This window comes from Coptis chinensis, chromosome 2 (assembly GCF_015680905.1).
Source record: "Coptis chinensis isolate HL-2020 chromosome 2, ASM1568090v1, whole genome shotgun sequence".
In the NCBI taxonomy this organism is placed as follows: Eukaryota; Viridiplantae; Streptophyta; class Magnoliopsida; order Ranunculales; family Ranunculaceae; genus Coptis; species Coptis chinensis.
The window spans coordinates 55,310,656-55,382,744 of record NC_141457.1 but is presented as its reverse complement, the minus strand read 5'-3'; the positions used below and the strand labels follow the sequence as shown (position 1 = coordinate 55,382,744).

General features: G+C 36.9%; 2 protein-coding genes across 2 annotated transcripts; one reads left to right on the top strand and one right to left on the bottom strand.

Annotated features, from left to right (window-relative positions):
- Positions 1–15,399: 15,399 nt before the first annotated feature.
- On the bottom strand, positions 15,400–34,434 carry LOC147516680 (uncharacterized). The gene is made up of 3 exons (XM_086593347.1): positions 34,377–34,434; positions 16,105–17,054; positions 15,400–15,984 (listed from the first exon to the last, which is right to left on the bottom strand). The coding sequence occupies exons 1-3, from the start codon at positions 34,432–34,434 to the stop codon at positions 15,400–15,402; spliced, it is 1,593 nt and encodes a 530-aa protein (XP_086449473.1).
- A 32,601-nt stretch (positions 34,435–67,035) lies between these two features.
- LOC147516679 (uncharacterized) lies at positions 67,036–68,005 on the top strand. Its single transcript, XM_086593346.1, has 2 exons — positions 67,036–67,761; positions 67,988–68,005. Exons 1-2 carry the CDS (start codon positions 67,036–67,038, stop codon positions 68,003–68,005), a joined length of 744 nt encoding a protein of 247 aa, XP_086449472.1.
- The last annotated feature ends 4,084 nt before the right edge of the window (positions 68,006–72,089 follow it).

The following is a 72,089-nucleotide window of genomic DNA, read 5'->3' as shown; positions in this document are numbered from 1 at the left end:
ATTAAGCAAGATACAAAATAATATATATGTGCTCAAAGTAATATTTAGGCGGACAATAGCAAAACCTACCACTTGTAACTAAACATTGCAAGAATCTAGAATGTCTTTGTAGACAACATTTCTAGTGTAAGTTCCAGAAAGACCCTTTATTGTTCGTAAATACATAGACTACATAGCCTAATCTAAAAAAAGTATGGCCTCTCTCTTATTCAAGGTTATAATTAACTAGGTAGTCTAAAATAGACATAAAAACTAGATTACATAATGTTGTTAATTAATGCACTAACTTATATAATATGTTCGCTCTTTCTTTAAAATTCTTTGTTTATTCAAAAAATTCGTTAACTTAAACAAAACATGTTCAATTAACTTAACAACACTTATTCCTCAAAGTACCTTTGATATTTAAAATATTACTTTCACCTTCTTCCTCACATTTAAAATTCATTACGGGTGAATTCCACTCAACCATTCTAAGAGGCATTTAGAATATCGTAGATGAGTATTTTTTGTTTAAAAATAAAAATTTAGTAGGTTGCATAGTGATGATGGTCGTCTAACTCTGAAACGAACATAATTACAACCTAAATAGTATGTATTCTGTCTTATTCAAGGTAATAATTACCTACGTTTTCTAAAATAGGCATATAGACTAGATAACCTAATCTCAAGATAGTACCGACTCTGTCTTATTGAATGTTATAATTAACTAGGTAGTCTAAAATAGACATATAAACTAGATTACCTAACGTTGTTAATGCACTAACTTATATAACCTGTTTACTCTTTCTTTTTAAATTCTTTATTAATTAAAAAAATTCGTAAACTTAAAAAAAAACATGTTCAATTCACTACACAAAACTTATTCCTGAGACTACCTTTGATATTTAAAATATTCATTTTACCTTCTTTTTCACATTCAAATTTCATTTTCGGCACAACCCCACTCAATCATGCTAAAAGGCAGTAATAACATTGTAGGGGAGCAAAAAAAAGTTAAAAATATAAAATTAATAAGTTACATAGTTAGGGTGGGATCGAACAGCTCTGAGCCGCACATTGTTATCACGGGCGGAACTTAAATTTACATATTTGCAGTACATATCTAAATTTTGACGCCGGCAACAATAAAGTTGTTAGATAATGTGCACAATGTAAAGAGACATCAGTGTCCGTGACACATTAAATTATTGTTTTCTGTGTCAACCAAAATTATTGTTAATCAGATTTATCATCCACAGTTGATAGATCACAACCCCACTCAATCATGCTAAGAGGCAATAATAACATTGTAGGGGAGCAAAAAAAAGTTAAAAATATAAAATTAGTAGGTTGCATAGTGAGGGTGGGGTCGAACAGCTCTGAGTCACACATTGTTATCATGGGTGGGACTTAAATTTACATATCTGCAGTACATATCTAAATCTTGAGGTCGGCAACAATAAGGTTGTTAAATAGTGGACACAATGTAAAGAGACATCAGTGTCCGCGACACATTAAATTATTGTTTTCTGTGTCAAAGGAAATTATTGTTAATCAGATTTATCATCCACAATTGATAGATCACAACCCCACTCAATCATGCTAAGAGAAAATAATAACATTATAGGGGAGCAAAAAAAAAGTTAAAAAAATAAAATTAGTAGGTTGCATAGTGAGGGTGGGATCGAACAGCTTTGAGCCGCACATTGTTATCACGAGCGGGCTTAAATTTACATATCTGCATAACATATCTAAATCTTGACGTATATTGACAACAAATGTACTTTGTCTTATTAAAATTTATTATTAGCTAGGTTGTCTTGCGTTGACATATAGACTAGATTACTTTACTTTGTTGATGCAAAAACTTATATAATCTCTCCACTCTCTCTTTAAAGTTCTGAGTTTATTAAAGTGGTTCATTTTTTCTTAAAAAAAAAAGAACATCCATTCCACTTCAGAAAACTTATTCCACAAACTACCATTATCAAATGGCAGCACAAGCATGTCAATTCCTTGCTAATCTCCGTACATGTACAGATAAGTGGAAAGTTAAGGTTCGTGTGACAAGAATGTGGGAGTCAATTCACTAGAATAACAACGACGTCTTAAGCAGAGACTTTTTACTATTAGATGCCCAGGTAATAGGTCACATTAGTTTTAAGATCATTTCAAAAAAAAATAACTCTTTTTTTTATTCTTTATGAATAAGGAACTCACGTACATGCAAAATTGGTTTCGAAATTTTTTAAAGAATTTGACAAATTTGCAAAAGGAAATGTGATAGAAGAAGGCAAAATCTACCTCATTCAAAGATTTGATGTGATGTTAGCAACAACCTATCGTCCGGTGGTGCATCCATTTGTGATTCATTTGAAGCCAGGGACATTGATAGAATCAGTAGATGAAGAAGGGACTGAAATAGCAAGGCACAAGTTCAATTTTGTTGACTTCAAAAACCTTCAAGAAAGGGCTAAACGGAAAACTCTTTTATCAGGTTATATATTACAACTTTATGCTTAAATATTTCATCTAATTTATAATTTCACATTAGATTAATCATTCTTTTCACTTGAGAAGCTAAATGATAGAAGTTCTAATGTTCTATTTACGTCAACACGTAGATGTTATTGGTGTCTTGAAGAGAGTTGGCAACCCAAAAAAAAATCAGGATCAAATTTACAAGAGATCGTAATCATGGATAAGAAGTGAGTGAAACATTTATATCTTTAGTTAACAAAACAAGTATATCGTTGTAACTTAATGAAGTCTACCCAACTTTTAACAACACCAAAATAACAATTGCTTTGTGGGGTGATCTGGGCAAATCAATTCCAGAGGACATTATGACAAAGCATAATGTGATCATTATAGCAAGTTAGCTGAATGCAAGAGATTATCAAGGTATATATACATTTATATTGTTTACAATTTATGCTGGTAACGAATATTAATTAATATCAAATTTATATCACATTTGAAATTTCATCTAATAAAAAAGGTTTTTAATACAGTTTCTGTTGTAGACAAAATTACACTTTCATCTCTTAGCGGGACAAAAATCTATATAAACCTGGAAATTGACGTTGTTGCTGAATACAAGAGCAGGTGAATTATATATATATATATATATATATATATATATATATATATATATATATATATATATATAAAATAATTTTTTTACCAAAAAGTAATTAACATAAACTATATTCGTTAGCACTATAAATGAATGTGTTACATTGGGTTCAATTTCCTTTTCCTAAATTGCTTTGCGTATTTAGGAAACTGCAATTCATTTGCATTTTTTTTCCTATTCCCATTGTGGTCCATACTTTTTTTTTTGGGTGCATACTAGCATCCGAGGTACAGACATTTCCGTCGAGGTGGAGGGTCCCACTGAAAATCAATCTAAAGAAGAACTACTTAGAGATAGAAGAGTGACCATAACTAAATTAAAGGAACTTGGAAGAGATGAATCACAAAACGGATAAAGCTATACTTGCTTTGCCATAGTAGACACGATATATAGTGTTAATTGGTTCTACAATTGCTGCAGACATTGTAAGATAACTGTCCCACAAATTGAATCCGATAAACCCTGTTCCAAGTGTAAGGTGGACACAGAGAAAATGTTGGTAAAATAAAACTAACGTATTTTACCTGTCTTTCCTTTATGTATTCCACTACATCCTTCAACACATTCTAATTTCAAAGTAGGTATAAGCTTCGAATGTGTGTGAATGATTTCTCCGATATCACCACTTTTGTCACTTTCAACAAGCATGCTGAAGACTTGCTTATGAAGTCGGTCGAAGAGTTGGACCTAATCCAAAAGGCAAGCTAATTCAAAATTCATTAATACATCCTTTGAATATAAGTTGAAACATTTCTTATCCAAAAAACAGGAGAATGGTCTCTATGCAGTTTCAAGAGAGCTCCAAAAAATTGAAGGAAGATCTTACATCTTTCAAGTGCAAATCAACGGCTTCAGTGCCAATGAAACTTTTGAATCATTTGCCATTAACAAAGTTTACCCTGAAGAAACTGAATTTAGATAGTCAAGTGGTTAAGAAGGTAAAGTTATGCTTTTATTTATTTATTTATTTTGTTTTTTTCCCCCCGAAAAAAATTTATTTAACTGCATTAATAATTATACATTTTTAACAAACATAGGGAAATCAGCTCGTAACTGGTGAAATGGTTCAGCCAACGAAAACAACATTGAGATACAACCATAAAAAGCAGACAAACATAATTCTAGGTAAATGAGCAACACACACTTTTGTGTGTTATTATTTAAATATTCATTTCTTTTATTTGCTATCGAGGAAATATAACAACGTTTATTGTTTTTGACCTACATTGCAGGAGTCATCCATGTATGAAGAGTCAATTGTGTTATATCTCTATCTTTAATTCCTTATATGTCTAGTGCAAAATGGAAAATGAGATACTACTACGGCTACCTCCATCAGATGCTGGGTTCATCTAATAAATGTTGAGGATTTTACTCTGGTCAAGTCATGTGGATCAAAGTGTTGTTATAATATTTATGTACATATGTTTATTTTTTTAAAAAACTTTCTGTTGTAACCAAGTATAACAACCTTTGTACATGAGCTTCCCATCAATAAAATATACTTATCTAAATATTATAAAAAATATCAATTATATATATTATGCCTCCATCTTATCCAATTTTTGTTCCTAACTCTTACTTACAACCATAGTCCAAGATTTCAAAATCTTCATAATTCTGCGAAATCTAAAAATCAGAATTACGAAACTTATTCCATTATATTACAAGAACATTCCAAAATCTAGACTTTTCCAACACAACATTTGGAATTACGAATTTCTCAAAAACCGAAATATTCAATGACAGTTCAAACATTTCATCAAAATAACCAACTATGCTTATGGCTAACTAAATGCATAGTAACTGATAGTCAGTATTTTAGGTTTTTGTCATTTAAGTATGCAGTCCAAAGTCCAAAGTCCGTAAAAGTCCGATTAGTCAAGTTACCTTACTCATGTGGGTTGATAGCATAGGTCGAGTAAGGGATCGTCCATACCTTAGGATTAGGCAAGGTTCACAACTGGGTTTACAACCTTAAGGGATTATTGAGTAGGATTTTAGTTTGTTGCTTAATTAAAACTTGGAATGCGAGTAACGTAAAATTATGACGATTGATTTCTACATAAACTAAATAGAGAGATACAAGTAAAGGTTAATAATAATCATGCAAGGTCAGTTACAAAAGTTTATAATACCTTATCACTACAGCTCTAATCCGTCTCGAGTTCATAGGCAAACCCGAAATAACGTCAAATATCGATCCCTAGTGAGATGCACTCATCTCTGAGTTCACCTCACTAGCATGAGGAGTTGAATTAACATTCCATCTCTGAAATATCACTTTAGCTCTTGGTTTGATTATACACCAGCTGGAAAAACATGAGGGCTAACGGCCACCATAGGGTCTCGCGCGAGACTTGACTAGGTCTCTCACGAGACTTTCCTGGAGTATTACACTTCAAACTTGGTCAGACTTAGTCATTTTGAGACCGGATGTATAATCAAAACCTATTTCCTAAGTAATGATTTTGGAATACTAAAATGCACCTTGATCCTCACATGAGCATCATTAACCCTCCCCTTGGGATGATTTTAGCTCATGGTCCTTGGATGGATTGATTGTTCTTGATGTATGTAATGAATAAGTAAAAAGAAATGAATTGAATGAAGAAAAGGAATTTAACTTGAAGAAAAATAGATTTTACTAAAGTGACTACTTACTGTACCAAATACACAAGCTTGAAAATAAAAGAAGCTACTACTACTATATGAAATGTAAGTATTGGAATGGAAAATGCAAGAATGAAAGACTAGCCCTTTCTCTAGCCTCCCAACAAATATATATCCCCCCTTCTCTCACGTAAAGCCATCCTACATTAGTTTCCCTTTTGGCTTTCTGTTTCCAAGACATCCAAACTTTTTTGCAAGTTTGTCTTTTTGTCTCCAAAAAAATCCAAACCATTTCATTAACAAAGTTTGTCTTTTTCTAGTCATGTATTTATTTCTTTGTCTTTTCTTTATTTGCAAGGTGTCACACAAGTGACCATCACTTGCCACATGTCTATGCTGACTTGTCATTTCTTGTGGGCCCGCAGAGTGGGTCCATGTGTTGTGTCCAGTGGCGGTTCAGATTTTAGCATTTTTATAACTTTTTGTCTTTGCGTATAACTCGTCGCCCTGGTTGTTCTGGCAGTTCACTTGCCGAAATCGACGTCCAGGTTTGAAAGATGTGAGGTTCGGAAGTTTGCTGCTTCTTTACACGTGGACCCGTTCTGCACTGGTTTTGTTCATTTGGAAACTTCGGCTCTAGTCAGGCTTTGTTGGGCTTCGCTGGGGCTGAGTGGGAAGACTTCAAGTATGCACAGTATTCCCGTACTTTGATCCAAATTTTATCATCATATTCACGTTAACTGCGAAAACCAGCAAAAACACGAAAATATAATTATTTCATGATTATTAAATACATAATTAACCAAAATACTATGTCTCTATGGGATTTAGTATTACAATTTTGGGTGCTTATCACACCACCCCTAAATAACACTTTGCTTGTCCTCAAGCAAAGAAGAGACATTAAAATGATAAGTGGCCAAAAATGTGTTGTCCTATACTAAGTCTCATTTCGCAGAGTGTGGTTGCATTGACTGTATGTAACAAGGCTTTAAACCACTAGGAATTTCCTAGTGGACGAGTTATATTCTCGTGAGAGGTTTCTAGAGAAAATACTCACAAATTTCATTTATACTATAACGACTCATTAACAAAGGCTTGTTCCCTTAATTAATCTCAGATATCTATACATCTCACTAGCGGTGAAAATAAAGATTAATTCTTTTGAAATTCTAGTTAATATGCATATAATAATCAAAACATCTACATGTGAGCATGCATGCAGTGATCTTTACAATGAAATGTACGAGTAGGGCCATTTATGGATCCTTTGGATATCGTTCTTAAGTAGGTTCTCACAGGTATGTGTCGAAACACAATTTCTCCCTTATTTTTTCACCCAAGTTTTGCTAACTCCAGTGTGCAGTGGGCACATGTTTTCTCACATACTCAATGACAGTCAGAGGAGTTGAGGTCGAGAATTCACATCTACTACTTATTATCACACCATCTTACTCCTAATTGAGCTAGAAGTCTTTATTAGGTGCTATGAGGCTTAGGTGGTAGTGTAGAAGAAAATGGAATGGAAAATTCAAAAATGATATGTATGAGAAAATAAGGTCTTTGAGATATTTACTACAGAAATCCTTATTTTCTTTCCTGCTTCTAACATGAGTTTCTATACTTGGTTTTTTTTAAGCTTTTGTATTCCCTTTTGATTTGATTTTGGGGAAATTCTAACTTTGATTTTTCTTTTGATTTTTGGAAACATATTTCTATTTTTTTTTTCTTTTCTTTTGAAACAGGTAACTGATTTTGATTTGTGACAAGTTTTTCTCTTTATTTTTCCACACTTCATCTTATTTCTCATACTCATCACCTAGGTGGGCTTATTTATTTGTGGTTAATAGATGGATAAGGATTTTGTTGGTGAAAATGAAAGGGTTAATGAAAGGTTCTGTGGGGTGACTAGCGGTAATTTTTTTTACAGGTATGAATTTTTGGCTATATCGATCCAAAGAAGGCCTAATTTCTTGCCTAGGATTCGGATAGTGATCAAGTAAGTAGACGCGTGAACTTCTCTATTCGGAAAAACTACTCCTCTGTGTCATTACTCATGTATCACACATTTTGAGGTTTTTTTGTTATATTCTCATAGGATATGGAAATTAAGTTGTCTAACCGTGGGTCCTAGAAACTTACTGCTATGTACATTTAATGACAGTCAGTGCATGAATGCTCATGAAAAGATGTAAAAACTATTGCATACGTATTAACTTAAGTTTCTAAGAACAAATCCTAATTCTAATGCTAGGGTGAGATTTCTAGATATTTTTCATCACAGAAAAGGAAACGAGACTTTGTCACTAAATACACTTATTTAGACAGAAAATAAAGCTATATACAACCTATAAATGCTTAATTTTTGCAAAAGATTCTAACCACCCCCAAACAGTAATACGTTGTGTCCTCAAAGTGTCAAGAAGAAGAAAGAATATACCTGAGAGGCTTGAGCAAAAATAAAGATGATATCTTCAACAGAAAATTATGCTAACACCACATATAGTATACAAAACAAAAGGGAAAGGACACTGTTAGGTTATTTATTTTTTACATCAAAAAGTAAAACAACAAATATGTACATCAACTTATACTGCCCTAATTATGAATTAGGGGATGTCCATTCTAGCTTCATCTTTATCGAAGTGCCATTCCTTGGCGTCACGCCAGTTTATCATGGTCTGCCAAACTTCGCTCCAATTTCTCTTTTTAGAAGTGTCCAAATGAGCTATCATGTCTTTATCTTTAGGGAAGCAACGAACGTACCTCAGGTACCTTGAAGAGCTCCGATGCCAGACCCAAAATCTCAAAGAACGAATTATCCTGTTCATCGGACACATAGAATCTACTCGTACCCAGTCATGAAAACTCGCCGAAAACTGTGGGAAGAATGCCCTCATTATCCGGCATGCGGTAACTGGCAAGGTGATATAATGGTGTTGAAAAAGACGAGCCCTTTTCTGGTTCTCAATTACGAGGTTCGTGATGTGAAATGTGGTATGTTGTTGAGCGAGAGCATGGAAAGTCTTGCAAGCTGATTCGAAGGTAGTGGAAAAATGTCAATCCCCCATGACGTTCAGAAGGATAAACAACATGGAAGTCTTGACATTCATTGTCATACTAGCCAGGGGAATTGTTTTGTCTGGCCATCGTCCAGGTTCCTCATGTTCAATGACTTGGGTGAGGCCATCGCCATAGAGTCCGGCGAAACCTTTCCAAAAGTAGTGATTAAAGGAGTTTTGTATGATGTATTGAATAGTGGGGGGTTGGCTGATTATAGGGAAGGTCCAAAGTCATAGCAACTGTTGGCTCGTAAAAGAGATGTCTAGTGTTACCAATATAGATTGCAAATCTGTTAAAAAAGAAACCACTTGCACCATTAAATATAGTTGTATCCTCCATATGATCATACAAATAAGCTGCTAAACCTGGAGAGTTTGTCTGCTCAAGGTGCAGAATGAAGGAGGTTCAACCGACTTGGGTGATGAGGTCTCTTAAATGAAGTCCATACGCAGGAGAATCCAACAAAGCCTGGAAGGATTGTTCAGGGATGATCTTTGGCGGTGCCATTATTGGAGATGTAGAAGATGTGTGATGAAAGATACCACCTGTAGACAAAGATAAACCAAATATTAGAATACGATGGAAATGACTAAGTAAAAACAAATGACATTGATTACAACAGGTTAATTGCACTACACTTTATTAGGATTACTAAAAACTAAAAAAAAAAAAACTAAAAATGACAAATAACAGAAATTTTAACAGAAATTTGCAAAATTTAATTTGGGTCATGGCCCGGGTAATGGCGAGGATCCATAGGTGGGAGAAATCCATTTATAAGATTCTTGATGAAGTCAATCTATGTAATAGCCCATTGCAACAGGGCGTTATGTGTCTGGTAAATCTTGGATTGGTTCTCCATTATGAGATTGTGATTTGCCAAGAACTGGTTGTGGCTGTGCAAGAATTATGCTTGTTCCTTGTCTTGTATTGTCCGTAGGTCGTGAAATTTAAGAAGACTAGTGATGATGATGTTCTAACGTGTGTACAATGTCATTAGTCCTTGGTGAATTAGACAAAGGCCTTCCATATGATTAAATACGTCGTGTATTGCATTTTCAGCGAAGATGTTGACCGAGGAACAAGCTTCGCCGGTTTCTGTACCAGCATAGTTCTTTGCAATGTCGGGAGTCCAAAACCTATTCATGCCGACAGAGTGAATGGTGAGAATGTTAGCTGTTCTGAGTTAGGTAGTAGGAGCAGTAATAGGAAAACCCCAACGCACCATGATAAGTGTCACAATGGTTGGCAAAAGAGCTAACTTTTTTCAGGCACGTGCGATCGCGTTCTAGAGAAATTGAATTATGCAAAAATCATTGCATTTAGTATGCAGTACCCAGAGTAGATGGAAGAGGGGTTTTGTTATTTCAGAAGTCTTAAATGTGCCGAGCACATTATGAGCTAGCCATTGGATCACAGATAATTGGTTCCTTTGCAAGGATCGCTGATAAACAATGAGGTTTTTCCGGTTATATTCGCTGTAAATGATAGTTGCAAACATTAGATGCCTTATATTGTCGAATGGTGAATCCTGAAGGTGTACTCATTATGGGAATTTGAAGGACCTCGGAGATGATTTCCGGAGTCAATTCGCGCTCGCATCCATTTGCACGAACAAAGAATTGCCCGTTTTGGAAATAATCGTGTTTATAGAAATAAATAACTAATTCTCTAGAATAAAGTGCCTCCTTATGATGCAATAGAGGGAACCATCCGGCCTTGTCATAAAATTTCAGTGTCAAAATATGGTTGAAATAGACCGCTTTGAAAAATTTCCATAAAGTTTTGCTCAGGCACGAAAATTCGAGTGAGGGCGATTAAAGATGGAAGGAAAAGAGTGGTGAAGATAATTTAGTGAAAAAGGGAAGACTAGATTTGAGAGACGTCTAGCCTTGCTATAAATAGGTACCAATTCGAATGTTAAGAAAATATGGATCGAGGTGTCACAAGGTAGTTAGACCACGTGTATCTTCTAAAATAATTCCATTGAGGTGCTTGCCTAAAAGATCGTTTAAAATCAAATCCTTGAGACTGTGAATCAAACGTGGGAAGAGACTGTGAATCAAACAGGGTGGTTTGACCAACTTGTATATTCATAATCAATTCAACAAGGCGCAAAAGTGGACGTAGTGTGGAAGGAAAAGAATAGGGCATGCGACTACCAGGAGTGGCGTACTCTTCCTTATTATTATTCTTATTATTTTTTTTTCCGAGCGTAAGTAGAAGAACAAGGAATACTTAAATATAATCTCACAATAAGTTGTAACAACGTACAGGGATGTGAAAATACACCATAATGACAACGGAAAAACAAAATACATATCTAGATATTAGATAGGACTATATGCCACATTAACAATATTATGATAATAAAACTAACAAGCACAAAGACTTGAGTAGCATATTCAATTTGCTGCTGCTCGAACTTTTCTAGCGCATCTATGAAGCTTGAAATTTGGTAAGAAAAAAATGTAATTAGAATTAAAGAAAAAATGTAGAGGGAAGAAGATGAACGGAGTGAATGTGAAGGATGTGGTGAACTTTCTATTTATATAAAGGAAATGGAGACTTTTTATGACCGTTTTGGTGACGGTTTTATGACAGTTTTGCAAATCGTTAGTGGACGGTAAAGCTCGCCGTTAAGTGTGACGTAAAAAAAATAAAAAAAAAAAAAATATATATATATATATATATATATATATATATATATATATATATATATATATATATATATATATATATATGACAAGGCCCTTATCAAAAAAATATAATGTTTAGATCTAATATAATATTTGACAAGGCAGAATTTTTGGGAAACGTAGGAAATATAAGACATACTAGCGTATAAAATTAAAATTCAAACTGATAAGAGCCCAAAACTGTAGTTTTAACCCCTTAACAATATTACTTTTAAACCGATTATGTGATTAATAAATAAGAGTTAGAGCTGTTTATGTGCTTTTATGTATTTCAGGCATTGGAGTTAATTATGTGCAGAAATGTGTCCCTTTTGCGAGATAAAGGAGCAAAGGTTGGTTGCTAAGAAGTTTTATGATTAAATGCCAAGATTCAAGGAGGAAAAGCCTTTGTAAAACCCGGTCAAAGCTGAAAAATCAAAGTTAACGTGGGCAGAAATAACACATAAAAGTCAGCAAAACTTCTGAAGGCCGTATCTTTGGACTCAGACCTTGGAATTGGGCCTACCATATGTCAAAACGACCGGCTCAGAAAGAGCTTTCTAATGGTCTAAGTCTTGACCCAATCAGAGAAGCAAAAGTGGATGCAAAGGCTATTGCAACAATTTCCAGTAGAGAAACCTTTTTTGGACTGAAGTAATCAAGTTTTGGGCTCGATTTTATGGCCCATAACATGGCTCCAAATCCCATGCACGAATTTGTAGACCTAGCCTCTTCTATATGAAGAGGACTAAGGCCAAACTCTTATCCTTTCCTAGATTAGATTCATAATATAGATTAGATTTAATTAATTAGTCAATACTTAGTTTTAATACAGTTTTGAATCATTAGACTCTTTTTCATTAGATTAATAAAGTAATTTTATATTTCTTCAAGGATGTCTTCTTCTTATTCATTTATTAATGATAGTTTGATGAATCAAAGCTAAAACCTCCATTAGAGGGGCTTGAGGAAGCTTTGATGAAAACTTGATTTTGTTAGTGTAGAAGTAGTTGTAATAATCTATTCCACTATAGAATGTAGTTAATTCGCCATGAGAATGAGTTTAAATTGCCTCACATACTAATTATTAGTTGGTAAAGATTGCCATGAATAATTAGGGATTAGAAAGACCCAATCTTTATATGAAAAATATAAAGATTAGGATTACAACAAATCTATGCTAGTTTATTAAGTTGAATTCAAGGTGAAATCAAATCCCCCTAATTCATTCCCATATTCACATCGTAGTATTGAATTGTCATAGTTTAAATTACATCATTTCTATTAGTATTCAATCACCACATTAGTATATTTTCATTTCATTACTCTCATCGATTTTGTTAGAATTACATAAACTAGGAAACGTTACATCTAAACGAGCTAGGAGTAGAACAAATTCTCTACTCCACATATTGAACGATAACGAGAGTAGAACTTTGATCAATAGTGTAAATTCTTATGCATTTGCTTCTGTTTAAGTTTAATTAGTTTAGTAGGAGAAATCGATACTTTTTACAGTTATCACAAACACGTAAATAAAATATCCGACATAAATAAAATACAAGTCCGGGAAAATAAAATGTCTATTGAGAATCCTCAGGGGCTGTTGAAGAAGAACCAGGAGTCCTATGACGGCGTGCAGGACGAGCTCCCATGGAGGCTAACTGCTCCTGGATATCGCCTAGAGTCTGCATCACCTGGTCCTAAAACTGGTGCTGGTTTGCCATGAGTATTAGATGGAATTGATTATGGCGAGTAGTCATATGATCCTGAAATGCATTCATGGAAGTGCACATTTCTTGCTGAAATTTGCCCATGGAGTCGGTCAGTGAATCGTGGCGAGTGCTCGTATCCTCCCTAAATTCGCCAATGTTATGTTCCATCGATACTTGGCGAGTATACATGCCTCGCATGCCACTGTTCATAGTATAGAGGGCATCTATAGGATGACTCATCTGGTTCATAGCAGCCTTATCAAATAAAGGTGGAGGTGGTGGGGGAGGTGGAGCCACGCTATCGTGTTCAGCTGCCATGCGTGCTGTGGGTTCCTATGGGGACAATATGCACTTCTTGAAAACATTCATATTCTTATATGGCAGCATCAGAACTAATGGTGTGGCAGATAGAAATCCCAAATTTAACATAACTTGTGTGACAAGAATGGCAAGAGTGGCAGACTTGAGTGTGGCATGCGTAATAATGTCGAATAGAAAGGTCACTATGCAGAAGTTTCCCTTTTGCTCCTGGAGGACCCAGAGTAGGTGGAGAAATGTCTTGTTAATGTCCGATGGCTTAGAGGTGCCAATGACATTCTGACCTAGCCATTGAGTCACGACAATTTGGTTCCGCCGCACAGAACGTTGATACGCGCATTTCCCATCCAGATTATACTCGCTCTCAATTAGCGTGTTGAGCATGAGGTCGTAAGTCAGTGGATACATGAAATGCTGCTGAGTCAGCACATGGTCGACTAGAGGTATGCCCGTGATCCCGGAGATCAAGGCGTGACTTGGCGGGGAACGTCGTCGATGGTGACCCAAAAATGGTCGCCATTAAAGCCGCCATTGTTGTAGAACTTCAACACCAAATCCGTCGAATACAGACAGCCATTAGCATACAATAGATACTCCCATCCTCTAGATTGTATTTCTATATAAAAAAATGGGGCAAACATCCTACTTTCAAATAGTGATCCAAAATTTCGTTCCACTGAAATTCGCCTATTTCCGACCATTTTGTGATCGCAGGAAGAGGACGGGTATTGTTTTGAGATGAGGGGAAGAATTTGAAGTTGGTAGCGGAATAAAATTTGAATTGGTGCTGTGGTGGTCGCACGCGAGACTCGATTTGAACTAGGGGTTGTCTCGTGCGAGATTGGATTTGGAGGGGACGAGATCCGGTTTTTGTGGGGGAAGAAAGAGGGAATGGTGACGCATGGGAGAGGTGTCTCAATTTATAAATGGGCCGAGAATCACGAGATTTGGTCGGGCCCAAATTTTTTTTCAAGCTCAAATCAAGCCTAAAAAATGTAAACACGCACACATGACTCGTTCGGACTCCAAATTGGATAAATGAGCTACTGAAATGATCGGCACAAAAAATGCCATCCAATTATATGTGTCATGTTCAAAGGCCAAAAGAGCTTTTGAAAAGAAGGAGGGATGTTTTATTTATAAACAATGTTTTTTATTTTTTATTTTTTTTATTTTTTTTTATTATGGCTTTATTTCTATACAAGGAAGATTAATGTGAACAACACTGGATGTCCAGAAGATTCACCATCTAAACTCTTAGGCAACTGTCATGTCGGCTCTGGAGCGAACCCAATCCAGCCAGACTGTGGCTTCACCTTTATGTATTATGGGTCTAGGGGCAGGACGGTACCATCCTGGACCGTGCACGCTACGGTCTAATAATATTACCCTTATTACATGTGGCTATCCTCAAACCACCCCAAAGGGAACTCAAAGTAACCAATTCTAGGGGTTGGCCTAGTGGAATCCATTACCCGTACGTGTCCCAAGTAGGCAACGTCCGAGGTTGAACACAAATATGTTTATGCAGAGCTTAATGTAAGGGGAATTTTAAAAGACAAAAATATATACATATCTACAAGGTGATTCTTTTAACGACAGATCCTCAAGACAGATTAGAATGTCGTAAGCGCGTTTCCAAATCCTTACTGTAAATTAGAATGTCGTTGAAGTAAACAACAACACAGTTGCTAATGAAAGCCTTTAACACCTGATTCATTACTCGCATGAAGGTACTAGGCACATTGGAAAGTCCAAAGGGCATAACCATCCACTCAAACAACCCCTCCCGAGTCTTGAATGCGGTTTTCCACTCATCCCCAATCTGTATCCTTTTCTGATGGTAACCACTCTTCAAATCCAATTTAGTGTACACCATTGCCCCATGTAACTAATCTAACAAGTCATCCAGTCGAGGTATTGGGAAATGGTATTTGATAGTAATTTTGTTAATAGCGCGGCTGTCCACACACATACGCCAAGTGCCATCCTTCTTTGGTGTTAAAAGGGCTGGGACCGCACAAGGGCTAAGGCTCTCCCTGATATGCCCCTTCTCCAGTAATTCCGCCACCTGTCGCTTGAGTTCCTCATGTTCTTTATGACTCATGCGATAATGAGGGCGATTTGGCAGACTAGAACCAGGGATGAAGTCGATGTGATGTTGGATGTCCCGTAGAGGTGGTAATCCCTTGGGCAAATCAGCAGGGAACACATCTTGGAAATCAGCCAACACACCCTTAACACATTCAGGGACGTCACCCACAAATCTACTGGCTTGGCCCAAGAGCAAGAACACGACACCCAAATCAGCCATCTCTACTTCAAAGCCATGCCGAGACAACAAGGTAGTCGAGTTACTGTTCACAACATTCAGTTTAGTCATAATCTCCTTGCTCGGCATCAATACAATCTGAACTGTCTCAACCAAGAAGCTATATGTATTAAGGCTGCCATCATGTACCACACTCCTGTCAAACTGCCAAGGTCAACCTAACAGTAGGTGACATGCATCCATCGGAACCGCATCACACCAAACCTTGTCCTTATACTTAACACCAATCGAAAAACTAACTAGGTAACGTTTATATACAGTTACCTCTGTAGTCTTACTCAACCAGGACAGAGTATATGGCTTGGGATGTTTTTCAATAGGTAACTTCAACTTCTTGATATAATCTTCAGAAATCACATTCTCACAGCTTCCAGAATCAATGACAAGTCGACAGACCTTCCCCCCCATTGTACAGCTAGAATGGAAGATGTTGGTGTGCAACCACCCATCACCACTCTCCTCTTTTGGGGCAAAACAGACCCGAAGCACTACTAACAACTCACCCTGATCACCATGAACAACCTCCTCTGTCGGTTCCTCGTCACCCACATCAAAAAGAGGATTGTCAAAATCGTGCAGCTGTTCCTCAGTTGTCTGTTCATTAGCACTGGCAAACAAATTTTGCTTTTTACAAGCCGAAACAATGTGACCCTTTTCCCCGCAGCTGAAACATGTTGTTTCCTTGAACCGCGGATTCCCACCTGGCACAGTTGGAACTCTATTAGGCGTCTCAACAATAGGCCGATAATTTGTAACTGGAGTAGTAAATCTACCCCTTCGTGAAAACTGTTTCTCAAGGCACAAAGCACACTTATGGGATTCAGAGACCAACCATGGGTCGAACATGTTGAGTATATCTTGAAAATTCTGCCGTAACCCTCCAATATAACGGTGAACCAGTTGTTCATCATTCTTCATTAACTCTGCCCACACCAATAACTGATTAAACTCCTGTGTATATTCATTAATGGATCGAGACCCTTGTCGAAGGCTTTGCAGGTGATTGTACAAATCACGCTTATAGTTATATAGTAAGAAATCCGCACGCATATGTTTCTTTAGCTTATCCCAAGATGTGATTTTGGTGTTACCTTGACAGTTTCTCATGGCTTTCACCTGTTGATACCATGCAGAAGCCCTTCCTCGGAATCTCGTGACCACAAGGGGAACCCGTTTGTTCTCAGATACCTCTTTGAACTCAAGAATCTCCTCCACTGTACAGATCCAATCAATAAGTTCATCTGGATGCAGATTACCCTAAAACTCAGGAATTTCTACTTTGATGCCAGACTCCCAATGCCTATTTTCATGGTTCGCTTGTTGAACTATCGGAACAAAAGGATTAACATCCTCCTCACCGCTATCCTCTTCCCACGCGCCCGGGGAGAAGAACGAACGGCGGCCCAGTCAGCTGTTGGAGAGCTACCATCAGGCGGAGGCGTATCAACCTACCGTTGGAGATCGGCCACACGATCTCGCTCATACACATCTTCTAAGGGATCCATCCTCTGACCTCTCCCACGACCAGCTGCTACGCGTCTCGCTCGAGGCATGATGTCAAGAAGTCTTGTGGCTCCGATACCAGATTATGCAACACGATAGATTAATAGCTCTCAATACTCACAACTAAAAATAGACAATCTCTATTCTGTTTAATTAATCAAATCAAAAACTAACTTTCCAAAACCCTAACTAAGCCATGATATATGCATTCCAAAATACTTACGAAAATAAAAGGACTGGACTTTTGCATTGTTACATGCACAAGGCCCACAACTACTGAAATAAAACTAATACCCGAAACTTAAAACCAACTCTGATAGGCTTATTCCACTGCTGCATTGTATTACTCTGACAGGGCTGATACTACATCAATTATCGATCTTGATGACCAAGACAAGGCTACCTTCACATGGCCTTTTGGAACGTATGCTTATAAACGGATGCCTTTTGGTCTCTGTATGCTCCTGGTACCTTCCAGCGGTGTATGCTTCATATCTTTAGTGACATGGTGGAGCGCTTTATGGAAGCTTTCATGGATGATTTTTCTATCTATGGAGACTCTTTTAGTTAGTGCCTGTCTAACCTTTCCCAGGTGTTGACACGATGTGAGAAGAAAAATCTGGTTTTAAATTGGGAGAAGTGTCATTTTATGGTAAATAGAGGAATAGTGCTAGGTCATATTGTATCTAGAAACGGCATAGAAATAGATAAAGCTAAATTGGATAAGATAGCGTCTTTACATATACTACGGACTGTCTGTGACATTAGAGCCTTTTTAGGCCATACAGGGTTCTATAGGCGTTTTATCAAGGATTTTTCGAAAATAGCTAGGCCTTTAACTAATTTGCTTTTACAGAATGCCATCTTTGATTTCAATTTTGACTGCAAGCATACTTTTGCAACTTTAAAAGCCGCTTTAACATCTGCACCAATTATACAGCCTCTCGATTGGTCTAAACTTTTCGAGCTAATATGCGATGCTAGCGATTATGCTGTTGGTGTTGTGTTAGGACAAAAACTAGATGATAAGTCGACTGTAATTTATTATGCTAGTAAAACTTTAAATGATGCTCAACGCAATTACACTACTACTGAAAAGGAATTTTTAGCCGTGGTTTATGCTTTAGATAAATTTTGCCCTTATTTGGTTGGTTCTAAGACCTTAGTTTACACCGACCATGCAGCTCTTAGGTACCTTCTCGCCAAGAAGGATGCTAAACAGAGATTGATCCGATGGATTCTTCTCCTGCAAGAGTTTACCCTAGAAATTAAGGATAAATGAGGGGTAGAAAATGTAGTTGCCGATCACTTATCTAGACTTACCAACGACAGTGATATTTATTTTGAGTCCATACCTGATTCTTTTCCTGATGAACATCTTTATGCTATTTTTTCTGCACCATGGTATGCCGACATTGTGAATTATTTAGCTTCTGATATTATTCTTGATGTTTGGCCAAGAAATGAACGTAAGAAGTTTTTGGCCAGGGTTAAGCTATACTACTGGGATGAGCCCTACCTTTTTAAGTATTGTGCAGATCAGATTATTCGTCGTTATATTCCCTAATGGAAATATAATGAGGTTTTATCCTTCTGCCATGACAAAGAGTGGGTGGCTATTTTAGTGGTATGAAAATGGCTGCTAAGGTTCTTAAAATTGGTTTTTATTGGCTTATCCTTTTTAAAGATGCACAAGTTCATTGTAAGACGTGTGTTCATTGCCAACAACTTGGGCGTATTATTAAACTTAATATGATGCCATTAAATCCCATTTTGGTGGTAGAAATTTTTGATGTCTCGGGCATTGATTTCATGGGACCTTTTCCTGTTTCCCCCGGTTTTGTTTATGTTCTTGTTGCCGTGGACTACATTTTCAAATGGATAGAGGCCATGACTTGCCATAGCAATGACCATAAGATAGTTGTGTATTTTGTTAAGGAATACATTTTCTATCATTTTGGTATTCCTAAAGCTATCATCAGTGAGGGGGGAACACATTTTTGCAACAGAGTTGTTGTTTCTTTAGTTAAAAAGTACTGAGTTACCCATAAGGTGGCAACTCCTTATCATCCACAAACTAGTGGCCAGGTAGAAGTCTCTAATAAGGAAATAAAGAAAATATTAGAAACAACAGTAAATAATGATAGAAAAGATTGGTCTAAGCGTCTTACTAATGACTTATGGGCATATCAAACTGCTTTTAAAACTCCTATAGGTATGTCTCCCTTTAGACTTGTGTTTGGAAAACCTTGTCACTTGCCCATTAAATTAGAGCACCATGCTATGTCGGCTATAAAAAGCCTTAACTTCAATTATGATGCGGCAGGTGTTAGGCGCAAATTGCAATTAAATAAGCTTGAAGAAATCCGTAATGATTCTTATGATCTCATGAAAGATTATAAAGCTAACATAAAACATGTTCATGATAAACAAATTTTGCATAAGGAGTTTGTGGTTGGTCAAAAAGTCTTGCTTTACAACTCCCGTTTGCACATTTTCCCTGGAATATTAAAAACCCGTTGGTCTGGTCCTTTTCTGGTTACTGAAGTCACCTCTTATGGGGTAATCACCATGGTTAATCCCAAGGACAACAATTTCTTTCAAGTTAATGGCCAACGATTAAAACATTTTCACGAGTTAATATCCCCAGATGTGGAGGATGTTCTTTTATAGGACCCTGTCTATGAGGAGTGACCTTTGATGTTTGGTGTACTTCCTTTTCATTTCCATATCTTGGTGAGTGTACCATTTAGGTAACCGGGCCCTCCTTTTGGAGTGTATGGCTGTAAGTACCAAATCCTAAGTCCATGTTTAACATAATTCACGTTTTCTACTCTTGCATGTTTTCTCGGTTTTTGAGTAATGTTTCTCTATGATGTGAATTATGTCTTTGTTGCTTTATTGTTTTCCTTTATATTAAAACTTATTCATAAAAAAATAGAAAATGTTAAAACCATAAAAATTTTAATCTAGTAAGTCTAGGGAATCTTACTTTAAAAGACTTATGTGTTTAAACAAATTTTCTAAACCCTGTTTTTTAAATTTGTTTGGGGGTGGGGTGTTGGTCTTTCCATTCTTGTTTGCTCAACTTCCTATTCTTGTTGTTTATGGCTTTTAGTCATATTTTGATTTGGGTTGACACTATCTATGAATTTAGATTCCTTTTGCTCACATAACTTATGTCATGCACGCACTTCGAGGCATTTTCCATTTTCTTACATGTCAGACAGGTTTAGATTCGAGCTTTTTTTTTATAGACAATTGGATTGTACTATCTTTGATGATCGTTTTCATAGCTCATTCACAAAAATTGGACCGTTAACGAATCGGGTATTTTAGTTTTACTTTTACGTGGCATATGACAGAATGGGTATTTCGAAATTTGTTTTGGGCTTGGGCCCAATAAGTTAAACCCCACACATTTAAACCCCTTCACATTCTTCATCTTCTCCATGCCTCCAAGAATATTTCAAACCATAACATTAAAAAAAAAAAAAAAAAAAAAAAAAAAAAAAGATATCCAAAAACCACCGCGACCCACTCCAATTTGTTTCAATAGAGTTTAAATTAGAACTCTTCCCCACCTTGCATTCCACTCAAATTCGAATTCCAAACCCCAATGGCTTCTCAAAACTAAAAAATTCTTCCAAAACAAGCTTTTGTTTCTAACTAATTTTCACCCTTTTATGATACCGAGATAATTAGTAGGAGGTGGAAAGGGTTGTGGTATTCGGTGAATAATTTTTATCACACCGATTTGGTGTTGAGTTTTTATAAAAAGAGGGAGATTGAGGGTCGGAAGATTTTTGTGAGAGTGAATGGTAAGAGGAGGGAATTGTGTACAGATGTGTTGTCTAATATTCTTGGTATTGAGGCAAAATGCCTCACACTGACATTGCAAGAATCTCAGTTCGGAGGAATCAAGGCTTTGATGTGAGAGACTGTATTAGAAGGGCAGTACAATATGAAATCACATTATGTTTGGCAATCGTCTCTGAGAACCAACCAGCTAGTTGTAGCTCAGTAGATTGGATAGAATGTCATTTGCACTACAAAAGTCAGTGACATTAATGCGAACAGTCTGCACATTCTCTGGGTCTTGCAGGAGAAGATGTATGATTTTTGCATCCTCGACTTTTTGTTAGCTGAGATTCGATGCGTTGGTAGTAATAATGCACCCTTCCCTACTTTGATTATAAAAATTATGATGCAATGGGGCTGTGTTCCGAAGATTGATAGGATTATGTTGAAGTTGCATGCAAATCCACGGATTTATAAAGAATGTATTCAGAGGAAGTGGAAGTTGCCTGAGGATAGGGATGTTGAGACATAGTCGAGTGAGGAGGATGAGGATGAGACGTCGTGTTTTGATGCCGGAGTTTGGGAAAGGGCTACTATGGATGAAGCCCGTGCCTCCCAACTGCATCGTGGCACACATTCTCTTAATACCATCTGTGAGGATCTTCGGACTAGGCAGGTTACAATTCATGAGAATTTTGAGAAGATCAACGATAGTCAACAGGATATTCGGGCTAACATGGAGACTCTCGTCCAGCGTGATGATGAGCATTGGGGAACCATGAATGCATTCATGGAATAACAGCGCTGATTCCAAGTAGAAGTTCTAAGATGCTTGCCACCTGATGGGGGTTCTTCTTCCGATGACTCTGTGAGGCATGAGCATCGTCGGCGCAGGACGGATGACTCTGGCCCATCATCGTCACGTGGCTAGCTTATTTTGTATTCTTGTTGTGTTTAAGACTTGTTTTCTTGTTTTTCGTAGATTTTGTTTCCGAATTGTTAGTTAAGTAGTTAATATTTGGATTTTGTATTTGTTAATTTTTAATTTGAAGTTGTTTTAGTTTTCGGCATATGCTATGTTTTGTATTGTGAATCCCACCCTTTTAACTTGTTTGGGGGCGGAATTATTGATTTAGCAATGCCTCTAATCATATCCACGCATTTTTATCGAATTATTATTGTCTGCTTGATAATAATTGAATTATGTGAGAATGTTGCTAAATTGGTGTCGCTAGAATTAGCAAGTGATGTTTGGTGCAACCTCAAGGAGTCATAATTAGATGATTGCTATTTTGATTCCAACCAAAAAGCTATTGGTTTGGTTTTGGAGTATGCCTCTTGTCTGTTTCTATTTTGGATTTGGCACTGTCTTATTCCATCATGTTGCCTTAACTAGTTGGGAAACTTGTGGAACTTAGAAACTAGTTCTCTATAAATCCTTGGTGCACTCTAAACTTCAAATCACACCTCTCATTTTGCATCTCTCACTTTACCTTTGAATTTTCACTTCATAGCACTCATCATACACGGAGCGCGCACGCCCATTGTTTTGCCTATACTCAGAGCGCTCGCGCCCTCAAATCATTGGACTTCGAGCAAGGAAAGAGCGCGTCCGCGCCCTTCACCTCCGCAACCACTTTTAGTTCTGATTTTTTGTAGGTTCTTCCAAGGTTGTTTCCAGAAGTTCTTGAGTGTGTATGTGTGTTATGAAGTCTCCTCAGATCATACCGGAGCAGTATTTCGAGGATTTGCTTAGAAGTGAGACTTATAGAGGATGTTTCTGCGAAAGGATCGTGCAGTCAAGATGGCAGAATCTACTGGTAAGTCATGTTGACTCGTATTCACCTAAACTTACTGAATATTTCTATAATAATTCTTACTTCGTTTATCGTCCATATGGAGACAAGTGTTCTCTGTCATAGTTAATGATACGACAATAGATTTCAGCATGTTTTTGGCTGCCTTTGCTGTGAAAATGCCTATGCCTGTTCCTAAAAATCATGGGGCTATCTATCTAATAATGTATACTATACCTTTATAACTATGAGTATTTCGACGAGACTTATGGGGCAGGGATTTTTCGTGTAGAGGACCAAGGGCAATATAACATAGCCCTTGGTAGCCTGTCCTTGAACGTAGGCACTACCATGTTCTTTATCATGATGAATATTTTAGGGGAGTGGCGATTTTCTTTTGCGAGTAATGCCGCTGGTGATGTTTTCCTTGCTTTAGTTGAGGGACGTTTCTTATATGACATTCCCCAGGTTTTAGTGGCTAGTCTAGCAAGAGCTCATAGTATGAGGCATAAGTACCTTCTTATGCCTGTTTTGGTTTGACGCATCATGCGGTTCTTTTTTCCTGATTTTTGTGCCCGTTTCACGAATTGGGTCGGGTTGAAATTATGAGACCCACCAATTGTGTTATGCATTCTTTCCATGTAATGACTTGGTCGGGGTGGAGGATACAACCTAATTGGGTTGCCCCTTACACCCCATCCGACCAAGTGGTGCTTAACAGGTTAGCGATCGTTGATGATACATGGAGAAATGCTTGGCAAGTTATCATGGCATGGTAGGACGCAAAAGAACCTCGCTTCTATATAGACGAGGAGGAAGACGGGTAAATGCTGGATATGAGGTGTTCTTCAATTTTCACGTGGTTCCATGGTATTTCCTACCCTTCTTATTTTAATACTTTGAGGACAAAACATGTTCTTGTTTGGGGGTGGCATAGAAACACGCGTAATTTAAGGCACCTATTAGGATAATATATGTATAATATATATGCACTTGTTTGATAGTAAAAATTCAAAAATAAAAAAAAATAGTTTATGCTATACACTTAGGAATATTGGTATTGTTTCTTTCTCTATGATGCTAATAATCTAGATATTTAACATTAGCTCTTATATTAGAATAGTCTTTAGAAATTTAGGTTAATATGTAGGTAATAATCATTGTATCTTTTCATAAATATATTGCATGAGCATCTATGTTTGTATTGGCAGTAAGTTTCTGAAAACTATGCAAGAGTACTTATTCTACAAATCCTGTGAGAATATAGCTTAAAGCCTTATATGAGTGAAATATTTGAGAAATGACACAAAGAAGAAGTAAATTCCGAATAGAGAAATCACACATTCACTTGCTTGATCACTATATTGTAGGAACTGTTATTTCAGAACGAATATTTCTGCAAACCGCGAGAACCCACGCGCAGCGGAATCAATGGGGTTCTCACGATTTTGAATAGAGAACATACCTTTTGAGAATCGGCTTAGATGTAATCTCTGAGAATCAAAGCTTTATCAAATCCGAAATCAACCCCTTGATCTTCTGTTGTATTCCTTTAGAACAGATTGGACGTTGTGTGGGCAATGATCTACCAATCCCCTTCTTTCTCACAAAGCTAGATCCAATTTTAGATCTATCTTTCCTTGCCTTTTTTTTCTAATCCAGTGAATAGTGAATTTTGGCTAGAGAGAAAGTATTCTATTTATAGGTTACAACAGGGACCATGAGGAGAAATTAGGGTTGGGCCTCCTGACGGGCTTGGGCTTCCCATGTTCGCCTAGAACACACGGTCCAAGTCCATCAACAAATGGCTTATTCCACTAAAGGCCATTGTTGCACTACCGCCCTAATCCCAAATTACGTGTCAGCATTTATAGGCTCCATATTATATGCTCGTTGATCTCCTCATGTTTAAGATATCAAATGTCCGTTGATTAAGTTAAGTTACTGACAACTACATTAATCAACTTCTTACGTCCTTGAGTAGTACCACTCAACCTCATTGTCATGTCGGAATAAATCCACCTGCAGGGTTTACATGAAAATCTTTTTGAGCTCCTCAAGGGGACATCATCAACCCGACTTCTTGCGGGACACGGATTCCTTCTATAATCAACAGCACACCTTATATACAATGTCATTACCCAATCTGTGTATAATAACGGGCACTTACATGCATTGTACATTGCTTTAAATCATCAATGAGTGAGATTTATGTGTATAATAAATATGAGTTAGTACTGTTTACGTGCGTTTATGTATTTCAGGCATTGGAGTAAAATATGTGAAGAAACATGTCACTTTTGCGAAATAAAGGAGCAAAGGTTGGTTGCGAAGAAGTTCTATGATTAAAGGCCAAGATTCAAGGAGAAAAAGCCTTTTTAAAGCCCGATCAAAGTTGAAAAGTCAAAGTCAATGCGGGCAGAAATAGAGTAGAAAAGTCAACAGAACTTCCGCAGGCCATATTTTTGGACTCAGACCTCGGAATTGGGTATATTATATGTTAAAATGACCGACTCGGAAAAATATTACTAACAGTCCAGTCCTTGATCCAATCAGAGGAGTAAAGGTAGACGAATAGACTGTTGTAGTAATTTCTAGCAGAGAAACCCTTTTTGGACATATGTAATTAGGTTTTGGGTTTAATTTAAAAGCCCAAAACATGGCTCCAAATCCCATGCACAAAAATGTAAACCTAGCCCTCTCCTATATAAAGAGGACTAAGGCTATACTCTCAATATACTTAGACTTAGATCAATATAATTAATTAGATATAGATAGTTAGAACTTAGACTTAGTTATTAGTTTAAACTTAAGTTAGCTATTGTTCTTCATTATTCAATTAGAATAATAAAATCCATGTTTGTTCATCATTATGTATTCTTCTTATTTATATGTTTATGGTAGTTTAATGACTTCTAGCTAAACCTCCATTAGAGGGGTTTAATGAAGCTTGATAAAGACTTGATGTGTTAGTTAGGATTATTGCCTTTTAAGAGTTTCACTCTAGTAGGTTAGTTGATTCGCCATGAGAATGAGTTGGACTTTCTCACATGCTAATTATTAGTTGGCAGAGGTTGCCATGAGTAATTAGGGATTGAACACTTAATCTTATTTCATTAGGATTGCAATAATCTATACTAGCATATTAGGAGTACATCAAGTGGATTCAAATCCCCTTAATCCCTTCTCCATATTCAAACCTTCGTATTAAATTGTCGTTAGTATAATCTAGTTACCACATTTTAGTATTCAATCACCATATTAGTATAAGTACACTTCATTACTCTAATTCGTTTTGTTAAAAATGATTAAACTAGTGGAAACTTACGTTTAAACAACTAGGAGTGGAACGAATTCTCTACTCCACATATTTCCAGATAACTGAGAGTAGATAACTTTGATAACTATAGTAATAAGCATTTAGCTTTAGTTTTACTTATTCATAGCATAAATAGTTAAGAGTAGGTAAAACTATTGTTTTACATATTATCACGTACCATGGAGAGGAGAAAATAGAGTACAAATGCTCGTCTGGGAAGGAATCACAGATGGCGTCAGAATCACTATCAATGTCACCAACTAGCCTTGATAAATGGTCAGCCACGACATTTTCGGTTCCTTTCTTGTCTTTGATTTCTAGGGTAAATTATTGCAAGAGAAGTGATAAACGGTAATTTCAAGTTTTGATTCTTTTAGTCCGAAGTCCGAAGTCCAAAGTCCCTAAACGTCCGTTTAGTCAAGTTACCTTACTCACATAGGTTATTAGGATAGGTCGAGTAAGGGATCGTCCATACCTTAGGGCTCGGCAAGGTTCACAATTGGATTTACAGCTTTTAGTGAGTAAGAGGATTTTAGGTTATTTCTCAAGTTTAGAAAAATTAACGGTAATGCAAGTAACATAAAATAATAATGATTAATTTCTACGTAAAATAAATAGGGATAAAGATACAGGAAAAAAGGTTAACCGTACTCATACAAGAATCAGTTTCAACAGCTAGAGTACCATATCACTACAACTCTAATCCGTCTCGAGTTCATAGACAAACTCAAGACAGCGTCGAGTATCGATCCCTAGTAAGATGCATGCATCTCTGAGCTCATCTCACTAGCATAAGGAGTTGAACTAATATTTCATCTTCGGAATATCATTTCAGCTCCTGGTTCGATTCTACATCAGCTGGACAAATCAGAGAGCTATCTGACACTATAGAGTCTCGCGCAAGACATTTTGGGACTCTCGCGAGACTGTTCTGGAGCATCAACACTCCAAACTTGGACAGTCTCAATCATTTTGGGATCGGATGCATAATCTACACCTAATTCCTAAGTAGTGATTCTAGAACACTAAAGTGTCAATCTGGATCCTCACATGAGCATCATTAACCCTCCCCCTTGGAAGGATTTTAGCTCATGGTCATTGGATGATTAATTGAACTTGCTGTATATAATAAAATGAAGAACATGAATTAAAATTGAAAAGAAATGAGTTTTATAAAAGAGAGTACTTACAGTACTTGATGCTTCAAAAGAAAAGATAAGCTACTGGAAGGAGAAGCAACAATACGTACTGGAAATGAAACTAATACAAGAATATAAAGCTAAGTCCTAAAGTTTAAAAAAGATAAGGTCCCCTTCTCATATATATAGCTCCTGGTCTCTGTAATGCCCCCCCCCCCCCCTCTATTTATTTCCTTTTGTCTCTTGTTTCCCCACAAAATCCAAACCTTGTTTTATAAGGTTTGTGTAACGCCCGTATTTAAAATATGTATTTAGTTATTAATTTATTAATTAATTTATTTATTTAAAAATCTGTTGGATTGGATTTGGGATATGTGGGCCTGGTTTTACGGGCCGAAGTCCGTTGGGCTTGGGTTTCAAACCAAAGTATATAATCACATTGTTCTAGAGAATAGGGTTTTAAGAGAATAAAAAAATAATAAAAATGGAGGCAGAGCTAGAAACTCGTTTGCTAGAGGGTGGAGCCAATTTATCGGACTAGAAGGATTCATTGGGTTTTAATACTGGTGAGTAGTTAGTTTTCTACTTCACCGGTATACAAGAATGCTTTTCTTGCTCATCATTATTCGTCATGTTAAGTTATTTATTAAACCGGATAGTTATTAGTATATTGTTTTAGTTATTATTGAACCGCCTCAGACATCGAACTCGAAGAAGTCGCCAATGGCGGCGCGAGACAGAGAAGTCGTCTCTGTATTCTAGTGGAACTGTTCTTATGTTTTGTATGTGGTGTGTTGGTTGGACGTCTGGATGGAATTTGGGTGGACTGTTGAAGCTATGAACAGTTTCATGGAGGCGCACCCCCATGAATCTTACTGCCTTTATATTATGTTGTTTTGTTTTGTTGTGTTATTGTTGTTTTGTTTTGGTTGAGGTCGGGAGTTTAGAGAATGGACGTCGGGATTGAGGAGTGGGGCTGTTCTAGTTAGGCTGAAGCTCTGTAAAAATCGTTAATGGCGGCCAGAGAAATCGCCCTTTAGATTTGATTAGGTGAAATGTTGTCGTTTGGGTTGGAAGTGGAGAGTCGTCCACAGTCGATCAAAGAGTCGGAACAAATAATGTTTTTCCGATTCAGCCGAAAATTCGGGTGTGACAGTTTGGTATCGAGAAAGATTTGGTTAGCTTAGACTTAGGTGAGTCTAAGCGATTCTCGGATCGTGGTTTATGGGTAGTGTTTAAGAAGTATTATTTTCAAAACTATTTCCGCTAGTTGTTTTATTTTTTTCAAAGAAAATGAAAGAGATATAGAAATAAAGAGAGTCAATATTTTTCTTGATTTGTCTGTACGTGTAATGTGTATATTTATATTAGTTACTCTGGTGGAGTGCATATGAAATGTTTTTATTTTTCCTTATCATATGAGGAGTGGTTATATGTGTAATATGGTAATTATTAATGGATTTGATCAAAATGATGTGTGCTTCTATAAGGATGTTTTATTGTTGGTATTCATTTTCACCTGGAGTATGGGATAAGTACGACCACATGTCTGTGAACTTTGTATTTGAGTGTTATGTTATTATTTAAAAAACAAAAAGATATTTTATCTATATTGAATGAGTTGCTTTAGCTGATGACTTTGTGACGTACTGAGTAAGGAACTAATTGCCTCGATGTTAGAGGAACTACCTCGCCTCACTCGTACACTTTAATGGATGAATAGTATTTTGAAGTATAAGAGATTAATTTGTTAGATGTGATTAATTATAAATAGAAAAAAAATGATAATAATAAAATATATGTATATTCTTTTTGAGATGTGTATACTTGCGTATACACGTGTATTCTTTTTGAGATGTGTATATTTGCATATACACGTTTTTATATTATTATATATAGAGGAACTATTATAGTGCGTATGTGATGATAATATTGTTTTACCAAGAGAACATGCATGTGTAGGTTGTATTCTTAAGGTCACGTTATTAATGATTAATTAAAATAATGGTGATAATTGTTATTTTTTAAAATATATTAGAATTTATGTAGAGGATGTCTTAATATAATGATGATCGTATTTCAACAACAAACGGATTTTTATTTTGTCTTATAAGTGTGCTTCGTGCTGATAAATTATGACATGATTGATTAATATTGTTAAATTAGTTTCACATTGATTTTTTTTGCATATTCGAGTATTTTTTTAAATATATACCTTGATTTAGGGTTCATAAATATTACCGTGAGAATATAACTTATTATGGGTGATATAGTAGAAGTGAGTTTATATTATCCTAAAATCTTTAAAATTCGTGTTATACGGTAGCGAGTCTTATGTTAATTGTCATTTTATATGGAGATTAATTTTTGAATCTTTTCACCGATTAAAATAATTAGTAATAATAATAATAGCAATGAGCGTCGAGTATTTATTCTTAATTGTTTTGTTTCAGTCTATATGATTTTGATAGATGAATATGAAAAATTATTTTTGGATACGTGTTATATTTGATCCAGTTGCAAGCATGAATTAGGATTTGATAGTCGTTCTAAATTTAATATTTCTGAGAGCATGACTAAAGTAAATATAAAGTTTTATTGTAGTATCAATGGCACGAGTGATTTTTATTTTAAGTGTATCAGGACACTAATTTTCTTTTATGCATGATAATGAAAGACTCCATAATGTTTTATGCAGTGATGAACTTACCCTGTACTATTGATTAGTTACGTAGAATATTATTTTTCGTAGAGACTGCTACGTGTCAAGAAACTACATGCTAAAAAAATATGATATATTTATCTTGTATTTAAGTGACAGTAATAATTTGTTTTAATATAGACAGTTAAACTGTAATAGGTTTTGTAATGGCATGAGGACATATATTCTGGAATTATTTAAAATAATTAATATCAACATTATCTTGTTTAAGTTTAATCTCGGTACATTCTGGTGTAGGTTCTAAGTTAATAACCAATGTTATTTGTTCGTATAGCTTACCTTACTTCCAAATCTCGGGACGAGATCCTTCGAGATGTGTATAGCTATAACGCCCGTATTTAAAATATGTATTTAGTTATTAATTTATTAATTAATTTATTTATTTAAAAATCTGTTGGATTGGATTTGGGATATGTGGGCCTGGTTTCTAGGCCCAAGTCTGTGTTGGGCTTGGGTTTCAAACCAAAGTATATAATCACATTGTTCTAGAGAATAGGGTTTTAAGAGAATAAAAAAATAATAAAAATGGAGGCAGAGCTAGAAACTCGTTTGCTAGAGGGTGGAGCGCGACGATTCGGACTAGAAGGATTCATCGGGTTTTAATACAGGTGAGTAGTTAGTTTTCTACTTCACCGGTATACAGTAACAGTTTTACTGTTCATCATTATTCGTCATGTTGCGTTATTTATTAAACTGGATAGTTATTAGTATATTGTTTTAGTTATTATTGAACCGTATGCGTATTCTCGAACTTCGGAAGAAGTCGCCAATGGCGGCGCGAGACAGAGAAGTCGTCTCTGTATTCTAGTGGAACTGTTCTTATGTTTTGTATGTGGTGTGTTGGTTGGACGTCGGGATGGAATTTGGGTGGACTGTTGAAGCTATGAACAGGCGTTCATGGAGGCGCCAGCCCATGAATCTTACTGCCCTTATATTATGTTGTTTTGTTTTGTTGTGTTATTGTTGTTTTGTTTTGGTTGAGGTCGGGAGTTTAGAGAATGGACGTCGGGATTGAGGAGTAGGGCTGTTCTAGTTAGGCTAAAGCTCTGTAAAAATCATTAATGGCGGCTAGAGAAATCGCCCTTTAGATTTGATTAGGTGAAATGTTGTCGTTTGGGTTGGAAGTGGAGAGTGCGTCACACCTTGGAGATCGAAGAGTCGGGAACAAATAATGTTTTTTCCGAATTCTGTCGAAATTCGGGGTGTGGCAATTTGTCCTTTTGTTCCAACAAAAACCAAACTTCCTTTTCATATAAAACAAAATCCATATATGTTTTGTTTGTTTCTTATGTGCAAGGTGTCACACACAAGTGACCATCACTTGCCACTTGTCTATGCTGACTCGTCATTTCTTGTGGGCCCACAGAGTAGGTCCACGTGCTGTGTCTAGTGGCGGCTCGGGTTTTGGCATTTTTACAACTTTCTGTCTTTGCGTAGAGCTCGTAGCCCTGGTTGTTCTAGTAGTTCACTAGCCAAAATTTGGCATCCGGGTTTGAAAGATGTGAGCTTCAGAAGTTTGCTGCTTCTTTACTCGTGGGCCCGTTCTGCACTGGTTTTGTCCCTTTGGAAACTTTGGCTCTAGTCAGGCTTTGTTGGGCTTCACTAGAGTTGAGTGGGAAGACTTCAAGTACGCACAGTATTCCCGTACGTTGCTGCATGTTTTATTATCATATTCACGTTAACTGCGGAAACCTGCAAAAGTACGAAATTATAATTATTTCATGATTATTAAATACATAATTAACCAAAATGTTATGTCTCTATGGGGTTTAGTATTACAGTTTTGGGTGCTTATCACACCACCCCCAAGCAGCATTTTGCTTGTCCTCAAGCAAAGAAGAGACATTAAAGCAATAAGTGGCCAAAAATATGTTATCCTATACTAAGTCTCATTTCGTAGAGTGCGGTTGCATTGACCGTATGCAACAAGGCCTTAAACCACTAGGAATTCTCTAGTGGACGAGTTATAGCCTCGTGAGAGTTTTCCAGAGAAGATATTCACAAACTTCATTTATACTACAACGACTTAGTAACAAAGGTTTGTTACCTTAATTAATCTCAGATATTTATACATCTCACTAGTGGGGGAAACAAGGATTAATTCTTTTGAAATTCAAGTTAATATACATATAATAATAAAAATATCTACATATGATCATGCATGCAGAGATCTTTACAATGAAATGCACGAGCAGGGCCGCTTTTGGATCTTTGGATAGCGTCATTAAGTAGGTTTTCACAGGTATGTGTCGAAACACAATTCCACTCAAGTTTTGCTAACTCCAGTGTGCAGTATTCACATGTTTCCTCACATACTCAATGACAGTCAGAGGAGCTGAGGTCGAGAATTCACATCTACTACTTATTATCACACCACCCTACTCCTAATTGAGCTAGAGGTCTTTATTAGGTGTTATGGGGCTTAGGTGGTAATGTAGAAGAAAATGGAATGGAAAATTCAAAAATGATAAGTATGTGAGAATAAGGTCTTCGAGATATTTATACTAGAGAAATCCTTATTTTCTTTCCTGCTTCTAATATGAGTTTCCATACTTGGTTTTTTTAAGCTTCCGTATTCCCTTTTGATTTGATTTTGGGGGAAATTCTAACTTTGATTTTTCTTTTGATTTTTTAGAAACATATTTCTATTTTTCTTTTTCTTTTCTTCTGAAGCAGGTAACTGATTTTGATTTGTGACAAGTGTTTCTCTTCATTTTTCCGCACTTCATCCTATTTCTCATACTCATCATCTAGGTGGGCTTATTTATTTATGGTTAATAGATGGGTAATGAATTTTTGGTGAAATAGAAAGGGTTAATGAAAGGTTCCATGGGGCGATTAGCGGTAAATTTTTTTACAGGTGTGAATTTTTGGCTATATCAATCCAAAGAAGGCCTAAATTCTTGCTAAGGATTCAGGTAGTGATCAAGTAAGTAGACGTGTGAACTTCTATATTCGGAAAAACTACTCCTCTAAGTCATTACTCACATATCACATATTTTGAGGCTATTTAGTTAGATTCTCACAGGATATGGAAATTAAGTTGTCAAACCGTGGGTCCCAGAAACTTACTGCTATGTCATTTAATGAAAGTCAGTGCATGAATGCTCATAAAAAGATGTAAAAACTATTGCATACGTATTAACTTAAGTTTCTAAGAACAAGTCCTAATTCTAATGCTAGGGTGAGATTTCTAAATATTTTTCATCACAGTAAAGGAAATGAGACTTTGTCACTAAATACACTTATTTAGACATAAAATAAAACTATATATAACTATGAATGCTTAATTTTTGCGAAAGTTTCTAACCACCCCCAAACAGACGGACGCTGTGTCCTCAAAGAGTCAAGAGTAAGAAAGAATATACCTGAGAGGCTTGAGCAAAAATAAAGCTAATATCTTCAATAGAAAATTATGTTAACACCACATATAGTATATAACACAAAAGGGAAAGGACACTGTTTGGTTATTTAATTTCCACATCAAAAAGTAAAATAACAAATATGTACATCAACTTACACTACCCTAATCACAAATTAGGGGTATGTCCATTCTAGTTTCATCGAAATGCCATTCCTTTGGGTCACACCAGTTTATCATAGTCTGCCAGACTTCGCTCCACTTCCTCTTTCTCGAATTGTCCAGATAAGCTATCATGTGTTCGTCATTAGGGAAGCAACGAACGTTCCTCAGGTACCTTGAAGAGCGTCGATGCCAGATCTAAAATGGCAAAGAACAAATTATCTTGTTCGTCGGACACATAGAATCTACCCGTACCCAGTCATGGAAAGTGGCCACAAACTGTGGGAGAATGTCCTCATTATCCGACATGCTGTAACTGGCAAAGTGATATAGTGCTGCCGAAAAAGACGAGCCCTTTTTAGGTTCACAATTACTAGGTTAGTGATGTCGAAGGCGGTATGTTGTTGGGCTAGAGCATGGAAAGTCTTACAAGCTAATTCGGAGGTAGTGGAAAAATGCCAATCCTTCATGATGTTCAGAAGGATAAACAACATGGCAGTCCCGACATTCATGGTCATACTGACTAGTGGAATTATGTAGTCTAGCCATCGACCAAGTTATACATGTTTAATGACTTGGGGGAGGCCATCGCCATAGAGGCCTGCGAAATCTTCCCAAGAATAGTCATTAAAGTTGTTTTGTATGATGTATTGAATGAGGGTGTTTGGCTGAATATAAGGAAGGTCTAAAGCCATAGCAACTGCTGGCTCGTAAAAGAGATGTCTGGTGTTACCAATACGGATTGCAAATCTGTTCAAAATGAAATCACGTGCAGGAGGTGGATCCTCCATATGATCATAAAAATAAGTTGCCAAACTTGGAGAGTATGTCTGCTTAGGGTGCAGAATGAAGGAGTTCCAACCAACTTGGGTGATGAAATCTCTGAAAAGATGTCCATATGCAGGAGAATTCAACAAAGCATGGAAAGATTGTTCTAGAATAATCTTTGGATATGCCATTGTAGAAGACGTGTGATGAAAGATACCACCTGTAGACAAAGATAAACCAAAAATTAGAATATGATGGGAATGACTAAGTAAAAACAAATGACATTTATTACCATAGGAAAATTGCACTATATTAAAAATTAAAAAGAAAACGACAAAGAACATAAATTTGCAAAATCTAATTTGTGTAATGGGCCCAAGTAACGGCGAGGATCCTTAGGTGAGAGAAATCTATTTGTAAGATTCTCAATGCAGTCAATCTGTGCAACAACCCGTTGCAATAGGGCACTCTGTGTCTGGTAAATCTCTGCTTGATTCTCCATTATGAGAGTGTGATTTGCCAAGAACTGGTTGTGGCTGTGCAAAAATTGTGCTTGTTCCTCGTCTTGTATTGTCCGCAGGTCGTGAAATTCAAGAAGACTAGTGATGATGATGTTCTAATGAGTGTATAATGTCATTAGTCCTTGGTGAATTAAACGAAGGCCTTCCATAGGATTAAATATGCTGTGTATTGCATTTTCAGTGAAGATGTTGACAGTAGAACAAGCTTCGCTGGTTTCTACACTGGCATGTTTCTTTGCAACGTCGGGAGTCCAAAAATTGTTCATGCAGACAGAGTGAATGATGAGAATATTAGCTGTTCTAAGGTACATAGTAGGAGAAGTAATAGGAAAACCCCAACGCACCATGATAAGTTTCACAATGGTTGGCAAAGGAGCTAACTTTTTCCTGGCACGTGCGATCGCATTCCAGAGAAATTAAATTATGCAAAAATCATTGCATTTAGTCTGTAGTACCCAGAGTTGATGGAGGAGGGGTTTTGTTATTTCGGAAGTCTTAGATGTACCGAGCACATTATGAGCTAGCCATTGGATCACAGATAATTGGTTTCTTTGCAAGGATCGCTGATAAACAATGCGGTTTTTCCAGTTGTATTCGCTGTTAAGGATAGTTGCAAACATCAGATGCCTTGTATTGTCAAACGGCGAATCATGTAGGTGAACCTCGGCTTCTTTATGGGAATTTGAAGGACCTCAGAGATGATTTCCAGAGTCAACTCATGCTCGCATCCATTTGCACGGACAAAGAATTGCCCGTTTTGGAAATAACCGTGTTTATAGAATAGCAGGACCAATTCTTTGGAATAAAGTGCCTCCTTATAATGTAATAGAGGGAACCATCTTCGACATAAAATTTTATTATCAAAATATGGGTGAAATAGATCACTCTGAAAATTTTCCATAAAATTTTGCTCAGGCACAAAAATTCGAGTTAGGGCCATTAAAGATGGAAGGAATGGAGTGGTGAAGATAATTTAGTGGAAAAGGGGAGATTGGATTTTAGAGGTGTCTATCCTAGCTATAAATAGGCAACAATCTGAAGATGCAAAAAATACGAATCGAGGTGTCATAGGATAGTTAGACCATGTGTATCTTCTAAAACAAGACGCAAAAGTGGATGCAGTGTGGGTGGGAAAGAATAAGGCATATATGTGTCTACAAGGAGTGGCACACTCTTCCTATTTTTTTATTTTTTATTTTTATTTTTTTTTAACATAAATAGTGTAAGTAGAAGGACAAGGAATACATAAATATAATCTCACAATAAGTTGTAACAATGTACAGGGATGTGAAAACATACCATAATGACAACGGGAAAACAAAATACAAATCTATATATTAGATAGGACTATATGCCACATTAACAACATTATGATAATAAAACTAACAAGCATGAAGATTTGAGTAGCATATTCAATTTGCTGCTGCTCGAACTTTTCTAGCGCATCTATGAAGCTTGAAATTTGGTAAGAACTTAAAACAAACGTAATTAGAATTAAAGAAAAAATGTAGAGGGAAGAAGATGAAAGGAGTGAATGTGAGGGATGTGGTGAACTTTCTATTTGTAGAAAGGAAATGGATCCGTTTTATGACTGTTATGGTGACAGTTTTATGACCGTTATTGACCGTGTTGCAAAACGTTAGTGGACGGTAAAGCTCGCTATTAAGTGTGATGTCAAATATATATATATATATATTTGACATCACACTATATATATATATATATATATATCAGAGCCATGGCAGCTTAATTTGAGGTTACTGATTTAACGGTGAGGAAATGTCTTACAATTATATTTCATTGTTTTATTTCCTAAGAAAATATGTAAGTAAGAGATATTACTATGATTAAGGAAAAAGGCATGAGGGTTACTCTTTAGGACTACTTGCTAAAGGTTTGGTTTTCCGACCACAAGAATGTTCGCCTGGATCCTAAAATACTATTGACTCTTCTTTTCCAGTATTATAAATAGTATCTTGTTAGAGATGAAGTTAGGATTACTTAATTTCATTCTTGTTGATATGAGACTATTTGCTTAAGCCATAGGTCATTATTGTTTCTTTACGTTTATATTGGTAACTCTGGGACGTCACCCAAGTCGCGTAAGGTGTATGCAGTATCGTTTAGCAGGATATGCGTTTAGGCCGTTTGCTCCCCTTAAAGCATTGACATACGTGGTTTTACTTAATATAAACACTGAAGAATTGATTTTTATTGTACTGTTTATAATATTTGGAGAAGAAGACGATGTATTTATGATTGCTTCATGAATAGTTTTAATACTGTTTGGTATGATTATAATTCATCATACTTTACCTGTTATTGCACTAACACCTTAACCCCCATGCCACAGTAATCAAATGATGATCTGAGTTCAATAAAGAGCACATAATTAATCGAGTATGATCTCGACACACAGAACAAAATGAATAAATAGACAATTCCAAATATGGATCTTTAAACCATATATAGATATGGTAACTGGATTGAAAAATTGACCAGTAAAATTGCTGTAAAAACTATGGAACAAACTATTAGTTCACATTCCATGAGTAATAATTTGCATCTTTTAAGTCCTCGTGATTTATATCCTTATGTGAAAAATTATAAATTTATTCATGCAGGATTAATACAGGTTAGTTTCAGACCTTTGACCCTTTTGGGTATGAATGCTTATATTCAAGCAACTCTTAGAGATGCTAGGTGTCTTGACTATTTACCATCCCTTATAGGAGCAGTAAAGACTAGTCTTTGTCATGGACCAGTCTATTTTGATGTCTATCCTAATTTAAGTTTATCTTTATCGGATAGAAATCTTTATAATTCTTTATCATTACAAATTCAGGCTAAAGGTTATAACTTTTTACCTGGATCTGAGGTGATTGGAATTACCTACAGAATTCACTATAAGGTGTTACAAACTCTAACTCCTAATGCAAGGAATAAATCTACACCAGGTAAAACTGTGTTAATTGATACAAATCTTTTAACTTCTAGTGTAGCAACACCCAGGATGATTCCTTGGAGTGAAATTCAATTTCCTGATTCATGGATTTGCAGAAATATTGTTCAACCACAGCCAATCATTAATAATGATTTAGATCAGATAATTCAATCAACAGAAGGTGAAGTTATATTAAACTTTAAGAAACCTTTTGTTAGTAGAAGTTTTTTTTCGAGATCCTCTTATAAGATCTCCATACCACAATCTTCTAGGAATTTAGTTTCAGAAGCTGAATCTTTATCTTAGTATAATCAATTTGTAGAAGAGATTCGTATCTCTAATCAACAAGTACCACATGGTATTTATACACAGAAAGCTAGGGAATCTCCTACAGCTTCAGAAGTGGATTTTGTTTTATAATGGATTACACATCTAATGAAACAAATCAATTTTATAAATTAAAATATGAAGAGTTGAGTAAATATTTTACTCCTACAGAATTGAAACCTATGATTCGACCGTATAATGATTATTATGATTGGTATCAGCAGAATCATATTACTCTGGCAAAATGGTTTTGTCTTGAGTATCAGAATAATAAAATTCTTAATGAAAGAGTTGATCGTGCAACTTTAAGTAAAGATATTAGTGATTATTTAAAAGCCAAACAACAGGCTAGGCTTATGGCCAAGGTAAAAATTGATTTACCTAATAATAATACCTTAATTGATAAGGAAATTAATTTACCTAATAAAGAGGTAAGTCATAATCAAGTACAGGAAAAGATTATTTCTCAACCAGGAATTTCTGCAGAAAAGTAGACTATTACTATTGAAAAATCTAATGTTACTCCTGTAGACAATTATATTGGTGTTTTAGAATTTCATCAAAATAAGTTGACTACTTTTGATGAAAAGGAGATGACAACTATTCAACCTCCAACAACACCTATAAAGTTGAAGAATAGTCTTGAAATGGTGGCTTATATTAAACCACCTAAAAAGCAGGACATAATGGTCAATGAGACTGATAATAGATCTAAGAATTATAAAAAACCAAAAAGTCTTAAAGAGAAACAGCATTGGAAGAGACTCATGCCTAAAGCTAAAGCTCTTCGTTTCTGCCATAAATGTGATTATTATGGTCATAAGACTAGTCAGTGTTCCACTAGAGCACAGGACTATAATAATCTCTAGAAGATAAGAAAATTTAAGATTAATCCTCAAGATAAGATTTATAATCTTAATTATCTTCAGAACTTTTTAACTTTACATAATCTTTGTTTTTATAATAATATGAGACTTCCTAATAGTCTTTATTTTGAAGGTAGTTCTCGTATTACTAATGTCCCTGATTTATAGTATGAGGTTAATAACCTTAAAACCAAAATTAAAGAGTTAAAGATTAATAAAGATCTTGTAACTAATTCTAATTCCCATCATAATAAGATATCTCTAGATAACTTTGTTTTCCAAAGATGGAATGTTCTTATTACTTTGGTTATTAAGAATGACTACACTCTTGTAAATCATATTGCTCTTATTGATAGTGGAGCAGATTGAAATTGTATTCAAGAAGGTTTAATACCTACTAAATATTTTAAGAAATCTACTCAAAACCTTTCTACTGCCGTTGGCACCCCTATGCGGGCATATTGCATACAAGTTAACAGATGTATTCATCTGCAAAGAAGGACATTGTTTATCTTCTACTTTCGTTCTGGTTAATGATCTTTCTCAGCATATTATTTTAGGAAATCCTTTTCTTAATTCTATTATGCCTATTACCAAAATTAATGAGAAAGGTATTTATTATACTATTGCTAATCAGAAAGTTATTTTTAAGTTTATAACTCCTCCTGTACAGAAACAGATTCAAGTAATTAATAATAATTTAATTACTAAAGAGAACCAATTAAACTTTCTCAAAGAAGAGATAACTTCTTTAAAATTACAACAAAGACTTAACACTAAGGAATTTCAGGTTCATATTGAACAGATAAAGAATCAGTTTATCAATGAAGTTTGTAGTGATGTCCCCAATGCTTTTTGGGAAAGAAAGAAACATATTGTCTCTTTACCCTATGAATCAAGCTTTAATGAAAAGTTTATTCCAACTAAGGCTAGACCTAGTCAAATGAAATAAGATTATTTGACTTTATGCCAGAAGGAGATCTAGAGTCTTCTGGATAAGAAATTGATTACTCCGAGTAAGTCTCCTTGAAGTTGTACAAATTTTTATGTTAATAAAGCTACTGAGAAGGAGAGAGGAGTTTCGAGATTAGTTATTAATTTCAAACCCCTCAATAATGTGTTGCAATAGATTAGATATCCTATTCCTAACAAGACAGATTTATTAGATCATTTATCTATATCAATCATATTCTCTAAGTTTGACCTTAAGTCAGGATATTGGCAAGTCCAAATTGCTCCTGAAGATAGGTATAAAACTGCTTTTACTGTACGCTTTGGACATTATGAATGAACTGTAATGCCCCTTGGTTTTAAAAATGCTCCATCTAAATTTCAGAATATTATGAATGATATTTGCAATCCATATTCAGATTTTTCTATTGTTTATATTGATGATATTCTGATTTATTCTAAATCTTTAGAACAACATATTAAACATCTAAAGATATTTAAGGATCTTATTAAAAGAAATGGTTTAGTAGTATCGGCACCCAAAATGAATTTGTTTCAAGCAACTGTTTGTTTTCTTGGTCATAATATTACTGAAGGAAAAATAATTCATATTGATAGAAGTATTGAGTTTGCTTCTAAATTTCCTGATGAAATCTTAGACAAAACTCAGTTACAAAGATTTCTTGGTAGTATTAATTATTTAGCAGACTATTATAAAAATCTTTCACAGGATACCTCTATTCTATACTCCAGACTAACCAAGATTCCAACAGCTTGGAGTCCAGCCCATACTCTTGCAGTACAAAAGATTAAGCTTAAAGCAAAGCAATTACCTTGCTTATCTTTACCTAATTTCGAGTGGTTTAAAATTGTTGAAACAGATGCTTCCAATATTGGTTATGGTCGTATCTTAAAACAAAAGAATCCTATTTCAAGTAAAGAAGAATTAATCCGTTTTACTTCTGGCACTTGGAAGAAAGCTCAGATTAATTATTCTACTATAAAGCAGGTGATTCTTTCCCTGGTAACATGTATTCATAAATTCTAGGATGATTTATTAAATCAGAAATTCTTGGTTCGTATTGATTGTAGTGTTGCTAAACAGGTATTACAAAAAGATATCAAGAATATTGCTTCTAAACATATTTTTGCAGGATGGCAAGCTCATCTCTCTGCCTTTGATTTTGATATTGAATATATCAAAGGTGACTTTAATTCTTTTCCAGATTTTCTAACTAGAGAATTTTTGCAGGGATCATGAGCACCTCTCAAAGAGGCAAAGGTCATGGTTATACCACTAAAGGCCGTGGAAAAAGCAAGGGAAAATATAATTTCCTTGACAATATGGAGCAATTTCCTCCCTTATCTCAGCAGAAAAGGAAAGTCAATGAAAGAGGCAGTTCTTACTCTTCTGACTCCTTATGTCCCTAATAAAAGGGCAGATCAAACATTCATTTATCTTCAACCAGGGGATGAGCAGTGGATGCCTGATCCTTGGGAAATTCAAAGAAGATATTTTGATACACAACAGTATCCTGTTGTTGACGGCAAACATAGATATATCTATGAAGAAATTTTAGCTTCGGCTACTTTTATTATGGATATTAACCATACATTACAGAAGCCTGATTTGGAATATAGTCATATATCTTACAACAAAGCAATATTTAAGAGAATTATCTCTTATAATGAATGGGGTTTGGATCCCAACAAGTGTCGAAAATTGAGTTCGACTAATATCCTTTATAATTACTGGGACTATATCTCAGCCTTTACTAATGTGTTTTTCTATCAGAATGCTCACAGGAAACATTCATGGTTTATTAAACTATGTCCCCAGTCTATCAAGACTAACTATCCATATTGGATTTTTCAGTGGTGGGAATATTTTGGTCCTGAACTTGATATTCTCCCTGAAAACCTTTTAGATATTTTTCTAAAATGGACGGATTATCATCCTTAGTTAAAAGGTGATGACAAGATGCCAATGGGACTTCCATCTTTAACCTTTTTTTTACCATATATGGTATACCATGGATTTTCAAGTGGGATTTTAAATGTGAATATAATCACTTTAAAATTCCAGTCCTTAAAAGGAAATTTTATTCAAGATAGTGGATTACTTTTCTAACAGAAGAAGTCATTATCAGCATTGAAAATGATTTGAAATCATTCATTGAGCAGACTCCCAGACATAATCCTATTGGAGATATGGATACAAGAAACCCTTTTGATATGATGAAGAATCTTATCAAATTTCAGAATCCAAGTTTCTTGGAAAGTCAAATTAATGACTTATGTATGGAGAAGCTTAAAAGTCATTTTTTGAATTCCTTCAAGTTACCGAATACAACATCCCCTGGTACTAAGGAGATGTCATCTTCAGAAAATGCAATAATATCTTCACAGCATGATGATGTTTTTATGACATCAAATAATAGCCAAGAAGAAGCAAATTAGCAAATCAATTTGCTTGCCTAGCAGGAGAAAATCAGCCAGATGAGGACTTGGGTGACAATTTTGATCTTACTAAAGCGTTAACTCAGATATATCCAAGTTCTTCCAATCTGCTAGTCGAACCTATGGACATGTGGGCCAAATTTAAAGAAGCTCTTAAGGCTAAGCAGGAGCCCAAGCTTACTTCCTCTAAAAATTAGGGGAATCCATGTTTTCACAGCAAATAGCAGCAAGAACACTTGATAAACAAATTGAACTTTTATTTATATTGGGGAAATTATATTACAAGGGGGAGAAAAGAAAGCACTCTTATCAATCAAACAAAAAGAAAATTCAAAGCTAAAATGAAAGATTTCCCTCAACAAGGGTGAGGTATCCTTTTTATACTAGTCGGATCTCAAAATATAATTTGGAGTTCGCACAGGAAGTGGCTACGTGTTCTAAAAGTAGTCACAGTCGACTGGGCCACCATGACAAGGCATACTTGTCTTTTACTTATGTCTTCAAAGGATAAGAATCCTTATAATGCTTAAATCCTATTCAACTTTTGACTTTAGAGAAAAGCAAAAGGTAGGATGTCACTTTCAAAAGCCTTGTAATTCCAGCTGTAAGGATAAGAATCCAAAGCAAAATAATGCTGATTCTATTTCTGGTCCTCTTCATAGGCCATGATGCTATGATAATGTTTTCTCTTTATGGAGAATAATGCTGTTTATGTTCTCTTTAAGGGCCATAGGTGGTCCTTCGAGATTCTAGAAAAATTGCTGTGAAAACATGGATTCCCCTAATTTTTAGAGGAAGTAGGCTTGGGCTCCTGCTTACCCTTAAGAGCTTCTTTGAATTTGGCCCACATCCATAGGTTCGACTGGAGGATTGAAAGAACTCGAATATATATGAGTTAAAGCTTTAGTAAGATCAAAATTGTCACCCAAATCCTCATTTGGCTGACTTTCTCCTGCTAGGCAAGCAAATTGATTTGCTTCTTCTTGGCTATTATTTGATGTCATAGAAACATCATCATGTTGTGAAGATACTATTGCATTTTCTAAAGATGACATCTCCTTAGTACTGAGGGATGCTGTAGTAGGTAGCTTGAAGGAATTCAAAAAATGACTCTTAAGCTTCTCCATACATAAATCATTAATTTGACTTTATGAGAAACTTGGATTCTGAAATTTGATAAGATTCTTCATCATATCAAAACGGTTTCCTGTATCTATATCTCCGGCAGGATTATGTCTGGGAGTCTGCTCAATAAATGATTTGAAATCATTTTCAATGCTGATAATGGTTTCTTCTGTTGGAAAAGTAATCCACCATCTTGAATAAAATTTCCTTTTAAGGATTGGAATTTTAAGGTGATTATATTCACATTTAAAATCCCACTTGAAAATCCATCGTATACCATATATGGTAAAAAAGGTTAAAGATGGAAGTCCCATTGGCATCTTGTCATCACCTTTTGACTGAGGATGATAATCCGTCCATTTTAGAAAAATATCTAAAAGGTTCTCAGGGAGAATATCAAGTTAACCTCCATGTAGGAGTGTAAAAAAAAATCGTTGACCCATCATCCGGTAGGGTACCCGGTCTTCACCCGCCACCCAAACCCGCACCGACCCGAAAATAGACCCACCCCGCCCCGCTACCATTTTTGTGCGGTCGGGCTATGGGTGTAGGTTTTATGCTCAAACCCGACCCGTGAAACCGCCCGACTCGTACCGTGTCAAAAGCTATTGACCCAACCCCGTTGACCCGCATAATTTTAATACTCTAACTCTAATATTTTTGTATTTTGTTTATAATTTCTTTCAACTTTTGTAGGAATTTGATAGATATGAATACAAACTTATGAGTTCAACATCAATTTCACATATTCAAGTTTGAACATTGGGAAAATATTAAAAGTTCAAATTCAACTTTCGAATTTTGGAGAAGATAAATCATTCATCCTTGTATTAATTTCGAATTCTTTTAGTTTATATTTTATTGTTTTGTACCATAGATCCTTGCTCCCATCTTCATTTTATCATAATATGGAAAATAATCAATTTACAAATGATAAATCACGATAAATAAGTTTCAAATTTACAGATATGGTTTTGGGTTCAAATTCAAGTTTTTTTATTTTTGTTTATTTTTATTGATTGATTCAATTTTTTCTCTGTGCTGTGAATTGGAAATATATTACTTGCAGAATTAGAAAGTTTTTTTTTTGAGTGAAATTGGGTTAAAATGATAATTTCCACCCGACCCAGATGACCCGTCCCGTAAGCTGACCCAACGGGCCGGGTGATGGTACTAAGACATGACACTTCAACCCGTCCCTCCCCGCCCCATCGAGGACCACTGGATTTGTATCCCCTAGACCCGCTCCGCCCCGACCCATCACTATTTGATCCGCAGTTGACCCGACCCACCCCATATTACACCCCTACCTCCATGTGAGCTCGTACTGCACACCGTCACAGGACCCCTAGTTCTTCTTCAATAGCTCCTGAGGATTCTCAGTAGATGTTTTATTTTCTAGGACTTATATTTTATTTATGTCAGATATTTTATTTACATGTTTGCATTTTAATTTTCAACCCTAGTATGTCTTTTAGTTCCTCCATTTTCCAAAAATTCTGCCTTGTCAAATATTCTGCCTAATATAATATTTGACAAGGCATAATTTTTGGAAAATGTAGGAACTAAAAGACATACTAGGATTGAAAATTAAAATGCAAACATGTAAATACAATATCCGACATAAATAAAATATAAGTCCTGAAAAATTAAACGTCTACTGAGAATCTTTAGGAGCTGCTGAAGAAGAACTAGGGGTCCTGCGACGGCGTGCAGTACTAGCTCCCATGGAGGCAAACTGCACCTGGATATCGCCTAGAGTATCCATCACCTGTGCTTGAAACTGGTGCTGGTTTTCCATGAGCATTCGCTGGAACTGGTTATGGCAAGTAGTCATATGATCCTGAAATGCATTCATAGAAGTGTGCATTTCTTGCTGAAATTCACCCATGGTGTCTGTCATCAACTCGTGGCGAGTGGTCATATCCTCCCTGAATTCGCCCATGGTATGTTCCATCGATACATGGCGAGAATACATGTCTCGCATGCCACTATTCATAGCGCGTAAAGCATCCATAGGATGGTTCATCTTGCTCATAGCAGCCTCATCAAAGAAAGGTGGGTGAGTTGAACCCATGTTATCGTGTTCAGCTGCCATTGGTGCTGTGGGTTCCCATGGGAATAGTATGCACTTCTTGAAAACATGCATATTCTCATATGGCAGCATAGGGACTAATGGGGTGGCTGACAGAAAATCCAAATTAATCATGAATTGCGTGACAAGAACGGCAAGAGGGGTTAACCTGAGTGTGGCATGCGTAATAATGTCAAATAGAAAGGTTACGATGCAGAAGTTACCCTTTCGCTCCTGGAGGACCCAGAGTAAGTGCATAAATGTCTTGTTAATGTCCGATGGCTTCGAGGTGCCAATGACATTCTGTCCTAGCCATTGAGTCACGACAAGCTAGTTCCGCCGCATAGAACTTGGATACACACATTTCCCATCCATATTACACTCGCCCTCGATTAGCATGTCGAGCATTAGGTCGTAAGTCCGTGGATACATGGACTATTGCTGAGTCAGGGCAGGTGTGACTTGGCGTCACACACCGTCGATGGTGACCCAAAAATGGTCGCCATTAAAGCCACCATTATTATAGAACTTCAACACCAAATCCATTGAATACAACTCGACGTTAGCATGCAAACATCCCATTTTCAAATAGAAATCCAAAATTTTTTTCCACCGAAATTCGACTGTTTTTGGCCATTGGTGATCGCGCGCGCGAGGATGGTTATTGATTTGAGATGAGGGGAAGAATTGGAAGTTGCTGACGGAAGGGAATTCTTTCCTGAGCTGTGGAGGTCGCGCGTGAGACTCAAATTTAGCTAGAAAATAAGTGTATATTATACATATCTATATCCTAACAGATGCCTTAATTACACGTGTTTCTATGCCCACCCCCAAACAAGAAATATGCTTTGTCCTCAAAGTATTTAAATAGATAGGGTAGGAAAAATACCATGGAAACGCGTGATATTTTGGAACATCTGCAAAACAAGGTTAAAACATACTAATATATGAAATAAAATTGACGCAACTCTATAGGAGTTCCACCCATTATAGGGTTAACAAGATAAATTTGCTTGGGACATAAGCAGACACTAACTGAAATTAAAAACTTACCTCCTCTCCCGCTTACTCGTCATCCTCTTCTTTTTCAAAGGGGCGAGGTTCTTTCGCATCCTGCCATGCCATAACAACTTGCCACGCCTTCTGTCGTGTATCATCAACCATTGCTAACCTCTCGAGTGTTACTTGGTCTGATGGAGTGTAAGGGGCAACCAAATGAGGTTACACCTGCCATCCCGGCCAAGTCATGGCTTGGAGGGATCTGACCACGCGATTGGTGGGTCTCATGATTTCAACCTTTTTCCAATCCGTGAATTGGGTATAGAATTCTGGTAAGCAACCGCGCATAATGCGGCAAACCAAAACAGGCATAAGAAGATATTTATGCCTCACGGTATGGGCTCTCTTTAGAGTAGCCACTAAAACTCGGGGAATGTCATATCGGCGACGTCCCTCAGCTAGAGCAAGGAAAACGTCACCAGCGGTACTATTGGCAGAAGTAAACTGCCGTTCCCCTAAAATATTCATCATAATGAATAACATGGTTGTGCCTACATTCAGCGATAGGCTACCCAGGGCTATGTTTTATCGCTCTTGGTCCATGACACGAAATACCCTCCCCCATAATACGCATGGAAATATGCATATTCATAGAGGTATGAGTTATCAGTCATATACCCCCACGTGAACATAGGGTCAAGCAAGGGCAATCTCGAAACCAAAGCTACCAAAGTCTTATTGAATTCCATAGTTGACGTCGTGTCATTAATTGCAAGGGAAAAATTTTTGTTCTCCTTCTTGGTTACAATAGAATGTAATATGATTATAGAAAAATTCCATTAGCTGAGGTGAAAAGGAATCGTCATCACTCACCAGAAGATGCTGCCATCCTAACTGCACGATCCGCTCGCGGAACGATGCTCCATAGGTATCGGTTCCCATCAAGTCTTCGAAAGACTGTTCAGGTATGACTATAGGAGATGTCATCTCAAAACTACTCTGGAACAGCTGCAACGATCCCGAACAACTCACCCAAAAATCAGAAATTGCGCTGCTCTACGAAATCGGTGCCAGTGCGCCGCTCGGATGGGGCGCAGGTAAGCCCGAAGAATTGGACTTCCAGGCACTTGGGCGCAGGTGGCGCTTTTTGCGCAGTGCGCCTCGATGGTTTTCGAAGTTACTGACTCTAAAGCGCAGGTGCGCTTGTCTGGGGCGCAGGTGCGCTCTGACTAGAATTTCTGGTAGTACTTAAGGTGCAAGTGGCGCTCCACAGGGGGGCAGGTGCGCTCCAAGTTGCTGAACCGACGAATGTGAGAAGAAAAAGAAAGGAAAACGTGGGAGTGAAGGGTGATGGTTGAATGTGGGAGATGTGAGTTTTGTGTGGAGAATGAATGAAGTTTATATAGGCTTTGGGTTCCCAAACCGATTCGGCAAGTTGCCAAATTTTTTTAAGGCAATTGCCGGAAACAACAAGTTTCCAAAACGAAAACGAAAACAACCCATATTCTTGATTATATTATAAACGTAATATATCTTAGGCTAAATCTAGAATAGTAACTTCTAAATTCTCTTAAATTTCATGTTGTCATCACATATAATCATAGATATGCCGATATCGGCCAAATTGTCAACCCTCACTCCAAAACAATTTTACAAAAGATGAGCATATAACGAATTGTGCTAGGGTGAAATAATACCACCCCCAAACCATTCGGGAAAGTGGGATTAATAATAAATACGCACAATTTGAACAGAACCAAAATTATATTAAAAAATTTAATTCACACAACATAAAACAACCAAATTCTAATTTAATTACTGAACTAATATCCGACTAATAAAACCATAACCTAAATAAAGACAAAATAACAGCGAAACACAACATTCTTCGAAACACCTAGCCACGTGATGAAGCTGGACCCGGAGATGGAGATTGGTCTTGGAATGATGAATTGCCTGCGCCATCTGTTTTTCGGCGACGATGCTCATGCCTCTCAGACTCATCTGAAACAGAACCCTCCAAGGGTGGCATGCGTCGTAGCATCTCTATTTGAAACAAGCGTTGTGCTTCCATCTCAGGCCTGAGTACTGTATACTGGGCTTGGTGACGCTGGTGGATAGTCTCCATGTTAGACAAGATATCTTCCTGACCCATTTCGAGCATTTCAACTTTCGTCTGAAGGTTCGTTTGTTTATTTCGAACTACAATCTGTCTATCTCGGATATTTTCACAAATACCATAAACGCAACGCAAGCCAGTTTGCAGCACTTGCATGCGTTCTAAATTAGAACTACAACTCTCCAATGCATCTTCATCCAAACATGTCATATCTTCCATTTCATCCTCCGACTCAACTACGTTTTCTTTAGACAACGGCCAAGTCTCTTGGATGCAATCCGTATAAATAGTTGCATTATAATGCAATTTGATCATAATAGGGGCAGATTTTGTGACAGCTCTAAAAGACAGCATGATCTTAGTGATCAATACTGGAAGGGGCGCAGTGCTCTGTCCCACTCCTCTAATCACATTTAAAATTAACTCGAGGATGCAGAAATTATACCTATTCGTTTGCAAAATCCAGAGAACGTGCAGACATTGCAGACCGATGTCACTGACTTTTTCTTTCAGAGAACGTGCTAGTTATAAGTCGCGAGAACCAAAACTATACCAATTAGACCAATTATGATAATTCTCAATCCTATAGAATAACATTGGTACAGTTTTGTCAATTATGATGGAAAACTTTTTGATGGAAAACCCAATTCTAATGATAAATTATGATAGTTTAAGTCTAATTATACCTATAGGATTGAGAGTATAGTGGAGTGGGCTAGTTATAAGTCGTAACTCTCTCACTCTCTAGTTTTACCAATGAATAAAGCTCTCGAGAACTCTAACCGCTAGTAAAACTAAAATAAAATTGTTTGCTATTAAGCTTTATCAAATAATTCTACTCTCAATCCTATTGAGATATAGTGGAGTAGATGATTCGTTCCACTCCTAGTTCTTTAGCATGAGATGTTTCATAACCTAATCAGTCTTATCTAAAGTCTATGAGAGTGAGAGATTTACGACTTATACTACGATGCAAATACGCATAACAAGATACTAACTATAATTGATTCAAACTACGGAAATACTACGTTGATTCTATAATAAAGAATTAGGGGGGATTGATTCCACCTTAATTCAACTTAATTTACTAACGACGAATCGTCGTAATCCGAATTGAACTGCTTCGCAGAACAATTGGTTCATCCTAATCCCTAATTATACATGGCATTTGTACCAATTCATAACTAGCATGTGAACGATCAAACCCATTCTCATGGTGAACTAATCGTTTCTAGAGTGGAAATGAATTTACGACTACTCTACGCTAATCGAGAATCAAGCTTTCATCAAGGCTTCTCAACCCCCTCTAATGGAGGTTTAGCCGAAAATCATTACGCTATCCTTTCCGTATGAAATTGAATACGACATAATAGAAATATTCTAACTTTATGCAATTTAACTAAACAATAATCCAACCCAAAATCAATGACTACGAAATGAATAACAAACAATAAATGAAATTTGATCTAACAAATTTAACTGACAAAATCGAATTTGATCAATAATAAACTATTTTATTTATCTAATCAAGCAATAACAATATTCAATACTCTAATTAAAACAAGAAGAACAACTAAGAGTAAATTTAACTTCGATATTGATGCTAAGGGTAAAACTTCGAAATGGCTACTCTAATTAAAACTAGATCTAGAAGCTATTCTAATGGCTACTTTTTATCCGGGGCGCAGGTGAGCTTTATTCTTTAGTAAATTAAGTTGATTTAAGGTGGAATCAATCCCCCCTAATTCCTTACTATAGAATCAACGTAGTATTTCCGTAGTTTGAATCAATTATAGTTAGTATCTTATTATGCGTATTTGCATCGTAGTATAAGTCGTAAATCTCTCACTCTCATAGACTTTAGATAAGACTGATTAGGTTATGAAACATCTCATGCTAAAGAACTATGAGTGGAACGAATCATCTACTACACTATATGTCAATAGGATTGAGAGTAGAATCTTTGATAAAGCTTAATAGCAAACAATTTTATTTTAGTTTTACTAGCGTTTAGAGTTCTCGCGAGCTTTATTCATTGGTAAAACTAGTGCTTATAGAGTATTATCAAATGGCGCCGCTGCCGGCTTAGTTCCCTTTCACATTGTTTTCGTAGAATAATTAGTCTTCCAAAAGTCCCATTACATCCACCCACCCTTGTTGGATTCTAACTGTGTCCGTTTCAGCATTTAAAAGTTCCTCGAAAAATTACACGAAGCGCACCTGCGCCCAAACGCCTGGAACCCTGAGCGCGGCACGCTCCCAAACCGAGCACGACCCACGCTCAAAACACTGTAATTCAAAGTTACACTGAGTGCACTTGCGCCCATACAGAGCGCGACCTGCGCCCTCTGCTGAAGTTGCCCGATTTCCTCAGGTTTGTTTCAAAATTTCCATTTCTTCAAGTTTTTTAGTGTTCTAACTTGTTATATACATTGAACACGCGTAAACAAGACGTTATTTATAAGCGAAGCAAGGAGGCATTCAGGTACTCTTTTCTTCCATTCCTCGCATCTTCTATTAGAGTTTTATACTAGCATATCAGGATTGTTTGGAGTGTTGTTGTGTTTCGTTAAAATTGGTCTTAGCCTTGTATGAGATTACGGTCAAGCCGAAGAAAAACGCCTAACGTAATTAAACGATAACGTCAACAAACACGCCTCTCTAGTATACCACTCACTACACCTCTAACTAGCATACCACACACAACACCTGAAATAATGGGCGAAGAAGGAGAGACTCCTCTCTCTGACTTTTATAAAGCCTTGAGCGATAGCCCTAAATCTTGCATCGTTCTTGCAGACCCAATGGGGGATTTCCGAATCCCCCAAAATATATTTAATTTGTTGCCCGTTTTTCATGGTCTAGACCATGAAAAACCTTATCAGCACATGCGTAGGATTGAACAAGTCCTTACAACATTCCACCATCCTACGGTGGGTGCTGAACAAATTAAACTGAGGGTATTTCCCTTCACTTTAGCCGATAAGGCAGCGTCTTGGTTAACTGCTCAAACGCCTAATTCTGTGGACTCATGGGCTAAACTTGTTCAACTATTTATGGAACATTTTTACCCACCCCTGAAGACAGATGAAATGTTTTCCAAGATTCATTTCTTTCGACAGAATCCTCATGAATCATTTTCTGAGGCTTGGAATCGTTTCACCGATCTGCTTATAAAGTGTCCACACCACAATCTTGCGAAAGACACGTTAGTTCGTGCCTTTTTCAAAGGACTTCTACATCACCATAAAGAAGTCCTAGACATAATGAATGGGGGTAGTTTCCTAAGTAAAGGAGCCTCGGAGGATTATAAATTTTTAGAAGACCAAACTAAGTGTAACAACAACTGGGGGGTAGTGATGATATCTCCCGCTCTGCTAGTTCGTCTTCCACAGTTAAAGCTGTCGGTATGTTTGAGATGAAACCCGATCCTGAGTTAAAAACTTTAATCGAATCTCTCACTAAAAAGGTAGAGGCTATTTCTGTTCAACAAAAGCCTACCCCCATCATGAATGTCAATTCCAATCCATGTAATTTCTGTTTGAGTCCTGAGCATCCCGACTCCTACTGTCCTCTAGCCTATGAACATGCTTGTTCCATTAATAGCGAACCTAACGCCCCTTGGAGGCAAAATCCCAACTTCAGTTGGAGAAATAATCAACAAGTCACACCTCCAGGGTATAATAATCAAAATGTTAGGCCAGCGCCTAATTACAACCAAGCTCCCCAGAGACAAGGACAAGGACAAGGACAAGGTCATTATAATAATTATAACAATAATAATTATAATGTTAATAGAGGCATCGTTGTGGTAAATAATAACTATCACAACCCACCTGTTAATAATCAACGTGCGATAGTTCCAGTCACACCACCCGTGACCACTACACCCACACAACCGGATCGTCTTGACACCTTCATACAAGTGAGCCAACAACTTTTCCAAACCATGGCTCAATCTAACGAACAACTTTTAAAATCCATTACTAATTTAAGCCAACAATTAACCCAAGATAAAACCCAACCCAAAGGTGTGTTTCCAGGTCAAGCGATACCTAATCCTAAAACAACAAACACAGCCTTTGAGGTAAACGGTAATACTAGTAATAAAAATGAAAACGTTGGTGAGCTAAATGTCATCACCACTCTCCGTTCAGGTAGAGTGGTTGATAACAAAGTAACTATGCCTGTAGTTACCCCACCAGTAGTCCCTACACAAGATATTTTACTAAATACCGAAGTAGTAACTGAAGATCCTACCCCGGTAGAGGTACCAGTTAAACCACAACCAAAGAAACAGAAAGCCAAGGTGAACCACCTTGTTGATCCATATGCAAAATATAGAGAGAAACCACTGTTTCCTCAGAGATTAGCTATGTTGATCAAGGATACAAATTATGAAGAGATTAGGGATGTTTTTAAAAATCTGACGATAAACCTTCCTTTTCTCGAAGATATTAAAAAGCTACCACACCATGCTAAGTTTCTTAAGGAGTTGTGTACTACTAGGCGTAAGACCAATATACCAAGAGACGCCTTCTTAATTGAACAATTCCCAACTCTATCTGAACATAACGGAATTGTTAAGTACAAGGACCCTGGTCGTCCTACTGTACAATGCACCTTAGGAGATTCTCACACAACGACCGCATTATTAGACCTAGGGGCGAGTGTTAACTTACTCCCATATTATCTATACAAACAAATAGGTCTACAAGAGATGCAACCCACTAAAATGACGTTGCAATTAGCTGATCGGTCTATTAAGTATCCTAAGGGTGTGGTTGAAAACATGCATCTAAAGTCCAAAATTTTTTTACTACCCAAATAGACTTCGTTATCCTCGACACAGAAGTCACTAACGACTCTGTACCTATCATTTTAGGGCGTCCCTTCTTGGCTACTGCCAACGCGTTCATAAACTGCTGTGATGGTTCGATGTCCATGTCTTTTGGCCATCTTTCTGTTGACGTAAATGTTTTTAAACCGACGGAGCAGTTTCTAGATACGACTGTCGATGGAGAGATTAGCATGATCGAGAGCTTAACTCAAGATTATTTCAAAAACATGTTTCCTGAGGATCCAATGCACAAAATTCTTTCCTTCGGAAATTCCGACTTTAACAATGACTCCACGGTAGAGGAAATAGAGGAAGATTTCCTTCAACTCTTCTGCACCTCTTCTTTACCACTTCGCGAGTCCCCCCTTGTCAACAACCATTCATCCCTTGACGCTATGACGGAAGATGAATATTTTAATCTCTACCCCAGTGATCCTTTTGACCCACCTATTGAGGAATATCTTGCATATATCAAGACTTCTGATGATATGGACTTGAGAGCTCTAGTCGAGAACCATTCACCCACATTATATCATTCACCTTCTATCACCAATATTCCCCACCCTCCACCTTTTCAAAGGAACCTAGAGTTTGTACTGGACCCTCTTGTTTCTCCTGTGCTTCATGAATTTCTAAATTATCCTAAAACGGAAATAATGCCCAATGGAAAGGCACTTGACTCTTTCATTTTCAGAATTGAGACAGTTCCTACCTACACCACGAATGAGTCTTGTGCTAAACCCACATTATCATTTTTTCCACTCTTTCCTTCTAAAACTTATTCATATCCACCATATCTTCCACAACCATTCAATTTTTCACACTCATTCACTAGGACAACCTCTCGTTCAAAGATGAAGAAGAAGGTGCATGCTCGAGTACATTATAGGTCTATTCGACTTCGCTTTCATTTCACTAAGTTGCGTCGTAGGAACTTCATTATGTTTGGATATATTTTCTGTGATATTTATTTATGGAACGATCCACAACTATTTCGGTTGTTGATATATGATAAACTGCATGTTCATACATATGTTCTCGATAAAGTCTCGAGAATCTGACTATAAACGACTCATTTTATTGTTTGGGGTACTTCCTTTCACTTCTATATATTGGTAAGTACACCATTCAGATAACCGGGCCCTCCCTATAGAGTGTGTGGCTGTAACTACTGGATCCTAAGTCCACGTTTAACATAATTCACGGTTTCCGTTCGCACATGTTTTCTCAGTTTTTGAGTCATGTTTCTCTATGGTGTGAATTATGTCTTTATTGCTTATTGTTTTTCCTTATATTAATCCATATGTATAAAAAGAGAAAAAAATATATTAAATCATAAATATAATAATCTAGGAAGTCTCGGGAATCTGACGTTAAAAGACCCACTGTAAAACAAATTTTCTAAAACTGTTGTAAAAAATTTGTTTGGGGGTGGGGTGTTCGTGTTTCTGTCCTGGAATGTTTAACTTTCCATTTATGTTGCTTAGGCCGTTTAATTGTATTCCGATTTGGGTTGACATAATCTATGAATTTAGATTTCATTAGTTCGCATAACTTACGTCATACACGCACTTCGAGGCGTTTTCCATTTTCTTATATGTCACCCATAGTCGGAATAGAGTGTTTTATGGATCATTGGATTGGAAATTCTCTCTTGATCATTTCCATATCTCATTCGCAAAAATCGGACTGGTAACGAAGTGACAAATTTAGTTTGAAGTTGCGCTAAAACTCGACAAAAATCGGAAAATCATATTAGGCTTGGGCCCAAACTCGCGCGCACTCAAAGCGCACCTGCACCTTACCTTCAAACCATCAGTTCACGATCTTCACCTTCAAACCGCCATTAACAAAAACAAAGCTTTAAACCCTAACATAAAACTAAAAATAAAGAGAAAACCTAAATTCACCCACGCCCAAAGTTCAAACTCACCCCAAATCTTCTCCTACCTACCCCACCACCACCTCCACCAATTTAAACAACCGAAAACCACTAAAAATTCAAAAATTTGGAGCTGACGCGCCACCACCATCGTTTTTCTAGTGAGGTTGTTTCTCTTTGCTTCCTACACCTTCTATCAAACCTTAAATCAGATCAAAACTCCAATGGCTCAACGACGTCGAATTTTGCCGGAGCACGCGTTTACTGCCGACCACTTCGCGCCATTTTACGATGACGAGATGGTTAGTAGAGACTGGAGTAGTTTGTGGTACTCGACTGATGATTTTTACCATGAAGATTTGGTCCGACAGTTTTACAACACGAGAGAGTTGGATGGGAGGAGAATTTTTGTTCAGGTGGATGGGAGGAGGCGAGAAGTATCTAGGGAGTTGTTGGCCAAGATTTTGGGCATTCCGCCTAGACGCCATCTCGATGCCACATTGCAGGAGTCCCAATTTACTGGGGTCGAGCCGTTGATGAACGCAACTATTTTCGAAGGGAACTACAATGCAAGCTCGCATTGTGTTCACCAATCGTCCCTCAGAACCAACCAGCTGACTGTAGCTCAGTGGATTGGTAGGAATGTCATAGAGAAGGAGAAAGTCAGCGACATCGGTCTGAACTGCCTCCACGTTCTATGGATACTCCAGAAGCAGAAGTATAAGTTCTGTATTTTGGAGTTTTTGGGTAACATGATTAGGAGAGTTGGAAAGAGTATTGCACCTCTCCCTGTTTTGATAACAAAGATCATGATGACCTTCAACGCGACTCCGACGTCTGATAGGATTTGCCTGAACCAACACCAAAATCTTCGTATTTATATGGAATGTATCCAACGAGTTTGGAGGTTGTCTAAGGATAGGGTAGTCGAAGGGATTGACTCGGAGAATGAGAATGACTCGGAGAATGAGGATGACATGGCATGTTTTGATGCCGATGCCTTGGAGAAGTGTAGGTCAGATGCAGAACGCATGGCTGTGATTCATCGTGGCATGCGTTCTCTCAATACTATTTGTGAAGACCTCCGAACTCGACAGGCTACTATGCATCATAACTTCGAGAGTCGTACCCAGCGCGAGGATGAGCGGTGAATGACGCAGGGCGAAATGAATCTGGAATCTCCCAATTCAGCCAATATGCTTGCACGCTTCCCACCCCACGGGAGTTCTTCTGAGGATACAGCTGTGAGGCACGAGCGTCGTCGCCGAAAGACGAAGGGTAATGACCCATCGAGAGCTCAGGAGCCATCTCCTGAGCGTGTGCCATCCGCTACAAGCAACAGACGTGTTTAGGGATTGTATAGGTTGATGATATTTTATTTGTAGTTTTAATGGTTTTTATTTCCTTTCGATGTAAAGTTTATGAATTCCGTAGTTAAATTTGAATTTTGTAGTGAAAAGTTGTTTGAATGCCAATATTAATATAATGTGGTTCTTTTCAAATTGTGCGTGGTTGTTATTATGGATCCCACCTTCCCAAATTGTTTGGGGGTGGTTATTATTTATTCTACCATGATTTGTATATGATCATCAAGTTTAGAAGTTGTTTTGGAGTAGGGGTTGAAAATATTGCCGATATGGGCATATCTATGAATAGATATTGGATAGGATGAAATTTAGAGAAGTTAGGCAGTTTCTATCCTAAATTCAACCTAAAAGATATTAGGGTTGTTTTAGAATCAAGAATATGATTTGTTTCCGTTTTCGGGTTTGGAAATTTTATTATTTCCGGAAAATTGCCTTAACGCTTTTTGGCAACTTCCCGATTCGTTTTAACAATTTAAAACCTATAAAAACTTCATTCATTCTACACTCACAACCCACACTACAACTCATATCCATCTCTCACATTTCACTCCCTCGTTTCCCATTTGTTCTTCACCATTTTCACAACTCAGCATTTCGGGCCTTTTGCCCCCCCGAGGAGCACACCCGCCTTAAGCTTTAAGCATCGAAAATTCTAGTCGAGGCACTCTGCGCTTCGCACAAAGCGCACCTGCGCAAGAGTAATCGTAACTTCGAAAATCATCGAGGCGCACTTTGCTTGCACGCGAAGCGCAGCCCGCGACGACCTCCGTAGACACAAAAATTTCCAGTTTTCTGCGGGTTGTTCCCGGATCATTTGCAGCTGTTCCAGAGCGTAGTTTTGAGATGACCTCTCCAACGATAATATCGGAACAGTCTTTCGAAGATTTGTTCCAAAGCACCACTTATGGTGCTTGGTTTCGCGAGGTGATCACACACGTAGGTTAGGAACCGCTAATGGTAAGACCTGATGAACTTTATTATCCAACACTTGCATATTATTTCTATGATAATTGCATGTTCTTTGAGAGACCGGATGGAGAACAAGTGTTCTCCATCAACATTGACAATGAACCAATGGAAATTACCAGGTTTTTGCTAGCATTTGTTCTTGGACTTGCTATGCTAGCTGAAATACAAGACCCATGGTGCTATTGGGTAGATAATATGTATGTCTACGCATACGAGTTTTTGCATGAGGCTTATGGGGCAGGCATTTTCCGTATCGAGGACCAAGGGGAATATAACGTCGCCTTTGGTAGCATGTCCATGAACATAGGAACTGTTATGTTTTGGATCATGCTAAACATTTTAGGGAAATGGCGTTTTTCTTCTATGAATGATGCCACTTGTAGCGTCTTCCTTGCTTTACCCACGGGACGTATGTTCTATGACCTTCCCAGAACCTTGATATCTAGTTTAGCACGAGCCCATAGCATGAGACATAAGTACCTTCTTATGCCTGTTCTAATTTCCCGTATTATGCTATGTTTCTTCCCTGTTTTTGTACACGTTTCACGGATTGGATTATGGTCGACACTGTGCGACCCACCAATAGTATTATTCAATCTTTCCGTGCAATGACTTGGCAAGGGTGGAGGATACAACCTCATCAGGTTGCACCCTACACCCCGTCAGACCAAGTATCGCTTAATAGGTTAGCAATAATAGATGATAAATGGTGAGAAGCCTGGCAAGTTATCATGGCATGGCAGGACGCGAAGGAACCTCACTTTTTTATAGAAGGAGAGGATGAGGAGAATGATGAATAAAAGCTGGAGATAAGGTAAGTTTTTAGTTACAGTTAGTGTCTGCTTATGTCCCAAGCAATTTAATTCTTGTTAACCCCATAATGGGTGGAACTCTTATAGAGTGGTGTCAGTTTTCTTTTCTATATTAGTATGTTATAACCTGGTTTTGTAGATGTTCCAGAATTTCACGCGTTTCCATGGTATTTTTCCTACCCAATCTATTTAAATACTTTGAGGACAAATCATATTTCTTGTTTGGGGGTGGGCATAGAAACACGTGTAATTATGACATCTGTTAGGATATAGATATATATAATATGCACTTATTTTCTAGTAAATTTCAAAAATTCAAAAATATAAATAAAAAAATTTATACTATACACTTAGGAATATTGGTATTGTTTTCTTTCTATATGCTCTTAATAATCTAGAAGTCGCACGTAGCTTTTGCATTAGAATAGTTTTTAGAAACTTAGGTTAATATGTAGGTAATAATCTTTGCATCTATCTATAAATATATTACATGAGTATCTATGATTGTTTGGCAGTAAATTTCTGAAATCTAAGCTAGAGTACTTATTCTACAAACCCTGTGAGAATATAGCCTAAAGCCTTATATGAGTGAAACATTTGAGAAATGACACTAGGGAGAAGTAAAATACGGATAGAGAAATCGCACATCCACCTAAACCATATCCTAAGCGAGAATTTAGGCCCTCTTTGGATCGATATAGCCAGAAATTCAAACCTATAAATTATTTTCCGCTAGTCGCCCCTCTGAGCCTTTCTTTAGCCTTTCATAAACCACAAATCCTTTACCCTGTTACAAAACAAAACAAAATAAAAAAAATTAACCTACCCAATTTAGAATAAGTCTGAGAATAGAATGAGTGAAGGAAGAAGAAGAGAAAAACCTGTGTAAACAAAAATTAGTAGCTGCTTCAGAAAAGAAAAAGAAAATAAGTTTCCATCCAAAGAAAAGAAAAGAAAAAAAATAAAAATAAAAATAGAAATAAATAAAAACTCCAAAAATAGAATAAAAGGGAGTCAAAAGCCAAAGAAAAAGAAAAATATAGCTAAGGAGGGAACAAAGTGTTGAAGCAAAAGTAAATAACAAAGTTTTCTCTAGTTACATAATATGAAGACTTTATTATCTCAGACTTGTCCTTTTTGAATATCCATTTTCTTCCTTCTTAAACCATCTCCTAATCCCCGCAACACCTAATAAAGACCTCTAGCTCAATTAGGAATAGGTTAATGTGATAGTAAGTGGCAGATGTGTTTGATCGACTCCGACTTCCTTGTGTGTCATTGAGATTGTAAGGTAAAGTGTGCCCACTGTACACTGGAGTAGCGAAACTTGAGCGAGAAAATCAGAGTGTTTGTATCTTGACTTATATGTGAGAACCTACTTAAGGACGCTATTCCAAGTTTTCATAAACGAACCTGTTAGTGCATTTCATAGTATTACTCATTGTATATATGTTTATTCATAGATGATTGATTATTATGCATATATTAGTTTAAGTTTCGACTTGATTATTTTGTATTCATTGCTAGTGAGATATTTAGACAATTGAGGCATAAATAAGGAAACAATAGTTTTATTTCTTAGTTGTTGTAGTATAGATGAAGTTTGTGAGTACTTTCACTGGAAAACTCTCACGAGGCTATAACTCGTCCACTAGGAAATTCCTAGTGGTTTAAGGTCTTGTTACATATGATCAATGCAATCGCACTCGGTGAAACGAGAGTAGTTAGAACTCCATTTTTGGTCACTTATTCTAATTTCTCACATTTACTTGAGGACAAGCAAAATGTTGTTTGGGGGTGGTTTGATAAAAGCCCAAAATTGTAGTTTTAACCCCTTAACAATCATAGTTTTAGACCAATTATGCGAGTAATAAATAAGAGTTAATACTGATTACGTGTTTTTATGTATTTCAGGCAGTAAAGTCAATTATGTGCAGAACTGTGCCACTTTGGAAAGATAAAGGAGCAAGGGTTGGTTGCTAAGAAGTTCTATGATTAAAGGTCGAGACTCAAGGAGAAAAAGCCTTTGTAAAACCCGGTCAAAAGCTGAAAGTCAAAGTCCACGCGAATAGAAACATTGCACAACCGAAGACCATATCTTTGGACTCAGACCTTGGAATTGGGCCTACCTTATGTCAAAACGACCGGCTCAGAAAGAGCTTTCCAATGGTCCAAGCTTTTGCCCAATCAGAGGAGCAGAAGTGGACTAAAAGTCTTTTGAAGCCGAATCCAGCTGAAGAGCCCTTTTTGGACTGAAGAAATTGGGTTTTGGGCCCGATTTTCCGGCCCAAAACATGGCTCCAAGCCCATGCACAATTTTGGATCTGATTTCCTCCATATCAACAAAGAAGACTTAACTCTGAGGAGATAGAGTAGCTTAGAATAAAAAGTAGCCATTAGAATAGCTTCTAGATCTAGTTTTAATTAAAGTAGCCATTTTGAAGTTTTACCCTTAGCATCAATATCGAAGTTAAATTTACTCTTAGTTGTTCTTCTTGTTTTAATTAGAGTATTGAATATTGTTATTGCTTGATTAGATAAATAAAATAGTTTATTATTGATCAAATTCGATTTTGTCAGTTAAATTTGTTAGATCTAATTTCATTTATTGTTTGTTATTCATTTCGTAGTTATTGATTTTGGGTTGGATTATTGTTTAGTTAAATTGCATAAAGTTAGAATTTTTCTATTATGTCGTATTCAATTTCATACGGAAAGGATAGCGTAATGATTCTCGGCTAAACCTCCATTAGAGGGGGTTGAAAAGCCTTGATGAAAGCTTGATTCTCGATTAACGTAGAGTAGTCGTAAATTTCTTTCCACTCTAGAAACGATTAGTTCACCATGAGAATGAGTTTGATCGTTTACATGCTAGTTATGAATTGGTAGAAATACCATGTATAATTAAGGATTAGGATGAACCAATTGTTCTGCGGAGCAGTTCAATTCGGATTACGACAATTCGTCGTTAGTAAATTAAGTTGAATTAAGGTGGAATAAATCCCCCCTAATTCCTTACTATAGAATCAACGTAGTATTTCCGTAGTTTGAATCAATTATAGTTAATATCTTGTTATGTGTATTTGCATCGTAGTATAAGTCGTAAATCTCTCACTCTCATAGACTTTAGATAAGACTGATTAGGTTATGAAACATCTCATGCTAAAGAACTAGGAGTGGAACGAATCATCTACTTCATTATATCTCAATAGGATTGAGAGTAGAATCTTTGATAAAGCTTAATAGCAAACAATTGTATTTTAGTTTTACTAGCGTTTAGAGTTCTCGCGAGCTTTATTCATTGGTAAAACTAGCGTTTTAGAGCATTATCAAAAACCCCACGATACCACGACTTGATTAGACAATGGACTTTGGAATATGCAGTTAGTCGATAGTTTAATCTGAGCTAAAATTTGACCTATATGTTGATTGTATGAACAAAGTAAAGAAGAGACTCACTTACATATGTACAAATGCGGGTGCATATAATAGGAAAAAGTTCATAACAAAATTAAATAGTAATATTACTAACCACTATGCCTCAACTTTTCACAGTCGTCACTTGCTTCATGAGCATGACAACTACAGTAGAAGAGATCTTTGAGATGACATCTTTCAAGCTCTGTACTTTCCTTGTAGTTTCCTCATCCAGCCGTCGCACATTTGACCCCGAATTATCATTGGTCTATACAAATAAAAAACATAAAGAACTTACCTGAACCTAATCAGGATATCAAAATGAAAGATACTACTTTATTAAAGCTCCCATAACGAAGGCAGAGTGTCCATTACTATGTAATTTCAACTAGAGAGTTCAAGTGGTTCACCACAGCAATGTCCTAAACCAAGTCTAAGGACTAGGAAGACCTATAAATTTTATGCCATCCTAGTAGGTTCCGGTAACCTGTATCTAATCGCCATAAGAAAATTGGGTGACGAATGGGTTAATTTTCTTACAGAAAAGTAGTTGTTATCAGATAACCTAATCCTATCACATGATCATAATGCATTCTTCCGTGTGTTTGAATGTATTTGCTTATAACCAGTATTTATTGACACACATTTGGAGCTACACATATAAGTATTGTTTTGGAGCATGATAATATTGTATTAATTGGCGATTTATCTTGACTTCCATTATATTTTATTTGAATCGATATCATTGTAACTATGTTTAAGTCGTCTATAAAATTGTTGAAACTCAACAGGTTGAGTGGAGGCGATTAGTTAGGATGTTTGAAATCGCTTGGATGCTATCCTGCTTGGTACTACCTATCGTTCTGTATTGCTCCAATTTATCTCATAACACTAGTCTAGTACAATGAAAAAGAAAAGCATAGTAAAGATACACAACATTTTATTTTCAACATTCCTGCAGTTCTCAGGATCTTGAATTTTTACGCAGCTCTAGTCTACCATAACGATATGTGTGAACAAAATTCACAAGGATACTTTTAGACAGATGAAATTTCTACGAATCACCACGGTATGAAAAATATACACAATAGAACATCAACTGAACTGAGTAGCCAAAGTGAATTGTGAAATCAAAGAAGAATACCTCTGATATTTTTCTTTGGTATTCAGACTCCAATTGTGAACGATAATGTAATGCATCCCTCGCAGCTTCATCTTTAGCTTGCTTTAACCTTGTCATCTTCACTACAGAGGATAATTACATTACAAGTTCTTTCAATGATGAAATTTATACAGTAGTAAAATGTAAAACTCCAAATAAAGGCTTAGGGGTCGTTTGTTTTTCTGAGCCTATGAATGCTGAATGGCTCATCCTCTGAATGCTAAATGCTGATTGCTGAATTCTAAAAAACATGTTTGTTTTCTGTTAGAATAACCTGGCTCTGAAGGCTGAATATAAATCATTCGGACAATTTTACTCATGCTATCTATTTTAAACACTAACTTGATTTCTTGTTAAACAAAATATATATTATATTTGAGGAGAAGAGATGGATTATCGAAAAAAATAAATGATAAATAAATTTATTTAAAATATGATTTCACAAATATATTTTAACGGTTTATTTTCATATTTTGTTTATTTTCAGAATATATATATGTAATTCTATTTTTAACAAAGTGGATATCATTCACCCAAAAAAAATGAAAAAACCCGTGATGCCAACATCAAATTTTGAAGAACCTATTTTGAAACCATAAAAGTCAAGGTAGGAAAGTAGATGGGTTCTTAAGATTGGGTTCTTAAGAAAGGGCAAGAAGGGACTTTTTTGTTTCAAGTATTAGAATTCAGCATTCAGAAGAAATTTTGGTGCTGAATGCTGAATGCTAAAAGTACCACTTAATGCTTAAGCTACTTAAAAAAAACAAATAAGTTTTGAGCCTCTGAATGCTTAAAACTTAAGTTTAAGAGGCTTTGAATGCTGAATTAAAAAAAAACTGAATGCTATTACATATACATATTTCACAATTTACACAATCAGGAATTAGCAAGGTAATGAAAATTGTAATGTAGACATCAAAAAACGCCGCATACCCGATCAATCCTTGTAAACTAAATTTGATTACGGAAAAAAAATGGTAAAACAATTTGGCCTTCTTTCTTAATTGGAGCTGTCTTGATTAACGGATCACGTTACACATCAGTAACCTCAAATGATGCCACGTATACTCCAAAACCAATAAATAACAACTGAAAAACAAGAAAGGCTGCAGCAAGCAAAGCAAACGAAGATGGGCATGGCGAAACCCGATATTCAGAAAAGCAAAATACCACAACCAACAAAAAAAGAGCTGGATCCAAGTTCATCATCTCTCGAGAAATTCAAACTATACGAAGCAAGAGCAATAAATAACAAAAATAAAACAAGAGATTTTAATATACCGTTCTAATTTCAATTTCTAATATGAATTTTATCGTGTGCAGAGATTTTATTTAATAGGACGTGATAGAAACAATACATTTTCCCGTGTATTAAAAATAGACCGTTCAGAAGCAAGTGATCTAAATATAAGTGAAGACTTTTTCATTATCAACACTGCTGGCATAGTATAAATACCCTCCATTCTCAAACCAATCACTACAACACACGTGTCCACACACTAGCTCGTATTTTCACAGCTCGTATATCCCTAGGTCATACTACGCCACCAAGACGTAACCACGACCCAAACTCAGGTCATCCCAAATATCAAATATAGTCATACATGGAAACAAATGATCTACCGCGATCCTGAAACTCAGTCAACACACCAATGAAGGGGGCATTTACTTTGTAACAGCAGAAGTAATGATGAATCATCAAGAGAGCACAATATATGGATCTACACTTGACAACGGCTTGAAGCAAATAAGGAAAGTCAAATCAAACACTTATAGAGAGAGAGATGAACTACGTAAGGCTTGATTCAACTTCACCCAAGAAACTTGATACGTAGGCAACTCTTATCCCAAGAAAGAGTGCAGCCATTCCCCATCAACCCCAATATTAGGTCGTAGGTAGAAATTCACACATCTACATTGGCGCCGTCTGCCGATTCGTCTTCTTGAGAAAAACCAATCATACCATTTTCTCAAGCCCACGAAACTTGGTAAAACCACCATGGAAGGTGATAAGAGCCCAAAACTGTAGTTTTAACCCCTTTAACAATATTGCTTTAGACCAATTATGTGATTAATAAGTAAGAGTTAGTACTATTATCGTGATTTTGTGTATTTCAGACATTGGAGTCGAATATGTGCAGAAATGTGTCCCTTTTGCGAGATAAAAAAGCAAGGGTTGGTTGCTAAGAAGTTCTATGATAAAAGGCCAAGATTCAAGGAGAAAAACTTTTTTTAAAGCCCGGTCAAAGCTGAAAAGTCAAAGTCAACGCGGGCAAAAACAACGTATAAAAGTTAGCAGAACTTCCAAAAGCCGTATCTTTGGACTCAGGCATTGGAATTGGGCCTACCTTATGTCAAAACGACCAGCTCGAAAAGATCTTTCCAATAGTCTAAGTCTTAACCCAAGAAGAGGAGCAAAAGTGGGTGAAAATTCCGTGGAAGTCAAATCCAACTGAAAAGGCCTCTGTGGACTGAAGAAATTGGGTTTTGGGCTCGATTTTTCGACCGAAAACATGGCTCCTCAACCCATGCACGAAAAAGTGGATCTGGTCTCCTCCATTTGTATGGAGAAGACTTAACTCTTAAGATTACCTAGATCTAGATTAGAAAATGAGGTTAGACTCCATTAATTAGTTCCAATAACTTGTTTTAGATCTAGTTTTTTACATTCAATTAATTAGTTTTAGAACAAGGTAGATTATTATTTAGAATCAAATTTAGTTTTATAATAAAGAATTAGTTTTTAAAAACTCAATTTAGTTTTTGATTCAATTCTTATTTTAGATTTAGTTGTTCTTAAATCATAATTAGTTTGTTTTAATTTGATAAGTAGTTATTCATAATATTAGTTCTATATTAGATTTAATTTTAGTTTTAATTCATTTTGAATTAGTATTGTTATTGTTCAAATAGATTAATAGAGTTTAATACTTATTCAATAATGACTTGTTCTATTTGTTTAATCAAGTTTAGTTTAATTTACATTATGCTTTCCTTTCATTATTTTAGTTTAATTAATCCAATGAATATTAGGCTAATCCCCCCCCCCCCCCCATTAGAGGGAGTGATTATGAAACCTAATGAGAAATAGATTACTTAGTAGAATTATTTAATTGTGTATGTATTTCAACGAGTTTAATTTATTGTATGACTTCCAAAATAAGCATATGATAAATTAAACTATGGATTGTTGTAATTAAGTCGAGAGACTTGGTTGTAAGAATCCTACATGCTAGTAATAATGACTATAGAGATGTAGGTTGTTGCTAGGGATGATAAAAGTTGAGGCTTTAGGTTGAATCGTTGCGTGAAAACCTAAATACGATATCTTTTCAATGAATAATTCAATTATTGCATGAAACTAGTTATTAGGTGGATTGATCACTTTTCTTTATAACTTTCTCTTCCATCGAAACCCTATTTTTATTAGTTTAGTTAATTTAGATTTATTTGAATCCATCGTATAATCGTAGAATATAAATTTCACATCACACATTACTCTCACCATTGTTCTTTGTGTTTGATTAGTTGAATTCGTTTAAGTCTATATAGTTAAGAGTGGAACAATTCCGTACTCTATATATTGCATGAATATATATGCGAGAGTAGGAAATAAATAATTGATACCGTAAGAATAAGGTTAAAGTAATCGAGTTGAGTTTTTACGGATTATCAGAAGGACAGCTCAAAGCTTTAGCATATCAAATGAAGACTCTCCAAGATTCTTTTATATCCCTTCAACAAGAGAATCAAACTCTTTGAGAACAAACAACATCCAACACCAACAACATGGATCCAGACGCCATTGATAACAACGGCGTCGCAGCACTTACAACCACCACAAATCAACACCTTGACGACTTTACCCAGTGGTTAGACAAGTCAAGCGAAAAAACCAGCGCAGCCCAGATCGTTCAGAAGATGTTCCAGTCATACAAAGTGTCACCATTCACCACTAAAATCAGGGACAAACAGCCTCCCACTTATTTCATCCAGCCAAAGTTTCCGATGTACGACGGTAGTTCGTGTCCAGGCCAGCACATAGCTAGTTTCAGCCAAATCCTGGCCCTCTACAATGCTCCAGACTTTGACTACCTTAAATGCAAACTCTTTCCAGCCAGCTTGAAGGACGGAGCATTAGACTGGTTCTACATGCTAACTCCTGATTCAATCCACAACTTTGACAAGCTGGCCGAGACATTTGCAGCAAAGTTCGTCCACAACAGGAAGAAGCAAGCCAATCTTGACTCGTTGTTCCACCTGAAGCAAGCACACGGTGAGACTATTTGCGCTTTCTTAGGACATTTCAAAAAGAAACTCCTATCAATGGAGCCAAGCCTCAAGGACAGCTTTGCAACCTCGGCGTTCACCAATGCCCTCCTAGACGATTCTGAGCTAGCAGGATCTCTCATGCACAATAAGCCAGAACGTCTAGACGACCTATACCACAGAGTCGACAAGTACATGAAGTACAAAGAATGGATGGCCCAACGCAAAAGAAAAGAAGTCCTCACAGTAAGCGACAAACGGAGGCCCAAAGAAAACAAGCAATACTCCAGTAACAACAACTCCCAAAAGCCATCTTACACCAAGAGAGAATTCTCCAACTTCTCCAGAATGCCAGGCTACATCTTGAAGAAGATATATACAACACCTTACTTAAAACCAAACATCAACAAGGTGATAGCAATATTAGGTCACCCATACTGCCACTTCCACAAACTCTATCACCATGACACAGATGAATGTTGGAGCCTAAAGTACTACCTCCAAAACTTAGTCGAAGATAGAAAGCTGAAAGAGTTCCTGCCAGAAAGCGACCTCAAGCATAAACTGAATGCCAACCACAACAGAAGCAGGAGTCATAGTAATGAATGACCTACATGCAGAAGGAGCAGAAGCAGAATAGCCAGACGATCTAAATCTCCAGGTTGGTTGAGGCACAACAGACGACAGCACTCCTCCGACCACGACGAGGAAAAGGTAATCTACATGATTACAGCCACCTCCAGCAACGAGACCTCTGGTCGTGAAAAGCGCAGGCGCGTAAGAGCACTGCAAGAAATCTACCACCTATCCCACAAAGATGAAGTGATCACTCCTGCCAGCTCTCAAACTACAACTGCAATATCATTCACCAAGGAAGATCTTGACAAGGTGTGCCTAGCCCATAATGATGCTCTGGTAGTGCATGTCAAGATCAATGGATGGACAGTCAAGCGGGTCCAAATCGATCCAGGCAGCTCCTACGACATCCTCTTCTACCAAACATACAAGGATATGCACCTACCATACTCGGTGATGATAGAGTCAAATGCACCACTCTATGGGTTCAATGGAGACCGCACAGATGCCATTGGAGACATCATCCTACCAATCTCCATTGGAGAAAAAAAGGACATGGTTAAGACCTCAACACGCTTCAGTGTGATAAATGTCAAGTCATCATACACTGTCATCTTAGACCGTAGGTGGATTCACAAGATCCAAGCAGTTCCATCAACCTTACACTAAGTCCTGCGGTTCCCCGGACCCTGGGGCATCATGGAGCTCAGAAACAACTAACTAGAAGCTCATCGATGCAATCAAGTAAGCACAACAACCAAGGCCAAAACTCAGGTCGTCAAGACAAACGACATCCCAAAGCTGCAAGATCCTCAAGCTTCCGGCCCTCCAGCACCAGTAACAAACAAGCTCAAGGAAAACCAAGCACAAGTCGAACCAGGAGAGAAAGTTAATTTGGGCACAAATGATGACCCAAAATTTGTTTATGTAGGGGCTGATTTAGACCCCAAGCTCAAGGAGCAACTTGTCAATTTGCTATCTCTCAATAAAGATGTTTTTGCTTGGTCGTATATCGATATGCCAAGAATCGACCCTCAGGTCACTTGCCACAAATTAAATGTAAATCCAACTATAAAGCCTATCAAACAATGACCTCGGAAACTAGCACTCAAATTTCAAAAAGCCATCAATGAAGAGATAGAAAAGCTAAAAAAGGTTGGATTCATCAGAGAGGTCGAATACCCGACCAGTTTAGCTAACATTGTAGCCGTTCCTAAAAAAAATGGCCATGTACGACTCTGCATCGATTTCACCAACGTTAACAAGCATTGCCCAAAAGACAGCTTCCCTCTACCCAGGATTGACATACTGGTAGACCAAACTTGCGGTCATGAACTTTTATCATTTATGGACGTATATAACGGATACAATCAGATACCACTTGTAGAAGAGGACCAAGAAAAGACGTCCTTCATAACCGAACAAGGAACGTTCTGCTATAACATCCTACCATTCAGCTTGAAGAACGTCGGCGCGACCTACCAGAGACTTGTCACAAAAATGTTCAAAGACATGCTGGGCGACACTATGGAAGTCTACATAGACGACATGGTAGTCAAAAGTGCAAAGGCAAAGGCAAGATGAAGCTCAACCAAGCAAAGTGCGTATTTGGGGTAGTCTCAGGGAAATTCTTAGAATATCTCGTTTCACAAAGATGCATTGAAGCAAACCCAGAACGAGCTCTCCTTAAAATGCCAAAATCAACTTCCAAATAACAAATACACAAGCTATCTGGCATGGTTTCAGCCCTCAACAGATTCTGTAGGAACCATTATTTCAGAACGACTATTTCTACAAACCGCGAACACCACGCGCAACGGAATTAGTGGGTGTCCACGATTTGTGATTGGAGAACATACCTTTCAAGATCCGGTTTTGATAACTCTGAGAATCCAAGCTTTATGAATCCGAAATCAACCTCTTGATCTTCTGTTGTATTCCTTTAGAATAGATTGGACGTTGTGTAGACAACGATCTACCAACCCCCTTCTTTCTCTCAAGATCATAAACGAATTCAGATCTACTTTTCTTGCCTCTTTCTCAGAACAATGAATTGTTAATTTCGGCCAGAGAGAAAGAGTATTCTATTTATAGGCTACAATAGGGACCATGAGGAGAAATTAGGGTTGGGCCTCCTGACGGGCTTGGGCTTCCCATGTTCGCCCCGAACTCACGGCCCAAGTCCGTCAACAAATGGCTTATTCCACTAAAGGCCATTGTTGCACTACCGCCCTAATCCCAAATTACGTGTCAGCGTTTATGGGCTCCATATTATATGCTCGTTGATCTCCCCGTGTTTAAGATATCGAATGTACATTGATTAAGTCAAGTTACTTACAACTACATTAATCAACTTCTTATGTCCTTAAGTAGTACCACTCAACCTCATTGTTATGTCGAAATAAATCCACTTGCAGGGTTTACATGACAATCTTTTTGAGCTCCTAAAGGGGACATCATCAACCCGACTTCTTGCGGGACACAGATTCCTTCTATAATCAACATCACACCTTACATACAATGTCATTACCCAATCTATCGAGTTTGTTGATTCACTAATGAATCTCACTCATTGATGATTTAAAGTAATGTACAATGCACGTAAGTACCCGTTATTATATCCGGATTAGGAGGACAAGCATCCATAATAACATAGGCGTTTGTTCTCTTATATAGTCAGTATAAGGAGAAACAACCTCACTTGGTCATGTTCAATACACACAAAGTGTACTAGTGTAATTCTATAGTCAAGATAGACTAATACCAGATTATACTACAACCGTACCAATGGTTTGTCCAAATCCATCTAGGTTGTGAACAATTACTTATACTTTATAAGGTACTGATGATATGATCTTCTGTGTGTCCACACTATATCATCTACAACATAAAGTATTAGACACATGCATATAACTAATAACATATATAATATGCATAACATTTGCCCATATGATTCTCATTCAAAATATAAAGAATTAGAGTTAATACAAAAGTAATGCTTTTAGTATATAACTCTATCAGATTCATCTCTTATGCATCTAACAAATGCATACTGCTCTTACAAATACTAAAGAAATGCGCAACATTCACATGGAGCAGTCTGCATTTGTTAGATGCATAACGTCTCGCAAAGGTCAGGTCGTTGCCGACTTCCTTGATAACTTCCCCCTCGAAGATACCAACTGGGAACCTAAGCCCATTACTTCACTCCATCAACCAACCACCCCAGACACATGGCACCTCTACGTAGATAGAGCTTGCAACAATAGCGGTAGTGGACTGGGGGCTGTGTTAACTTTACCACAAGAAACCCAGCTACAAAAGTCAATAAAGATCGATTTTGCAACATCCAACAATGAAGTAGAATATAAAGTATTAATCACAGGCCTCCGCATGGAACAACAATTACAAATTTGAAAACTCAAAGCTTATAATGACTCGTAACTAATCGTCAAACAGATCACCAAAGAGTATGTGACACATGGAGCAAACTTAGCCAAGTACGCTCAGGTCGTAAATAATATCATCAACTCGTTCACAACATTATCCTTGGAACACATTCCCTGAGAGGATAACAGACATGCAGATAGCCTGACTTTCTTAGCCTTAAAAACCTAAGATGCATGTCCCAAAATAGTTTACATTGACATCCTAGAGAGGCCCGCCTACCAACATGAAAGTGTCAACAGCCTCACAGACTTTCAGCCCTCATCCAAAGAAGAGATCACCCAATCTTGGATAGGCCCATTTCTAAAATTTATCTTACATGTCGAGCTCCCAGCAGAGGCAAGGAATGCTCGTGCCATAAAATTTCACGCTCCCAGATACACCGTGATTAACGGACGGCTATTCTGTAAATCCGCAAGAGCCACCTAAGGTGCATAACTCCACACGAAGGCCAACTCATCTTCGACGAAATTCATAAAGGTGAATGTGGCAGCCATGCAAGAGCAAGATCTCTTGCTTATAAAGCAATCGCCCAAGGGTATTATTGGCCA

Excerpts from the sequence above, each read along its gene's own strand:
- LOC147516680 (XM_086593347.1), bottom strand. The coding sequence starts at position 34,434 with ATGGAGGATCCACCTCCTGCACGTGATTTCATTTTGAACAGATTTGCA. Across the intron at positions 17,055-34,376 it reads CAGATTTGCAATCCGTATTG|TGGAGGAGATTCTTGAGTTC; the intron begins GTAACACCAGAC and ends GGATCTGTACAG. Across the intron at positions 15,985-16,104 it reads GGTTGAGTAAGACTACAGAG|TTTGACAGGAGTGTGGTACA; the intron begins GTAACTGTATAT and ends TGACCTTGGCAG.
- LOC147516679 (XM_086593346.1), top strand. The coding sequence starts at position 67,036 with ATGGATCCAGACGCCATTGATAACAACGGCGTCGCAGCACTTACAACC.